The sequence below is a fragment of the Protomyctophum parallelum genome, assembly GCF_964188405.1.
Source record: "Protomyctophum parallelum genome assembly, chromosome: 2".
Taxonomy (NCBI): domain Eukaryota; kingdom Metazoa; phylum Chordata; class Actinopteri; order Myctophiformes; family Myctophidae; genus Protomyctophum; species Protomyctophum parallelum.
Window position 1 is genome coordinate 62,414,223 of NC_139699.1, and position 72,089 is coordinate 62,486,311.

The 72,089-nt window shown below is 43.5% G+C and overlaps 3 protein-coding genes across 3 annotated transcripts; 1 reads left to right on the forward strand and 2 right to left on the reverse strand.

Annotated features, from left to right (window-relative positions):
* Positions 1–24,450: 24,450 nt before the first annotated feature.
* Positions 24,451–24,669, reverse strand: LOC310855118 (protein kish-A-like; the record flags this gene model as incomplete). The annotated part of the gene is made up of 1 exon (XM_083760009.1): positions 24,451–24,669. The coding sequence occupies one exon, from the start codon at positions 24,667–24,669 to the stop codon at positions 24,451–24,453; it is 219 nt and encodes a 72-aa protein (XP_083616135.1).
* Positions 24,670–26,044: 1,375 nt separating this feature from the next.
* Positions 26,045–26,941, reverse strand: LOC310854733 (cobalamin trafficking protein CblD-like; the record flags this gene model as incomplete). Its single annotated transcript, XM_083759406.1, has 1 exon — positions 26,045–26,941. One exon carries the CDS (start codon positions 26,939–26,941, stop codon positions 26,045–26,047), a length of 897 nt encoding a protein of 298 aa, XP_083615532.1.
* An 8,993-nt stretch (positions 26,942–35,934) lies between these two features.
* Positions 35,935–49,638, forward strand: LOC310854734 (E3 SUMO-protein ligase ZBED1-like; the record flags this gene model as incomplete). The annotated part of the gene is made up of 7 exons (XM_083759407.1): positions 35,935–36,327; positions 44,848–44,857; positions 45,388–45,978; positions 46,276–46,783; positions 47,287–47,473; positions 47,639–48,079; positions 49,627–49,638. 7 exons carry the CDS (start codon positions 35,935–35,937, stop codon positions 49,636–49,638), a joined length of 2,142 nt encoding a protein of 713 aa, XP_083615533.1.
* Positions 49,639–72,089: the final 22,451 nt, after the last annotated feature.

Below are 72,089 nucleotides of genomic sequence, written 5' to 3' on the forward strand. Positions count from 1 at the left end.
ATGCACTCGCTCTCCCTCCAGAAGCAGCGAGTGCATTCTCCGGCAACAGCAATGAGACGCGTCACTGCCGGGGGGGAGGGCCGGCATACTGTACCTGACCTGACACCAGGACATACTGTACCAAGGATCAGATGGAGGTATTATATCTCTAAACTGCCCATGGAACGGCTTGGGATCCCCCAGGAGGAAGTTTCTAATGTTGCTCTGGACAGGGAAGTCTGGAGCTCTCTGGTGGAGCTGTTGCCCCTGCGACCCGACTATGGATAAGCGGTTGAAGATGGATGGATATATGAAATATAACAATCTAAAAACAAAAACAAAACAGTGGAGGAGTCTACAAAGTGAATCTCAAATAAAAGCACAACGTTTTACGATCGCTCACGTGGGGGTGGCGGCACATATGATCATGAATAATACTGTATGAAGCTGATATGAGCACACACACACCTCCACTACAAACACACTCACATGTCCACTCATCTCTTCCTCTGATGGAGTTTGTACACGATAAGACAATGAAATATGGACCTTCTCTATTCTCACCCCACCGAAACTAATTTAACAGCAATTTAACAGTGAGACACAGACATACAGGAACAGACTCAGATGATTGGGCGTATCTTACAAAAAATGGAAAAAAAACATTGCATGGATGCACCTGGGACGTGTATACTCAGGGATGTATCAGGGTTTCGGGTCTCGCAACATCATACCCCTCACTCAGGTGACCCAGCCGGGGTGATCAAGTCCATACTTAGGTCCCCGTAGCTACCCTCGATCAGTCACATTATATAGGGAAAGACCAGGGCCACACGATCCGTTGCTCCGGAACTCTGCTGGGAGTGATGCGTGGGAAGGGAAATAAGGCTGCAGAACTGGAAAAGAGACGATGAGGAGTAGAGGCGAGGAGAGAAGGGGAGGATATTTTTACAGCAAATGTATTTGAATTATAATTATAATGGATGTTGATTTGTATGGACTGTTCTGAGAAATTGAACTTCTATATCTTTGATTGGGTTTACAGTACACCATCTGGAGGGTTTGCAGTGCGGCTTGCTTTTCTTTTTTTCTTTTCTTGATGCTGTTGAACCACACGCACGCATGCACGCACACACGTGTGCGCACGCACACACAGTAGGCCTACAGAAACACTCACACATACACACACTAATCACAAAACAATTATCAATACCTTTGTGATGATATCAGGTCCTCGACGACAGCAGCTAGCTCAGACTGTTCAGACAACCACCATCATTATTCAGCATTCAAGGCGTTTTGCTGCATTTTAGCTTTTCCTTTTGCATCATTCCTCAACTCTGCTCAACCATTCAGTCCAGTCCACCCACTATGCTGTTATTCTTCTCCTTTACTGTTCATTCTACTCGGTCATTACACTTTTGTTGGATCTTTCACACTCTTTCACAAGTCTTCGTAATTGTTTTATAAACAGTATATGTTAACATTGCTCAAGGTACGGCAAGGCACTATATTTGCCATTCTTTACTACTTTGAAAAACCTTTTAAAATAGTTCAATTAGCCGACACGTTGTGAGCTTGTAAATCGGCACAAAATATAGCCTTAAGGGCCTTTCAAACGTGAAGCGTTCCTCGCTTCCCGTTTGAAGGGCCCGTTATATGTCCACTAAATTGCATCTACTATACACCCTGCAATCAGAGTTCATCTATTACACTGTCAGAGTTGAATTCACATTGAGGATTATATTGTATTATTATCTTAACAAAACAAGACCTTTAACATTTATTAAGGAAACACTCATATCATCCTCATTTGCATTTAACTTTGACATTGTGTTTGATTGCAGGTCTCTGGATGCACATATTGTATTTATAATCTATATTACTGTAATAATCGATGTGCTTGCTTGTAACCTGCGGTCAATAATACTGGATATAAGCTTAATATTTTTTCCCTTTTTAGATGTTAAAAAGGTTAACTATAATTCACTTCTGGGCATGCACAAGCTGGACAGAAAGGCACATTATCTTAGTAATTTGTACAGAGGATGCAGAATGGATTTATTCTACTTAATTAAATGTATATCTTGGCTAAAATTACATGTACTGTATCAGCTCAAGATGTAGCATTATACTACTACATCACTACAGCTAGCAGGTAGCATTCAGCATTCTACCCATTATTCTAATAAACACATTATAGAAACTGTAAGTGAAAACATTATTATGATAACCAACCCTTCAAACTCATACAGTATGTATCATTTTTTTCGTGCATTATGATAACCATTAACCCATCAAACACTTATTTTTGGCAAAATGTGTCAGTCAAGTGATTGTCACATAGTTACTAGCATTACATTGATAATGTAATGTGCCGGAATCCTATATCTCAGTTATTACGACAGCCACATAGGTGGATATTTGTTATCTAACACTACCATAATTATTAAGGTAGTGTTAGATAAATATACACCATTCCGACATTATGTACAGTATAATACCCGAGTGGATCCGAGAAGACCCGTACTGAGAACTGATTGGTACAGGAAAGCATGCAAAGTGCTACGATTATCAGGCTGACCTGGGATCAGATTACTGGGGGAAAAGTTGAGCCAGGCTGTTGTCAGTTCATGGGCTTTTAATTGATATAGCACAGAGCTCACAGAACGCATTTAAACAAACCTCCATGGAATCAATAGATTCCTTCATCAAGGTGAAAACATGCAATTTTAAGAAACATAACTAACTACTTGGTAGAATGATTACGTTTGTCTCGTCCATTATAATTGTCGGTTTGGTTGTGTAATATCTCAGAACAAATCAGATCACAGAATTAATCTCACAGGTACACCGGTTCGTTATTAGAAACTATTTCAGGTCCACTCGAATGTCGGAAACAAATATCATGGGTTCATCCGTGTTGGGGTAGGCTACGTCATTTTAGTTTAATTTTTTGTTCAGAACCAACCGGGTCCCAGAAGAAAATAAAAAGGTCCATTAGTGATCGGGGCCAGCATGTTTGATCCATGAAGAGCTCTCTTCTTGTTTTGTGTTGTTTTGCTTGATTGATTAACATTTCAATAACATTTAATCATTATCATACTGTACTGTAGCAAAAAATGCAGCACAACTGTCATGCTATGACAATACGGTGACAGAACGTGAGCAATATGATTTTATAGAAACCAAGATCAAATAATGACATATTTCAGTTGAAGGGAAGATCAACATCAAATCAGGTTTTTGTTTAAGCATTTTGACTTTCCCTTTAGTACAGCAAATACAGCTATCAATACAGTTATCCATTTAACTACTAACATATTTTTACTTTGTATGCATATTTATTTATTTTCGTATACATTTATTTATTTTACATGGATCACATTGGTCAGACCAGATGCATTGATTAATTGTATTGTATTGACTGTACTTACTGTAAGTAGCCTACAGTCAATACTGTCGAGGAAATGTGGAATACACTAAGTTATACATTTAAGGAGATAAAATCACTCATGGGAAACTAAACTATACATACCACAGTGATCAATACAGTTATTGACATCAACATTTTAGATTTCTCTTAAGTACTGTTATGACGTAAGACAGTTATCAATAGCCTACAGTTAACGCCTCGACATTGCTGAGCTGGGCTGGGCTTACCTTTCCTGAAACAGCACAATGCTGGCAACCTGAACCATTCATAAACCACAGCAAACTGGAAATAAAATTAACTTCATCTACATCACACTAGTGATGTCTTAATGATGTAATGATGTATCTACACAAATACTACTGATGTCTTAACAATACTGTACATTCTACCAATGTCACACATTAATGTATTATCATCTATACTACTGTCTACAACAATGTCTTAAGTAATTATATAATATTTGAACAGCTTCCACTAAAATCATGGTTCTTTATTGTCAATGATTCAACTTTGTGTGATAGTAATGTAATTGCTTTTAGGAATCCCTTTTGCCATAATTTCATTCACAGACTGGACTGAGCTCTCCCCTACAACACTGTGATTTTAGACCTTAAATTGATGTTTATGGTTTGTTAACAGTTTTTGTTTTGTTTTACAATTCAGTTTTTAGGATTATAATTACCGGTACATTCAGTAAAAAACAAAATGTTAGAAGTGAGATTCCTGGTCACGATGGTTGCTGCACCATCGCTTCTGGCAACGTGGTCATGATCTCGTTGAATGGCATAGCAGTTCCATGTCCTGCTTTTATTTGAATGTAGGCCTACTGTAACAGAGCAACAGCATGCACATGTTAATCAAACGCAGATCACGGAGCGGCGGAGTCAGTTCAGTCAGTCAACCTCAAGGGAGGTTCTTGCCATGCTCAAAGGCCCATACTATGCTCAAGGGGTTAACATGCTGCATTACTATGTGGGAGTATACGTGTGTGCAAGTCTCACACGTCATTCGCCGATGCGGCAGTCAGCTGACTAATTGGGCAGCCTACTTAAGCTCACTAGACTCCATGCTCTTCCTGCCTTCCTCTGCTCATTGTTCCCGGTTGTATGTGATGTTTTCTCCCACCACCACCCCAGCACCACCGGTGGGCTCTGCTATCTATGCTCCCCATGGGGGGGTTATTGTATATCTATCTCCCTGCTCTTATGTTTTATGATGTTGCTTAATCATGCCGAGCAGGGAGAAATCCAGCAGAGCCGAACGCCAAGTCAAATATCATATGTACACTCATTACTCATTCTGCAATAAATATTGTTTAATCTATTCGTGAGTTGTCTGACTGAAATACACTTCAGTGGGAGGAGAATAATGATCATAAGACATTTTGGTGAATCCATATGCGTTGGTCACAGTGTAATGTGTGGCTGACTGGCAGCACAGCCATGTGCAGGGTTTGTACCGATTCCTGTCAAAAGACAATTAACTTCTATAGCGCCATTGCCGAAGATCATTGTCAATTGAAGCCTAATTTTGATACTGACGCTTAACGCCATTGCCGAAGATGAATGGCAATTGCACTTTTATAGTGCATTCGATGGATCGAGCGGCATAATGCTACTTACGTTAGCCGGTTAGCTGGCTGTGTTGTTAGCACAGCACTGGATCGCCCATATTAGATCGTCGTTGCCATAATAATCCATTCTATCCGTTTCTTTCAATCGCCTGTATCTCCTATATTCCTTGTCCCAGATGGCATTTTGGTCAAAACAGCGTTTCTTTGACGGCACAGAGCCGACGATGTGGAGCCCCCGCAAGTGCATTGGCATGGGCCCATATTGTAAACAAAAGTTGAACGGGACCTGTTAAACTTCCTAGGATAAGCTCCCTACCGGAAGTCTGGAACTGTGGCTTTTCAAAATAAGAGCTCAAATTAAACAAATGCTGTCGTGAATTAGATCCTTAATTGTTCAATAAATGCTAGCGGAGTAAGCGTTAAGATGTGTAATGCACCTTTAAACAGAAGAATGGTAAGCGAGCAGGGCTGTTGTATATTCATGTACATGTCATGTACTGAGTTGTTGTAAAGGAAAACATTTGAAATTATGATTCTGAAATGTATAAATAAACAAAATGCTATCCCTGTCACTGAGAACTGCAGTAAAGTTAATAATTCCTTTATTAGCCTATAGTCTGCATGTTATCTGTCAACATGAACACCTGCCGTAGAGGGTTTAACTACTTAATGAGTTGTTCATGGTTATTCCGTTAATTCCTAGTAATTTTTCTCTCACTCAAAACCTTGTTCGCTGGAACAGCTCTGTTTTCGTTCAGGTGACTGTGACCAAATAATATTTGAGATTTTGAATATATTACTACTGTGGGTTCATTGTTTATATTTGAATAGAATGTTATTGTGTGTTTATTATTGCTATTTGAATGTAATATTGCAGTAGTGGATGTATTTCTGATACAGGTTGGTTTAGGTTGGTTTATTAGTTATATTTGAATGAGAATATCACTGTTGGTTTATAACCGACTGTTATCACCATTCACGTTCATCATGAGTGTATTCTTTAGTATTGTGTGGTCTGTTTTGCCTTTACCTGTGTGCTTTTCCCACATTGATATGTGTGATTGAGTGGTGATGAGTGATGATCTGTGTGATTGTTGAAAGGATACCCCCTTCCAGAAATGTTTGACGTTTGGTCACATTTGTCCCAAGGTCACAATAGGCTGTTTAGGGAGTAGGGCTGTCCCCGACTAAGGATTTGTATAGTCGACTGATAGATGAATACATTTGTTGTTAGTCGACTAATAGTCGACTGAGCAAAAAAAAAAAAAAAAAAGTTTTTTTTTTTTTTTTTTTTTTTTTGTCCCAAAATATTTGTATATAAAAATACAATATTTACAAAAATATACAAAAATATTGTATTATTCCACTAGGTCTGTGGGGGACATAAACACATTTGAACATTCTGACTGTTCAAATCTCCAATGTGCATGTGGAGTGTGTCTGCCTGAGTGGCAGGCACTGCCTGTGACTTGAATCGCACAGTGCGCTGGCCTGATAGACTCCAGAACCCCCCCCCTCTGGAGTCTATCAGGCCAGCGCACTGTGCGATTTCTTTTTGATGAACATCGACTAAGAGGTGGTCAGTCGACTGAGACCCGTTCCGATCGATTAGTCGACTATTCGACTAATCGAGGTCAGCCCTATTAGGGAGTGAGAGCGCGTTGGTTTGGACAGTCTTTGGAAAGGGGCGACCATGTCTGAATAAGCGAGTCTGTCTAGGAAGCAGATGGTCCCATGTGTGAATGTGCACAACATGACACAAAGTATGTTTGCTCTCCCATGGTGCTGTCTGCTAGAATTGAGCATATCATTTGGGGACCCCCCAAAATAATTTGGCGACCCCACCCCGAGGGGTCGCGAACCACGGGTTGAGAGCCCTGTGTTAGATTAGAACAGTTAATATCCATGGAGAATAGCTAATATATTTTAGACCTCCTGTCATTGTAACATTAAAAAGGTGGATGTAATCTCTCTCTCTACGAAATGTACTACTGTATGCCAGTCTTCACCTATACATGCACTCGCTCCTCCTGTCTCCAGAAGGAGCATGCTGGCCACCTCCTGCTTCCCTATATGACCCACCCCAGTCTCCCCACTAGAGACCACCTCCCCTAAACCTCAATTCTACAACAAATTACACATACTGTATAGGCTACCATATACCAGCAGTAACTTCAGAGATTGGGTTTTCTAACAAGGCCCCCGAGTAGGGGCTCAGATGGTTGAGAAGTGCAGGAGAAACTACAGACTTGTTACACACTCAAAGGCGAGGAGGCTGGAGCTTCCATGTATCAACACATGATAAGCCATGCATTCACACAATATTATACCATAGGCTACATCATGTCTAAAAATACAAAAAAAACATAGTATGTTGTTAGTTGTTATGTTGTCTGTGGATGCTGCATGAACGCACGCACGCACACACACACACACACACACACACACACACACACACACACGCACGTGCCGTTTTCAGACTCAGCTCAAGAGCTGGAGACTCTGATGATGATGATGATGATGATGATGATGATGATGATGATACATAAATACCCAGCCGATTGCAGTACTTGCGCGCTCTGCTTGCGCAAAGTAAGAAGGACTCATGAAGAAGGGAATAGAAAAGTACACCAATCGTATCCCAGGATGCATCAACATGTAGGTATTCCATATATACGTACTACAGAGAATACTGTCAATCAAGTGACATCTGCCACATAGCGCCTTAGGTCCACATACACACACACGCACGCACACACACACACACACACACACACACACACACACAAACGTATAACATAGACAGTGTTTACACTAGATTGGTGGATCAATGCTTTTAATTCACAATGTGTGTCATCAACCATGCCCGCCATGGCTTACACCGTTGCCTGTTCTGGTGCAGTATATGCATTGGGATTTACTGTCACTAAATCATTCTGTGGACTTATTGCTTTTGTCAGTCTTTTCAGAGAAAAGGTTCAGACAACAGATCAATAGGTTTGTCTGGTATCAAAGACTCGGTGGATAAAGAGAATGTCTCTCACACTGTCTGCATTATAAACCTCAGTCAACTGTCTGAGAAACGCTGTGTCAACGACGTTTTATTTCATTGTCCCCACAGTCTAGAATCCATACAGTACAGTAGAGAGGTCTAGAGGCCCTACAGTATATGCACTTCACTGACACTGTGATCTAAATGCTGATTACTTTCACTCAGCAATAGTCTCAGTGAGTGAGTGATCTTACAGGGATTTATTCTCTATTTCCCTTTTCAATACAGTTATTTGGGGATTTGTAGGCAGGACATGAACGGCATTTCCATGCTATTCAATGTCCAAATAATCCCATACCATTTGTGACCAGATTTGACTGAGAGAATGCCATTGCGCAAACTCCAGCTTTTTACCAGAGGAGAAAACCTTTTTTTTTTTTTTTTTATCAGTTAATAGCACAGGCAGACTCTTCACATACTAGAGCATGTCTGAAATAAGTGTCAGAGCTGAAATCGACATGTAAATATGAAATAAATGCTTAAACATGTAGCTAGGTGTAATGTTAGAGTCCACAGAAGTGAACCTTTCAAGCCTGGTTTCTCAAACTGAACAACCAATATGTCAATTTGAAGCTACAGTATGATTCCCTGCTTTCATATGACATGAAAAAACGAAAATAAAAAATCCAATGGCAGCCCCTCAGTCAAATTTAGTCACATTTGTCAAGTGTTGAACTCCAAATGCCAAACCTTTCTTTAGTCGTAGGCCATAGATGATGTCCTTGAAGTCCAGTCCTTTTCAGAGAGCAGTTCCAAGTTGTTTAGCCTTTCCTGGCACATGGTATAGATTTTGTACGAGCCGTACATTTCTTAAAGGGCAGGCCCACTTGGCCGCTGCCACACACATTACAAGCAGTTAAGTTAGCCACATAACCTTGCTATGTCAAACCTTGCCAGTCAAACCAAACCTGTTTTCAAAGAATACCAAACGACTCGCCCCTTTAGCAACTCGCCCCCGCAATTAAAAAAAATGTAAGTAACAGTTTTTTATTTATTTAGTATGTCCCTCCCTCTCTGAAATCTGAAATGATCTTGTATACAGATGTATTTGATTGTATAGTCGTCGATCTCTCAGTCGGTGACTGCTTAATTAAGTTAATTTAGGAACTTCTAGCAGTTAATTTCGTTTTATTAAACACATAAATTTGTTATTTACAGTAGGTAGAGTAGTGGGGCGAGATGGAAAAGGGGTGACCGTTACCTTTTCAAATGGGCTATGTGAAATAATGTTATTGTACATCGGTCAAGAGGTGCACGCACATCCAAACAGCTAACACAATAGATAAACTGTAAACTAAAGGAGCAGTTCCGCACACCGTCTTAGGGCCGAATCATACTCCTATTGTACCGCTGTTTTCGGCGCTGTAGTGCCGAAATGATTTCGGCTCGTCAGAAATGTTCAGTAGCACCGAAGAGCCGACTTTAGGACGGTACCCACCCCCGCCCCGAACCTCAAATGACGTCAAATTGTAGTCTCTACAGCGCCGAACCGACTTTTATTCGGCCCTTACTGCCCCCGCAGTAACTTAGTAACTGAGCGGTATAAAAATAAAAAAAACGTTTCGGCCTCTGTGGCCTTCGTCAGGTATGAAGATAGAGAAAGAAATAATTGAACATCACCCCATCATCATGTTTGGAAATCCATTGTTCATTGTTTATTGCCATATTGCCAGTACATAATACAGCTATAGTAACAGTGTGATTCATTAACAACAGCTGTGTTTTATGAGAGCAACTGGGATGAAGCTGACTCAATTTCCATGTTTATCCTTCGAGTCTGAAACAATTAAATGCAAGACCAAACCATTTAGAATTCTTACATGAGGGTATTGAATGGAGATTGTTTTAATCTTGAGCCAATGCTTATACTCATGCAGTAGCAGATTGTTTCTCCTCATCAATGCTCACATTAAGGAGCTGCTCTTCTTTTCAGCATTATGTACATTATGCCTGATGATGATGAGTTCTGGGCTTTATTATCTGCTCTTATTTCACTCCCAAGTGTGTGCAACATGAATTTAATATAAAATGTAATAATGTAATATGAGTGAAAAAGCTGGAACAAACTGTATCCCACAGAGTTGGAAAAAAAAACACTGTTGTTCTACTCTGCACCCAGTTGTTCTACTAAATCAAACATGAATATATCATAATGAATAATATGTTCCGCTTATTTTGTGACAGCTAATGCAGCAGTGCAACATTAATAACAACATACACAATGCAATATCCACACACAAGATACTATAGTTTACAAGTTATTAGATGCATGCATTAAAATATGAAACAATAGCTGTCAAAAGTCTCCTTTAGTCCTATAATTGACAGAAGCGCTGCAAACATTGCCCACACAAGTTTCGCACGCTTTAAAACAATATTGCTGCAAGGTTAATATTAATGGGTCTATATACAAAGCATCGTATTTCGAGGCAAAGTTATCTAAGTAAGGAATATAATTTGCCTCACTCAGTTAAGTATTCTAAGTTAAAGGGATATTTCACTTAAAAAAAAAACTACCCAGGTCTACCCAGGCTTATGTGAACAACCCGGGCAGTTCTTAAGTTGCTTGATTCAGTAATTATAGATATTTGATATTCATATTAGCTGCCCCACCCCCTTAATTCCTATACAAACCCATTATAACTTAAAACTCCATTTAACCATGATAGATTCATAAAAAACACCCAACCTATTTTCTGTTGACTGATATTGTCCTTCTAATACGTGAGGGGCAGTGTTTTGTCATTTACTGTTTTAATTTATTTGTAATAATTATTTTGGAAAATAACCTCCTGCAGCTCCAGCTCCTCCTGACAAAATCAAAAATAATTATTAAAAATAAATGAAAACTGTAAATGACAAACCATGACAGTGACAACCAATGACAGTCAACAGAAAATAGGTTGGGTGTTTTCGATGAATCTATCATGGTTAAAATGGAGTTTTAAGTTATAATGGGTTTGTATAGGAAGGGGGCAGGGCAGCTAAAATTAATATCAAATATCTAAATACTGACTGAAGCAACTTAAAAACTGTCTGGGGTGTTCACATAAGCCTGGGTAGATGATGAAATGACCAAAAGTGAAATATCCCAACACTGCTCTCTTCTCCTGCATGATGTGAATTTCGTCAGCAGCTCATCGCCTCCCAGATTTTGACCATGCATCACAAATTCACAAGCAACTTACACTGACTGCACATGTGCTTGTGCTAGGAAAGCAAAACAGGCATTCTGTTTGAGGAGAGGTTGTAAGAGCAGAGAAATCCTCTGACAGTTGGAAGAGATGAAAGTGTGTGCATGCAGGCAAATGTGAAGTATCAATGAGAAATATTTTTATTTTATTTGTAGTGCTTGTGTAACAGTATTATATAATTACACAAAATATGATACAAATAAGTGCCTCTACCTGACTTAATTCTCCATGGTTCATGTGTATAGGAATACATAGTGCATTAAAGGTCACAGCTCCTTTAAGTCTCCTCCTTTTGCCCCCTGTATAAATGTCCTGCGACACCTCCACCTCTTCCTTCTGTACTTCCGTCATGGAACGAGGTGGGTGTCTTTGTTGAATTCTCTGTATAATATGATAAGCATTGTACTTGCAAATTGATTCATACAGTGTTTGTTCAACCCTGTTTAGAGAGGAGTTGTTGCACTACTAAGAACTAACGTGGAGACGTGTCCTTGTTATTCTTTGTCAGGTATGTTTACGTTCTATTATTTGTTGTGTTACTGTCGCGGTAGCTTCTGTACTTCCGTCTTGGAACGAGAGAGGCGTTGTTGCACTACTAAGAACTAACGTGGAGACGTGTCCTTGTAATTCTTTGTCAGAATAAAGCGTGGTTTCCAAAGACAGTTCTGGGTCCGTCTCATGTCCATTCAACACAACGCAGAGAGACAGATTACACCGGTTACACTTGTATGAAAAGCACATGCGTCTGCTGAAACCACATTTGGAGTATACTCTTGAAACTACACAGACACACAAAATATAATCAGGCCTTTAGGGAACTGAATAGAATAGCACTTGCTGAATGTACAGTGATTTGTCTTCCTGGGGCTCTAATTAAATTTACTCTAGTAATACAAAAGAGAAAGCCCGTCAACAAATAACAACAAACTAAATTAGAGAGGGTTCAATGCGCACAAAACACAACAAACAAATTGGCTTTGGGGCAGATTGTGTTCAGATATAGTGGATAAGAAGTAGAATAACTTAATTGCATCTTGAAAATGTGCGAATGAAGAGATTTTGTTACGTTTTTCCACACGGAGCATCAGTGTCCTTGTCCCAAACAACACAGTATTATTACAAGCTTTTTCAAGAGCTTTTTCACATGTCAGAGCTGCATGTGTGAGAGGGAAAACCTAAAAAATAGACAGATAAATAATTGTAGAATTGTGAACATAATTATCAGCTTTGTTTCTTTGTTTCATTCAGCAAAATATAATGGCTGAGATTCCCAAGGAGCGTGTCGTTCTTCTCAACAACACCCCCTTTCACTGTGAACAGGCCTGATGCCTGGTATGGTACCGACCTGACCGGTGAATAAAGAAATGCTGAATTAACTAGCTTGTATTGTTAACTTTGACTGCACAACAGCCTCCCATTTAACCTCCTTGTATAGGTCTATATTTATTAACCCACAATCAAATGTTATTCAATTTTATTCACTTGCACAATGGGACAGTAGTGTTTTCATTTAGGTCTACATTTACCTTGCCGACATCACTTCGCCTCTGAAATTTAATTTAATAATATTTGGACTGCTGGACAGCTGACAGTAGGCTACAGTACTAGTAAGTCAACCAAAGAACAAGATTCCTATACAGTATACACTATACAGGATCTCCTCACTGGTCAACAAAAACACCTTGAAGACCCTAACAGGAGCCCTATAGGTTTCTTTGACTATGCATGCACCTCCTTGTACAGGAGTAAAACAGGTTAGGCCTACTACTTGGCCTCACTCCCTGAACCCACCTCACCCCTGCCCATTTTGACAGGCTGGAATGGCTTAGGGTTGACGACAGAGTACAGCATCTTGCAATGGGTCTGGTCCACAAGATTCGCTACTTCACCAAGATACCCATGTACCTGTCTAAATACTTCCTTAATGTCAACGAAGTCCACACCCACAACACCAACAAACCATTCAACAAACCCAGATTCAGCACAAACAAGGGACTAAATTAATTTCGCTCCTATGCCACACAAATGTGGAACACTCTACCAACAGTCATTAAGACATGCAAATCCCTTGACTCCTTCAAAACCTCTCTCAAAGGGCACCTACGGACAGCTGCACTTTGAAACTGGCCCCCGTAAATTCTGAATCTCCCACCCACCCCTTTTTCCCCTCACTGTATATATGTTTTCCCTTGTTACCTCCTCTATGATGATTTCCTGTTTGTTTTGGCTATATAGAAGGGTATATTTGTACGTCTCTAAATGTTATGATGAATTGAAAATGGTGGACCCTCTTGTAAACAAGTGTAATACTTTATGGTCTTGACAGCTTTTGTATTGAGTTGTACTTGAAATGTACTGTAATTGTGGTAACACTTTACAATAACGACCTGTTATAAAGCATTTATAAACATTAATAAGCAGTTTGTAGATGAGTAATAATCATGAACAGACTGTTTGTTGACATCCGTAAATGTTTACCTAAACATTTATAACTATGTGAATAGTTTACTACTTACTAATACCTTACTAATAACGTATAAATGATGTTTAAACATAGTTATAAATGTTTAGGTATACATTTACGGATGTCAACAATGATTGTTCATGATTATTACTCATCTACAAACATCTATACATGTTTATAAATGCTTTATAACGGGTTGTTATTGTAAAGTGTTACCGTAATTGTTAATAAATACTTCAATCAATCAAATATATATATATATATATATATATATATATATATATGGCAATTTAATTTCTTTGATGCTGAAGTAGGCCTAATTTCGAAGTTTATATATTTAAAGGTATATTCAGTGATTTCACTCAAAAAACCTTAGGTTTCGTTTTTGGCTGTGGGACCCAGCCTTTCGTCCAATCAGGATAGAGAGTCAAAAACGAAACCTAAGGTTTTTTGACCCCCAGGGGTTAACTGGGGACAGGGAGGAACTCCTTATATGGTCAGCACACTCTATAGTAGGGAGGATTATCACAACAAAACAAAAAAATAAGTGATATTTGAATTAAGTGAAATCACTGAATATACCTTTAAATGAGATGAAGAAAGTCACCACTCACATCACACATTTCTCTGCGAATGATTTTACTACTGGCAATCAAACTCTAGGAAATTTAAGCATTATTGAAGACTTTTTCATTAACAAATAGCAGGCAATGAAATCTGTTGTCATATTTCCTCATGAGGTTTCTATAGACCTGCACCAGTCCTTTTAAAACACTGCACATCTCTGTTTCGTCTCTGCTCAGCCACTAGTGACAGAAAGCTCATCACAGCGCATGCTGACAATTCACAATTCAAGAGAATTCGAGAGAGAGCCACCGCTGAGCAGAGCATGATGGGATTCATTTGTTCCCACTCTCAGTCTGTCTGGTGGACGTGAGAATTGGACAGTAGCCTCTATTAGACTGAAACAACCAATGTCAGAAAACGGTATCGCCGCTCATGCTCTGTCCGCAGTAAACCAGCTCAGCAGCTATTCATGGGTTGCAAAATGTACAGTAGTCCTATACGGGAGGCACTTTGGTTAGACATAGCATTGGTCCGACTGGATTTAGGTTGGTGAGGGGTGCGTTAAGACTACTGGATTTAGGTTGGTGAGGGGTGCGTTAAGACTACTGGATTTAGGTTGGTGAGGGGTGCGTTAAGACTACTGGATTTAGGTTGGTGAGGGGTGCGTTAAGACTACTGGATTTAGGTTGGTGAGGGGTGCGTTAAGACTACTGGATTTAGGTTGGTGAGGGGTGCGTTAAGACTACTGGATTAAGGTTGGTGATGGGTGCGTTAAAACTACTGGATTATGGTTGGTGAGGGGTGCATTAAGACTACTGGATTTAGGTTGGTGAGGGGTGCGTTAAGACTACCGGATTAAGGTTGGTGAGGGGTGCGTTAAGACTACTGGATTTAGGTTGGTGAGGGGTGCGTTAAGACTACCGGATTAAGGTTGGTGAGGGGTGCGTTAAGACTACTGGATTAAGGTTGGTGAGGGTTGCGTTGAAACTACTGGATTATGGTTCGTGAGGGGTGTGCGTTGGGAGCGGGTTAAGGTTATAGGTTTAGGTGTGCTGCCCCGTGGGAGATTAGGTTTGAGATAGGTATAGGACTGTACGTAGGCCTACTGTACTTAAGTACAGATTATGAGGATTTGTACCTTACTTAGGTTGTTTGTTTTCTGAGGTTACCCTCAAATCAATGTCTGGCTTTCAGACATGATATCATCATTATATGTGGAGGCTGAAGGCTCATACATAGTCTGGATTTTCGGTGGTGAGGTGACCACGGAACTACAACATGACGTCAGAGCCGCGGTGAAGACCACCGCCACCGCTCCAGCCCTTCTCTCTGTTTTTACTCACCACCGCTCAACGTTATTTCGCGCTGGTCAGGGTGGTCAGCTCACCACCGAAAATCCAGACTATGAATAGGCCTTAAGTCTATGGACTTTTAATGTTTGTCTTATTAAAGGGAAACCCCACCAAAAAACAGGCCCCCCGAACATCAGCATGCCCCCTGTGACGTCATGTGAAAGCCTAACCCTTCACACAAATGTGATTTTTGTTTCTAACCCCACTTCTGCTCTCACACTAGCCGTGTCTGTGGCTTCCCGATCAGCTCGCCAGGCAGCAGGGCTTAATTATCTCGCTCAGTGTTCAAACTGTGGTTAAGAGGGGACGGTCGGGCCCAGGCCGTAGCGTAACGGTCTGGGCACCGGACTGGTGATCCAGTCGCGGTGTGCCGCGGGTTCGACTCCCAGACCCGACACGGCCTTTACCGCATGTCATCCCCCCATCTCTCTCCCGTTTCCTGTCAGCCTACTTTCTATCCCTTAAAAAATCAATAAAGAAAAAAATAGAGGGGACGGTCGGCACAACCAATTCTTACCTTCTGCATTGTATCAAAAAAGGTACAGTGTAAATCTGAACAGGTCGTGTTTGTACTCTTACTCAAGCACTGGGGTCGAGTACTCTGTCCACCTCTGCGTGGGTGCATAGCAAACTGCTTCACTCAGATCTGTCCAAAATAAATCAGATGGGTAACTAAAAATAAATCTAGAATCCATGTAACAATAACTAATAGACTGAGAAAATCCATCGTTTCATGTGGCATCAAACCTTTTAATAATCCATATTTGTTTAAGAATTTATATTTTATTGATGATCGGATTCTTTTTAGTCCAATAATGAAATGGCAGAGGTTGGAATAAATTGCTTTATTTTGTTTCTCAACTGACATTAGGTCTACTAGCCAGGATAAAAAATCTACCCTAATCTGCTCACTGAAAATACCCTAAATTTGCCTTAATCCAAGATGTCACCATTGACAACCTATTATAAGGCAATATTTTCTAAATTTCATTATGCTTTCAGTAGCATGTGACATGTCAAACTAGGGGACAGTCAAGACGGGCAGTGTCGGTATAGGCCAATCAGAGGCAGGCTGGGCGTTACCATGCCTAATTTGCCTATACTCTGACTCTATACTTTTATGCAAAACTAATGCTTGGAATTAATTCAGAATCATGAAAACCCCCTAGTTTGACACGTCACATGCTACTTAAAGCATAATGAAATTTAGAAAATATTGCCTTAATAGGTTATCAATGGGGCCATCTTGGATTAAGGCCAATTTAGGGTATTTGCAGTGAGAAGATTTGGGTAGATTTATTATCCTGGCTAGTAGACCTAGGGCTCCATCGTACGCCACACCTATGCATAATGTAATGGGTATAGCGGAGGTGTTTTAAGGATTTAGGGGAATGCCTCTTACACAATACTAAATCCCAAAATGAAGGAGATAGGGCTCCTGGAGCGAGATGGATGTTTCACTGCTCAGTTTGTTCGTATGCTAATCAGTTCTCAGTCTGCTTCTAGCACCTATAGCTGCAGGGTGAATCAGGATGAACAGTCTCAATCAGGGCTTCCTGTAGTGTGGACTGTGTACTTGTGGTTTACTTCCAATCAGCTTGACAAATGAAATGAAAATAACCTTCTTATCAAAAAAACTATCAAAAAGGACATGAATGGAATACACAGCAACAAAGTCAGTTGCTGCGAGAGTGAGGTCTATAGCCAACACCAACTCGGGATTCCTCCTCCACAAATTCCTATCCAACATCAGGTTCTTGAGCTCTGAAGTGTTGTCAGCCAAGCTGTCGCGCCGCAGCACGTCTACATAGGTGGTACGCTTCTTTCCCCTCCCATGGCTTTGCCCTGGGTTGGCTCCCATAGGGTCAATTTAGTTGCCTCAAGTAATGGTTCAGTCAGACAACTCAAGGAGGATGTATTATATATATATTTATTGAATATAAGATAATCAATGCAATATATTTATTATGGTTTGGCGATATATTGGATCTGCTTTTTAGGAACTCAGGTCAAGCGCATCAGTCCCGACCATATAGGGACTCTGAATCCCCCGTACCTAAACAGTAGATCCAAAACGACAGGTGGTAGCTGGGGTGGAGGTGGGTGAGCACTTTGTATACAGCAGCACGCAGTATACAAAAAGGCAGCAGCAGCAGAATTGAGCGCAGGATGTATGACAGCAGCACGCTGATACAACAGCAGTAAGCAAGCAGAATTGAGCGCAGGTTGTATGACAGCAGCACGCTGATACAACAGCAGTATAAGCAAGCAGAATTGAGCGCAGGTTGTATGACAGCAGCACGCTGATACAACAGCAGTAAGCAAGCAAGAAGGCAGAGGAATGCAAACCTCTGGTTCAAGTAGCCGGTATGAGATGGGGTGAGCGTGTGATTGGCTGAGTGAATCATGTGGATGAGAGCCTGATGCTGCGGTGGCCCAATTAACGGCCGGCGCGCTGACTGAGGTTCCCTGACTGAACTTGCTCTGCGCATGTCTACGACAGGCGCAAATGCTCATGTGCCTGACGCAGTCCAAAGTCAGAGTGAAACCTTTTAAATGTTTTTTTTTTTTTGTGCAGCTGGAGCGCTATAGTATAAAGTCCCACATTTTGGGCCTAGCCCGAAGGGCCTATGGTCCCTTAGTGTATCAAATTTGTCTTAAACAGACATTGCCAAATATCTCAGACAAAAGTAAGGTCAAACGTAATCTACTTCAATATTTCTATAGTTGAGTCATCGAGTTAGCTGGTGTGTATTTTTATTTTAGCACAACTAATTTCAGATTTGGGCAGTAAAGGCCTATTCATAGTCTGGTTTTTCGGTGGTGAGGTGACCACCGCTCCGGTGGTGAGCTGACCACCGGAGCTGAAATAACGTTGAGCGGTGGTGAGTAAAAACAGAGAGAAGGGCTGGAGCGGTGGCGGTGGTTTGGTCTTCACCGCAGCTCGTGACGTCATGTTGTAGTCACCTAACCACCGAAAATCCAGACTATGTATGTATATATTAAGTCTTACACTGGCTTACATGATGATGATACATTGATGGCGCCAAAGTACTTCCAGTCCTACCTTGGCATGTGCCAAAACTGACCCACTAGGCATTGACAGCCTCCTTTTTCTACATCGCCTATATTTGGCCATTAACTGGTATGTGCCAAATTTGAACCAGTCGTCCAAAAGTGGATAAGGCTGCGTCTCTTCGCTGTCTAGCTAACATTCAACAAAACGTTTGTCGTGGTTACTACTTAACATACCGAATTGAACTTTTAAAACGGCAACAACAATGTGTGCGGCCTTTGCGAAGCCGGCTTCGGCCTATGCCGACCCTAAGTCCTCCGCACCCTCCACCCTGTCTGGGGATCCCAGACATGCTGGTCGACCCGCGGACCAAGAAGTATAACAGGTGGTCTGATTGGTCGGTTCAATAATCGGTCGGTTCAATAATCATGTGTAAACCTTTGAAGACAGAAAACAAAGGTTACAACAATGCCAAACAAATGATACTATTCTTTTAAAACAATTTAACACTCAATGTTTTCCTTTCCTGAGTGTTTGTGTCGGGATGGGTTGAATCAAGTTCAACTATGTGAGAGAGAGAGAGAGAGAGAGAATCTTCCCTCCCTTATGCCCCCCCCCCCCCCCCCCCCCTTTCATTGTCCCCTCAAGACACTTAAAACAGGCATTAACTGTTTTTATTCGCAATCTAAACCGGTACTGTCAATTTAGTGTTTTTCTTATCGTGTTCTTACGTTGTTAAGTTGCTCTGCTTGTTGTTTTGCTTGTTCCTTCACCTTTAATCCTTACTCCCTCCTCTTGCTCCACAAGGGTTTGAGTTCTCTCCTCACCGTGCTTCAAGAATTACAAATGGCCTCTGACAAGATACTGGCAGGTGTGTCAATGGCTGTTGAAGAGGACCAAACTGAGCTTGATCAGTGGCTGTTTCATGCCTTTGCTGGCAGATCGTTTGTGATGTTATCAGAGAGTGCGGCTCTCTCAACAATCCAACAATGTGCTGAGTGACAGGAGACGTTCAAGCATTATAAAAAGCTCCTCCTCATACACTGGATACTGTCGGGCCTCACCACATCCAACCACACACATCACACATACAGCAGCAAGAAAGAAAGAAAGAAAGAAAGAAAGAAAGAAAGAAAGAAAGAAAGAAAGAAAGAAAGAAAGAAAGAAAGAAAAGATTTAGATGAGGTAATTGGGGGGGATTGTGTGTCTCATAATGTAACCTATTTAGATTGACTCACTGTGTTGGTGAGAGAGAATAGAAACAGAGAGAGGAAACGAGAAGAGAGCTAATTGCACTTAGTTGAGAGAAAAGAGGAGAGAGGATAAGAAAGGGAAAGGAAGAGATGCCAGAGAACACAGTCAACTATCCTTTATTCCTTACCCCCCCCCCCCCCCTCCCTCTCTCTCTCTCTCTCTCTCTCTCTCTCTCTCTCTCTCTCTCTCTCTCTCTCTCTCTCTCTCTCTCTCGCTCTCTCTCTCTCTCTCCCTCTCTCTCTCTCCCCATTCACAGGAAATTGCTCTGAGACTCCTAAAGCTCCTCCAGCAGTGTGTTCTCACCTGGGAGCTGGCCCCAGTCTGCCATATACGCCTCACACGCTTACAGCTTTACGCCTGTTGCCATCAGCTCGGCCAATTAAGACCATGCACGGCCACCACACCCCTAACCTCCCCTGTACCCAATCCCCCCTTCCTCAGAGTCTGATGCTTGGTAAGTGGATCATGAAAATAAAGTAGTAGAGGAAAGAATTTCCATTCTGCGTCCGCAGTTTCTGACATGTGATTATTCCACAGGTTAAACATGTATGCCTCCAAAAGCCCCCTTATTCACACACCAATGCACACACGCACACACATGAACACACGCACACAAAAGGGGCAGTCAGGCTTTCATTGCATTGGAGTTAAAAAGCTGCTATATTCAATTACAAGCAGCCTCTTGGACGAGCCTCGCTTGCCTGTGTGCGACGTGCGCATGCACTTAAAAAGCACCCTGTCAGCCAGTCTGTTCCACAACGGACCTGAAAACAATGCAGTATAACTCCTATAAGAACGTATAAACTACCATACTCCTCTAATTATGTACAAACCTGTGTGATATGACAACACAATGTGTGAATTACTAAAATAACGCATATACTGTAAATTGAGGTCAAGCACCAGCCTGTTGACAAGAGGCAGGGAGCCTATAGTATGTGTTTTTTTAATGGTACCTCCAGAGACCTGAGAGAGTGGGACTAAAGCGACCATATATACTGTAGCTCACCATAATGTAGTTTATGTACACATAAATATATAGAGTTGTGTAGGTTGCACTTATTGACTCCCTAATGATGCACAGCCTGTCCTCTCAGGAACAGCTGATACGGCGGAAAAAGGCACGTTAGAAATGAATAAGTATATGCCGTATAGGAGCAACCTAGTTGCCAGAGAAACCGTTTCTGCAGACCACAAGATAGTTTGAACATTGACTTTATTCCCACCCCTATATGTAAACCCAAGGATATGGAGTCATCAGCGAGGCCTTCACGCTGCTCTGTGCCAGAAGAGAGAGACAACGAACAATAGAGAGAGAGAGAGAGGGGGGAGAGAGTTCATCCACATACTGTACGTAGCCCTAAATGACAGAGGTAGCCTATCCCCATGATGCTTTGATGAAGCTATTATCTACGTCAAATGGGTGTACGTGGTCTAATGCGTATCAAACTAGAGGTCCTTTAAGACCAGGTGCTGTGGTTTCCCGTGGGAACTGGAGCTGTCTACCCACATCGACTCCCATCTCCCACTCCGCCCTTGGTGTATAACAGCTTGGAGGATAGTGAGCTGAGATGTGTGGGAGAGCGGCATTGATGGTCCCGCAGAAGTCACAGGATTTCTCTGTCCACTGATGGAGATTTCGAGGGCTCGGGAGCATGTTGTATAGGTCGCTCTAATGAGGAAACTGCCTAGTTGATTGCTCGGCTTGCAACACCCTCCCAGGTTGTCCACCGCCCCTGTGCTACGGAGTACAGACTTCACTCTGAGCTCCTCCTGATTGACTCTGGTGACCTCGGCAACAAGAAGGTCATTCATCTCCTTCCGAGAATGAATATTTGCCAGATGGATATTTATGACTGATTCACTCATTGTAAGAGGTCCCTGTGTCCAATCCAATTCTAAATGTTGATTTTATCTCTGTAAAATGTGTAAATGTTCTGTGAAATCAGAAGTCATGCGAGCTTTTCTCCTGCAACTCTCCTCTGATTGTCTCCAAACCTGCCGTGACATTTGTGGGTGAATGTGTTAATCCGACACCCTACCCAAAACCTAACCTCACAGGAAGCCACGGGTTAGTTTGAACTTGCCACGGGGTAAGTTGTAACCTGCCACACATGTTGGGAGTCACAGGTTAGTTTTCTTTTAACCCGCACAAGACGGGAGCCACGGCTGAGTTTTAACCCACAGCACGGGTTAGTATTATAAACGGACATAACATAAGCAAAGGGACCTCTGGATGTAGACACTGTGCATTTTGTGCTGTACAGTACAGATCAATTATCCCAACACTGAAAATGTGTCACTGAATTTGTCAGGACAAGGAACTTCAGAAAAGAACAGAGTTCCTGTGATGTTTCTGCGGCGATGGCAAAACGGTGAGAAGTTAGAATCCGAGGGAGTGTTTTGCTGGTGTGTTTGTTAAGTGTTTCCCACAGCTATAGGGAGCTGTGTGCTGGGGAAAGAGGCAAAACGATGGGAGAAGGGAGGGGAACAGAATTAGAGTATGAGGGAGGGAGAGAGGGAGACAGGCAGAGAGGGGCCTTTGATGAGGACCCGGGAGTGTCTCTAATGAGAATCTATGCAAAGGGGAACAGATTCTGTCTCCTGGTCATGAAGCAGAGCAATGCTGCACTGTTATTAATGAGCCACAACCCACAGCCATAATTAGAACTCACCATGCTGTTTCACCTCCTGAAACACCAGCAGTCCAGCAGGGAAATAGTAACAAAAAGGAGAGCATAATGGTAAGGGAGAGTGCCCTACCAAATGTTTCTGTTCATCTGTTGCCACTAGCATGGCACAGATTTAATGATTTCATTTACATTGTAGGCCTACATGTTGTTGAAAATGCTATTATGCAGTTGTGGTGTTTTTGAGGCTCAGCTTTACTTTCACTAGAGTTTGTGATGACTCAGTTCAGCAGGTGTTTGGGTAAAGCTAAAGCAATGGCTGTTCTGTTTTTCTCTCTATCCTAATGATGTTTAATAACAGCTAGGGTCTTACCTATCCTGGGCACAAGTGAACACTTCCTCACTTATTCCCTTCTTGACGATGGGTTAGAACGCACAATGCTTCTTCTCGCTGCAGTGGAAAGACTTTGCCTCAACAGAACACCTGACGATCCGCCCTCAGAACTATCAGGCAGGATGTGCAGACACTGAATGGGTCATCAGTGTCGTTTTTTGTGTCCCCAGCATGTCAGCCAAACAATGTTACCAAATCGAAAAAGCCTTCACAAGTCACCTGGGGCTGGGTGAGCAATCATATCCTCTATCTAGCATCAAAACAAAATACAGAAACTTGGCCAGACTGCCGCTACAACAGTTTGAAAGGGTCAAACCCCTCATCCTGATTGGGGCAGACCACCCCACCTAATCACATCAACCGAGCAAGTGAGCTTGGGGCCTCCAGGTGGGCCAGCAGCCATCTGCACATGACTGGGCAGGACCCTGCAGAGCCCAGCCAGAGCCCTGGAATGCAACCTCCAGCCAAGACAATTTATGTTGACTAACAGAGCCCAGAACACAGAGCTGGAGTGTGGAGAAACACTGGAAGGAGGCCACCAATATACAATGCCCCAGAGACCCAGAGTGTGCCACTGCCGCAGCAACGATGTCATGAGAGGCAAGTCTCAAACACTGTGCCTGAAAATGACAAGTAAAAGTTCAGAAAGCCCACCTCGGTTAGCAACCCAAACGTAAATAAACCCTCATGAATAAAACTCATCATCCTTGAGAGCTCATCCTTGAAAATGTAGGATTAGTTACCAGAATCAAGATCCTATGTGGTCTAGAACTATTTCGTCAAATAACAGAAGGTGGTGGCTATTGAAAATGGTCTTCCATGGTCACATGGACAGATGTTAATAGTACCACTGTATTCCTCATCCTTGACAATCACCAGAATCAAGATCCTAGGTGGTCTAGAACCTGAATTGGTAAAATAACAGCAGGTGGTGGCCATTTTGGAAGTCTGCAATGGCCCTATAGCCAAAATGTTTCCTTATAGCATGCTCTAACTGTGTGCGAAATGCTTGTATCGTAAAGTGCACAATTCCATCAAAAATACTGAACGTACATGGTGGACTATTATACTCGAGGCAGAAATGATATACATTTTGTATTTCTTTAATTATTCTAATAATAATTCAATAGGTCTACAAATGTAATCATGATGCGGAAAGAAAAACAACAAGACTTCCATTGGCAGCAACTCCTGACGATGATGACCTGAAGATGCCAGCTGGGATGTCATGATCCACATGGAAAACATGCTGTTATTGAACCGTGTCTTGTTACACCATCTATTTCTATAGAAACAGCTGCAGTGACGTTTCTGTTGTGCCTCCAAGAAGGCTCCAAGAAGGAACCTTTATTAGTCTTGTGGGAAACTCTGTTTCGTCTTCACCCAGCTGTAAATGTTCCATTTGGACTGCTGGTGGTCCCAACGTTGAGAAAAAGTGGGTGTCTTGCTCAGGGAAGACTTTGACATGTATTGCTGGGGGAGGTCCGTATTCTTGTCTTGCTCTTTGTAGTCTGGTTCTCTCTCATCCTTTGTGGATGGCTACTGTATAAACAGTATGCTGAACGCCATAATGAGACAACAGCAGGCCACCCACGGACTCTTCCGCTCGCCTATTCTGGCACATTTCCAGAAAACCCCTAGAAAGCCAGACTTATTGTTGTCCAGCAGGCTTGGGGCCATTGCTCTGAAGTAGGCACAGGTGCATATGAGCAGAAGAACCACCGTTAGCAGGGACTGGAAGTTGAAAATGGCCGACATCCTGATTGGTGTTCAAAGCTGCGTCAAGGTGTAAGGGTTGGAACACGGTTTTCTACTTGAGTTTGTGAGGCAGTGATGCCGTCTAGACCCTTCCTGTTAACTGTGAAGCGGGGAAATGCAGTCCAGACTGTTACTATAGCGGTGGGTAGCCAAGGGTGTGTGGTGCAAGACAGCTATGAATGATCAGCATGGTCTTAGGCTGATGGCTGATCTGGCATGACATCGCCTGTGATGTAGATTATAGATATCCATATGTAGTCATTGTGGTGTAAGTGTGACATCACTGATATTACGTTCATATTTGGGCAGATTGAAATTAAATGAAAAAATGAAATGAAGTAAAACAGAATTTGCTACATAATGATGATTGTTGAATGTGAGGATTCACTTTACATTCAGAAGGCCTTGTAGCCGGGCAGCATACGTGCCCAACTGCACATGTGCGATGGTAGCCCCATATGTGCCCCCTCCCTATAATTCAACCATAACAACGCCCAAGAAAATCCAACTCGCCATTTGAACCGAGCCTTTCCATCCAGTATATTGTCAGTCGCTTCCATGTTTATCAAGGAAGTTGTGCGTGTGCGCGTGCATGTCGAGTGAACTGAGTCAGTTGGAAATTTTCGACCAGGGGAGGCGCCGGGGAGGCGCTAAAGCTTTTCAACTTCCTTGAAAAACATGGAAGCGACTGACAATATACGGGACGTAAAGCCTTGGTTCAAATGGCAAGTTCTTGGGTGTTGTTAAGGTTGAATTAGTGTAAACCCTTTCTGCCCCTTCACGTTTTGGATTCATTGTGGGGTAAGGATAAGAAACGTGTATTGCGGAAACTTGCGCCGCTTCTGAAACGCGGTGGGAGGGGCCCAGTGTGTGACCTCATCTCGGAGCTACAGAATGAGCGTAGGGAGAGGGCACATATGGGGGGCTAGTGCGATGGGGTCTTTTCAATTCCCCTCAATGTCACTCAGTCTCTCTGTCTCCTTTACTTGTACACATGTGCTAAATCAACAAACAATTTTCTAGCTGACTGCGTTCTAGCTGACTGCATAGTGTTTGATTGTGTGCTTATGTCTGTTTGTGTATTGTGTTTATGAGATGTAGGTGCGTATGTGTGTATGAGCGACAAAGCCTTCTGCTCTGCATCTAAGCTCCATTGTGATTGGCAGATTAGCACGTTATATTTGACACCGGTAAACAATCCATTAAATACAGGAGACTGTTCAATCAATCAGTACCCAAAGATAAAGCTCTGTTGTGGAACACATGGAGGTCAGGTGTGTGTGTGTGTGTGTGTGTGCGTGTGTGTGTGCGCGTGCGTGGTAGTTCCTATAGGATGATCGGGTTCAATTAAATGGAAGCGATAACTCACAGTACATCACTGAGTAACAAACCCCTTTATCCATAACCAAACACTGTTGGCAGGTGCGTCTGTGAACATTGTCCCCACAAACACACGTGTTCCCCACAGCGTGTGCCGGATCACTTTGCAGAAGCCCAGGTCCTCGATCCGAAAGCCCAGGTGACGATAACGGTCGCCTGGCTCCAACGGTGTGTTGTTGTTGGTGTGAGAGCCGAAGAACGCTAGGCCTGACGACGGATCAATGAAGTCGGCCCAGAAGCCTTCTGCATGCAGTGCATAGCAGATCTCCTTTGCTCCGGCAATAAACCTGTCCAGCATCTCTTCGCGCTCTTTGTCTACATCTTCAGTCCAAACGGACGTATCGTTTTGAGCTCTTTGGGTTACCGTGACAACCAACATTTCACCGAATGAGGAGGCCTCAGGAAACTTCAATTCGAATTCTTCCTTTAGCAGCTCAGGACAGGACTGTATAGCACACTCCACGTTGGAGTTACCAAAGTACTGCTCTGCTCTGTTTATGGTCTGCTGCGAGGCAGGAATCTCTTCACCCTGGATCTCCACAGTTAATTGGGATAGCACAAGCTCGTACCTCTCGCTGTTGGAGGGGGCAGACAGCAAGTCGGGGGCCGTCCTGTGGGCAGAGTTCTTCTTCTGCTCTGCTATTCCTTCCAGGTGGCAGTCAAAACCCACGTCACCGGGCAGCTGGAACCTCAGGTCCAGAGGCCCAAATGGTCCCATGGCCTTGTCCGGCCACACCGTCTTGGGTGGGACGAGGGAGACATGGGGCTCGTCAGAACCAGAGGAGGAACCCGCTGCAGAGAATGCTCTGGCTGCGGCCCCACGGCGGACCAGTGTGTGGAGCCCCGGCAGGTAGGTCACCATCCGAGCTTTGCTGCAGAGCACACTGGACATCCTGTTGTCCAACCTCTATAGTAAATGGTATCCAATTCTAAATGTATGTTATATAATGTCTATGGTTGTCTATGTATATAGGCTACCTCAAATAAATATGTTTAGTTTTAAATGGTCCAAAATGGGGAGACTATGGCGGCACCGCTGTCCAGATACACACCAATAAAATAACCCTCCAATGCTTTCGACATAGTGAGCGAAGCCTGAGATATATGGATGCTTGGCACCTGTATCTGAATATAGAAACAGGATGACGTCACTGTTATTATGTCATAAATAGAGAAGAACAAGGGGTATATCCATGACGAATAACCATGATGACATCAATGATAATACATAAGAGAGGGTGCGGCGCTGTGACTTATATCATTTCACTTCTCCCCTCGCCAGCGTGAGATAAATAATTGTTTCGCATTGTCTGCCTCCCTCTGAGGAAAAATATGTTATTTTGCCCTTGACTACTATGCGCCCAGAGCAGACAGCAGTCTCCAACTAACTTGTTAGCTGGTTGTCATTGACTTGATTTGTGAACTACATTGACATTAAATAACGGAGGGTTACACTGTAACCCAGGTTCTCTGAGTGGAGAGACTGGCTCTCCACTACATATTATTAAATATGTACGGGAACTGACCCCACAGGGCAGTGTTCATGGATATCTCTTTAAGACACATTACTACTATGGTGGCCCTGCCCAGATTGCCAATCAGCGGGCTATTTAAGCCCCATCTGTGCAGAGCCACTTCGATTAACTTGATTGACACGAATTTCGGAAGCGGCTCTTTCGTGGAGAGCCAGTCTCTCCACTCAGAGAACCTGGGTTACAGTGTAACCCTCCGTTCTCTATCGTGTTCGAGACTGGCTCTCCACTACATATTATTAAATATGTACGGGAACTCTCTAAGACACACCGCGAGGAAATAAGCAGACCAGCTGCCCCCGCGGCAGCCCGAGGCAGTTTAACCTGAATTCCATCCGAGCCTATAAGTGGTGAGCGCCATGAGTCACAGGTGCTCGCCAAAATGCTCCAAAACTTCAGTATTCATACCAAGTAAGTAATACTCGTGGCCTAGGCGCAAGACGCCACCTAGGCTCAGCTGGCCCAGCACGATGCTAGGCCAGTGACCACCGGGGTGAAGGGCTGCTCAAGCCAGCCCGTCAGATGCCCGGCCGACCTGACCGGTCAAGGTGCCGGTGACCCTACCGCTGAGTAGCACGCAGGAGCGACTCCCACAGGGGGAGCGGATGCCACCACGTTCCATCGGTAGGACAGGGTGAATGTAGGCAGAGTCGCCCATGTCACTGCTGTGTAGATCTCTGTCAGAGATACACCACTGCACACTTCATCCGTCTGCATGTAAAGAGAGGACAGAGCTCAATCACCTGATTGAGATGTGCCCCTGAGAGAACCTTGGGGAGAAGGTTGGGTCGAGGTGTAAAACTACTCCATCACCCGGCCGAGCGTGTCAGGGGTTGACAGCGCTCACAACTCCCACATTTCTCCTTGCAGACGTGACTATATAATACGGCTGTCTTGAGTGACAGCATGTCAGGCTCACTGACTAAACGGTTTTAAGGGGGCTCATCATAGAGCCTCCCGGGCTAACGGCCTGGCCCCCAAACAGGACTGGTGGGGCCCTAACCTGAGCTCCTCTGAGCACCAGGGTGCCATTCGGGAAATGTAACCAGGTTACTGCAGTCTGCAGTCATGCACTCCCGCTCAAGTCAGCCCTTCGGACAGTAGGCCAACAGACTGTTGAAGCCGTGTCCTGATGCGGAGCCCAGCCCACTCAGTGAGGAGGGTGCTGGCTGTCACATGGATACCACACTGGTATAACCTGCTAAATGCGGACGGCATCGACACAGAGTCCGTCACACAGATCTCAGATAGAGGGACATCTCGTCATCAGTGCATGGGCCACAAGGCCCTGCACGGATTGTGCCAACATCCCTGCCCACCTATATGCCTGCTAGATTGTTTCACAACCCAATGAGGGAGCCCAGTCTTGGAGACCATCTGCTTAAAACAGTTTGGCCCATTAGAGGCCCTGACAGGGCCCAACCGTGACTGCAATCCTGCTTCACCACCCTGCTTAGGAGGGTGGGGAGGGTGCAACTCAACAGGCTGACTGGCTCGTACTCTGATCAGGCCGTTATGGTAAAGAATGCAGGGATTGGTGCCAGCACCACCTAACCAATGCCATGCAGGAAGTGGCAGCATCCTTCATGCACTCATAGGGACATTCTTGTGGCTGACACTGCTAACAGCAAGAATGCTGTCCTGCGAGAAGCCACCCAAGTGTCCCCGCTTAATTGGCTCATGCCGCAAGGCAGACAGTACCACCTCCCGTGGGGGGACTGCCGACCTAATGTGCGAGCACCCTTCAGTAACTGGGTGATCCTTGTGTTGACCTTGTGTGGGACAGTGGTCCGCCGTGTCACAAGGTCACCGGCATAGCCCATTACCCCCGGACGAGGAGGGAGCTCACTCCGTGGCTCCGATAACCGGTTTCCCCCACACAATTACACCCAGGCGCTTAACGGCCATGCCGTAATACGCCCTTCTGGTGGTTCTGCTCCCCCATGACAGTCTTTTCACACTCACTCTGCTGTGTGAACCGGCGTAACTATACACGTTTCATACATGTAAACTGACACTGTCAGCAATACGCCTGCATAGTGCCTGACCGTAAAGGACAGATAATGCACTGGCCGCATGTTCAGGGGAGCCGGGGGGACGCAGTGCACCGTGGCCGCCCTCAGCCCTAAGGGGCGGAGGCACCAGCTGGCTCAACTGCCAAGAGATGCCAGCCAGCAAACTAGTGCTGTGGGATCCAACAAACAGGCACCGGTCACGAGGACGTCCCACGCTAACATACGTGGATGTACTCAAGAATGACGCCGGAGCGCAAAGTACCAACAAACTGACCAGATGGAGAACCAGGATGGCTGGAAACGACGATGGAGGGCTCGTCTGAGGACGACCTCGAGAGTGATACAACCCTTGACATGGTGGAACCTACTCAGGGGTCCACCTGAATTGACCGCCACTGTCTCGAGAGACAGCATGTGGGGGCTGGGTTCCCTGAACTGTCAGGACTGAGGAGTGGGCTCGGTGTGCTGAGCACATCTAGCCATACCCCGCCGGCTGGCCTCCAACCGGACCCGTAGGCCCCTGGAGCTGCCAAACCTAGCTGGGGTTGCGCAGCCTGAGGAGCCGTTGAGGCAAGTTGCTCATGATGGAGCATTCCTGCCATCACCTCCTGCATCTGTTCATCTGCACAAGCCTTCTTAGCTTGTTGGAGCAGTGCACTGACCTCCTGGCCTAACAAGGCCAATGGCTAAACAGGCAGCTTCATTGGACGAGCTCGGCCTTCCTGCTGCAGCTCGGACTGTGGAAACCGAAGGCGCCACACCCGCTGCTACTGCCTGGGAAGCATGAAGCCAGTCGCTGTAGCTCCTCAATAAGGTCAGGGCCCTTATGGTCACCGAAGCGCCGTGTAAGCAGGTGACGGTGTCATTGACAAAATAGCCCTGTGTTGGCTAGCTGCGCCTAGATAGCCATGACTTCGTGACTTCTCTGGATGAGAAGAGCTTTCTCTGTGGTTTCAGACCGGTAACCGGATTCTACCCCGCAGAGTCACACCCAGGTGCGTAAACGGCTCGCCGTGACACACTGTATACTGTATCGTGTGCTCTGCGCGACAGCCACAGCACGCTCTGCTGTGTTACTGAGCCCGGCTTCACCGTGAAACTACACCACGGACGCATGAGCTGACCCCGTCAGCAATACGCCGTATAGTGTGCCAATGGCCGAGATTCAGGCATACTTCCTGGCAGACCCAGCATGTCATGTCTGTGTCACTGGGGAACCAGATCCACAGACAGAACTACACCACGGTCGCGTAAGCAGGCGCCCCGCCAGCAATACGACAGTATAGTGCGCTATAATGCCTGCATAATTTGCCTTCAACCAAACGTCGGACAGACACAGCACGTCCTGTCTGTGACAGAACTCCACCACGGACGCATGAGCTGACCCCGTCAGCAATACGCCCTATAGTGTGACAATGGCTGAGATTCAGGCATACTTCCTGGCAGACCCAGCATGTCATGTCTGTGTCACCAAACATCGGACAGACACAGCATGTCCTGTCTGTGACAGAACTACACCACTGTCGCGTGAGCTGACGCCTCGCCAGAAATATGACAGCATAGTGCGCTATGATGACTGCCCAACATAAAGGGAAACATTCGACTGACCCAGCACGTTCTGTTTGTGTCACTGAACCCAGATCCACAATACCGAACTACATCACAGGCGTGTAAGCTGGCGTAACACCAACAATACATGTATTCATGTACTTTTTGTATGTCCGTTTCATATGGACCCCAGGAAGATTAGCTGTCGCCTCGGCATCAGCTAACGGGGATCCATTCAATAAACAATAAACCATACCCTGTAGTGTATAGTGTGCTCTAATGGCCGTCTGACCCCAAGGAATTTTGTTAGTCTCACCTTCAAACGAGACAACAGCTAACCCGAGAGGGCGAGTCAACGCTCGCTCCCTAAACTGCACACTGTAGTGCATTAATAGGCTGCTGACACTCGTAAGTAGTCTCACAGAAAACTTTCACTAAATCCTTCTTTACAGACCTGTCCATACCAGGCAGGGCAGGAAAGAGGTGGAGCTATAGCCTGAGCTTAGCTCACCCAGCTCTGCCAACCTGGGACAAGGTTCAAGGTAGTCTTTATTTATCTCCCTTGAGAAAAAATTGTCTTGGAGACAGAGTCACAGCTGTAAACAATTAGCATACATGTTCACATAAAAATGACATTTCTATGGGACATTTTAGTCTGTCAGTGGAAACGACTGGTCTTTTGCCTCTAAAAACAGGCCCCCATGGCCCCTCCAGCTTCAGCTGGAAGGATGAGACCATTCGTACCGGGGGCGGGGTCCTCATACCAGGGCCCCCGCAGGACACACACTGGTCATGGCCATCCTCTGTGGGCATGTGAGCTCCACATGCAGCCTGAGAAACCCCTGCTGTTTCCATCTCCTCTTGTCTCTATATAGATATATTCATATACCTATATTATTTATTATATGTGTACCTATATATACATATATGTATACATCTTGTATTGTACACCATATTTTAACTCGGACTGTGCTCAACAGGGAGTGGGCACATAGTAATTGCTTGAACGTGAGGGGTCATAATCTACCCTTTGCAGAATCTCACAATGCTGCATAAACGAATCAAGGCATACCAAATCAATGTCCACAGTTTGTTTTGTGTCACCAGCAGAGTTATGGACCTCTGGAAGAGGTTGTACATAAACTGCTCAGCCGCTCTGAGGCGCTCTAGCACAAAACCATCTGACATTAAGCACACTGGAGCTTTTGTATATCATTCCAGTAGGCCTACAAGTACACATGCATAGTGTGGTGTTGTAGCCATTATCATACTTATAAGCATATAAGTATATATTAACCAGAACCAATTGTGACAGAGTAAGCGATTTAATTGCAGCGCCTGACACGGTGGGTCATCGGGAGTTTTTGTCTCCTGATCTTTGAGCCACACCGCCCTCTTGTGAACCATGAGGCACAGTGCAGTCTGGGCAGCCGTCCCTGACGGGAATCCCTCCTACACTATGACGCTCATGTCAACCTGTCAATGAGGAAGTGGAACACGCTGGAATTGTTTGTTTACACTCTCTGCCGTGTGGTCTGGCCGGACCGCGGCGGCAACGATCAGCGACTGTAGATGGCCTCAGAGTACGCCGACTAGGTCAGCTCCTCTGGGTTCTACCCCGCTACCCGCCGCAACGGTGTACAGCCGCGATGATCAACCAGGAGGTCCACCGACGAGGTCGGTTTCGCTCGGGGTCTCACAGCGCTTCTGCAGCCAGGGAACCAAGGCATCGCCAACGTGGTCGGCTTCGCACTTGGCTTTGGCCACACCGAACGCCGTCCCAGGGAGCGGACGCACGGACAAGACTGAGGCTTCCTCCACTGTCTAGCGGATTCGGCACTGAGCTTGTTGTTGCTGCTGTTTTATCAGTAGAGCTACGCGGCGCCCTGAGAGGAGTCGTCGAGACGACCGGCTCTCTCACCGCTTCTGCAGCCAGGGAACCAAGGCGTCGCCAACGTGGTCGGCTTCGCGCTTGGCTTTGGCCACACCGAACGCCGTCTCCTAGTTTCCCCCAACGTGGTCGGGTTTCACTAGGGACGGACGCACGGACAGGCTGAGGCTTCCTCCACTGTCTAGCGGATTAGGCACTGCAGCTTGTTGCTGTTGCTGTTTTGTTTGATTTCTCGATGGAGCTACGCGGCGCCCTGAGAGGAGTCGTAACGACGACCGGCTCTCTTCTTACCTCCGGTAAGCGGACTGTGTGCCACGCAGCTGTATGTTCTAAATATATATATATATATATTGTTTAATAAGTGTCAAAACTGCTGAGATACACGAAACGTCTGCTCGTGGAAATGAAAAAATCGAAGTGGCTCTGCACAGATGGGGCTTAAATAGCCCGCTGATTGGCAATCTGGGCAGGGCCACCATAGTAGTAATGTGTCTTAAAGAGATATCCATGAACACTGCCCTGTGGGGTCAGTTCCCGTACATATTTAATAATATGTAGTGGAGAGCCAGTCTCGAACACGATAGAGAACTACATTTCCTGGAATTCCGGGAAGTGTGAGATGCCACGTCTCCCAAGTAGGCCTCCCGGCAATAGGTGTCGCCTTATTCACTTTTGTATTAACCTCTGAACCCAAAATACATTACTTCCTATGTCAGAGTTTGTTTTGTTTTCATAACAGTATATAATGTAAGTCTCGGACATTTGTTTGGGATTCTGTGCTCTCTGAACCAAAATGAATTGGCTAAAACATCATAAGCTCCTGACTGGATCTCCTTTCTATTTTTCTAAAAGTATTTCATGCTTAAGGTATTATTTTTGTATTGATCATTCTCCTAAAAAGTATTCTGGTTAAAGCTAATTATTTACTTTATAATCTAAAAGGTTTAGAACCATTTTTGGTCACAGGACGCCCCTATCTCTCTCTCTGCGTGCACGCCACACGTACACACACACACACACACACACACCCAGGCTACACAGGGTGAAATGTTTGTGATAGCGTGCAGCCTACGTGGGCTGCAGCGAGGCAGGACGTTTAACTCTCCGTGCCTCTCCGTGAGAGCGCGTGCGCGCGCACACACACACACACACACACACACACACACACACACACACACACACACACACACACACACACACACACACACACACACACACACTTGATGGTAACTGTTCTGGAACGAATAGACTGTTTTGCTTTGGAGCCCCCTGCTGGCAGTTGATGGTCAAAATCAGACTCACCTCATTTCCTACCTCATTTCCTGTTTAGGCAGGATGCTGTTGTCAGACCAGGAAGTGAAGCCATTACTGCAATGTGCTTCTAACCAATGTGTCAGTGTGAATTGTTAATCCTACTCCATCCTCTTCACATGCTTATTAAGACGCAATGTCTGTGAGTATACTTGTTTAGGAGGCTTATATTGTCGATAAGAGCACCTTATTTGTGAACTTTATTATTATTATTATCTATCATTTGGATGTCATGATGATACTACTGTGGATATGCTAACATGCATAGCTATGTCAATTCATTATTTGTAGCTTACCTACCCTATACAATACCTTGATTGTGAGTCTAAAAGAGAACTACAGTGTGCTATTGCAGTATGCTGCCTGTGTTGGGAATACCTTTTACAGTATGTTATTGTTAGGCCGACCTGTTTAAGGTTACTTCTGTTACTAACAGTATATACTTACTCTATCGGTGCAAAGCACACATTACAGTAATTTCTGCACTCTTGTCAATTCTGTATGTAATATCTCCTTTACATACCTTGTCGTGTACACGTTACTTAGCTTCTAAGCTGAATGCAATATTTACCTACATGCTTTGTTATATTCTTTATTCATTTTGTACTTACATTAATGCTGAAACATACTGTATTGTTTGTGCTTCGTTTCAGTTTCACACTTTTGTTCAGTAAATCTTCAAATACAAGTCCTGGCTTCCACTGGAGTTATTGAACTGAGTGTTTAACTTACTGGGTAACCTATCGCTGGTGAGACCAGTACAGTAACGATGGAGAACACCTCAAGTGTTGTCCAACGCTGCCTACCAGGAGCCTTCCTGCCAGGAGCCTTCCTACCTGCAAGCAAGTCACATCTGCTACCTGCAGCACAGCAGTTATGCTACGTTGAAGAGCTCCAACGTGTCCTTCGCGAGGAACTGTTGCTGCATCCACAACTCGACAGAGAACAACTTGCCTGCCAGCCTCTTCTAACCGACGACAAGAAAATCAAGCTACGCAACTCCAACAACAACACGGAGGTCGACGAGGAGAAGAGGAAGTCAGCTCGCAGGATGAAGTTCATCATGGACGAGCTCTTACAGACAGAGAAAAGATCTGCATGAATGTCTGGAGACGTACCAGTGGGAGATGGCCAGTGGCGTTGAGGAGGTACCCGTAGGCCTCCTCAACAAGGATCGCGTCGTGTTTGGTAACCTCCAGGAGATATGTGACTTCCATAGCGACATTTTACTGAATGAGCTGACCAACTGTGCTCTACCAGAGGACGTGGGGCATTGCTTTGCCACATGGGCAGATAAGTTCCACCTCATGTATGTGACCTACTGTAGGAACAAAGTTGACTCCAGTAAACTCATGTTGGAACACGGTGTCACCTTCTTTCATGACATCCGGCAGAAACATGGTCTGGGCATTGCTAATTCCGTCGACTCCTACCTCATCAAGCCTGTGCAGAGAATCACCAAATAGCAGCTACTGCTCAAGGACTTGTTTTCTTGCTATGAGGATGGAGAGGGAGGATCACTCCTAAGCTTGGTCTGCAGTTGATGCTCAGTGTGCCTAAGAAAGCCAATGATGCTATGAACGTTGCAATGTTGGAGGGTTTCAATGAGAGTCTGGATGTCCAGGGGGACTTGCTCCTGCATGAGAGTTTCCAAGTGTGGAACCCAAAGACCTTCATCCAGAAGCGTCGCACGTGCATGTCTCTCACCCGGAAGGATCGCAGCCACCACCTGTTCCTGTTTGAGAACTCGCTGGTCTTCAGCAAGGAGATCAAGGACTCAGCTGGCAGAACCACGTACAGGTATGTGAAGAAAGTGCTGACATCAGAGTTGGGGGTGACAGAGCTTATTGAAGGGGACCCCTGTAAGTTTGCTCTGTGGGCAGGAAAGACCCCCACCTCTCGGACTGTACTTAAGGCATCCTGTATGAAGGCCAAGCAGGAGTGGGTTGAGAACATCAGCCGGGTTGTGATCCAGGAGAGAGTAACACAGCATTAACAGCTCCTGTTAATGCTTTTCATTGGTTAAATATTTATGCTCTCACTGTACTGTTTTCAGGATGTATAGCCACGGCTTTAATTTCAGAGAGCACACAAAGATGAAATATGGAGATACAAGGTTTTATACCTGAGTTTCTACTATTGAGTTGACATGTAGGGCTGTCAGGATTATGACATTTTACTTGACAATTCTTTGTCACTCAAATAATTGCGAATCACAATTTAACAGAGAGAGAGAGAGAGAGAGAGAGAGCGTCCAAAAGTTTGCTCCGATGCTGTTTTATCAACATTATTCAAGTGAAATGAGTTGGTTTTATAGACTATTCAACAGCAACATTGGTCTAATATAGCTACAGACAGACAGACAGACAGACAGACAGTGTCAGTGAGTGCTCTCATGCAATACAGGACTTCTTGGGACTTGGTTGCAATCCCATGTCATACTGTACGATGTCCAGTCGGCGATGTAGTGGAGCATTATTTAACCCATTCTGACCTGAGATCAGATTCATACGAGGTTTCCACTGGTCTGATGAACCCATTCTGACCTGAGATCAGATTCTAGAAATGTCAGTCGCTCTTCTATTTTTCAAAAATAGCAGACCTACAAGCTCGTATCGCGCCACTCGGTGGCGCAATATGAGCTTGTAGATCTGCTATTTTTCAATAGCTAAAGCATAACATGATGCCGACACCAAAATGGGTGCCCGGTCAGAATGGGATAAAGTAGAATTAAATGGAAAGTCCAAGGATCTCTAAATTGAACGTAATCACGTGCAGTCGTTGAGAACTTAATTTTCACCAATGAAATGTCATTATAATTACAATATTTTATGACATTTATTCACTTTACTAGAATGTTTACAAAACAAACAGAAAATGGCCAAACAAGAACCGATATATATATATATAAATATAAATAAATATATTTAATCAGGCCCACGATTCAGTCACATCTGGGGATTACTAATTCAAATCATTAGTGCTTTTACACGTCTTTATCGGCAACACTCCATTTCACAGCCCATGTGGCAGGTAGTTTATTTCCTCCTTTTAATTATATTCTGCATGCTAATGTAGAAATAAACCAAACATTTACCAGCAGGGACATCTTTTTCATTTCACGCCATGATGCACTGCTGTGTTTATGAAGCAAGAGTGTCCGTGTCTGACAGTGCATTAAACAAGGATGATGTGTGTCACTTTCAGGGCTTAATTAACTATCTAGTCTATTCAGAAAACACAACAGGGTCTAATAACATAGTGCAGTCAGTACTTGAATGCCAAATCTGCTTCCATATGTCCCGTGCCAGCATATGACGTCATATCATATGCTAAGGGACATTGGTACATATCTTCATCACGTCATGGGACACACGCTTCTTGGCATGACGGGAAACACACCTGCACGGTCTGCTTCCGTATGTACCGTGCCAGCATATGACGTCATCATCATCATCATCATCATATGCTGCTAAGGGACATAGGCATCAGCACCTGACTGATTACTTGCACTCTCTGCTTGCGCAAGTAATAATAATAATAATAGAGCTGTGTCAGGCTGTCTTAACATTTTCCTGGTATTATGCTTTGGTCTAAAAACACACTCTAAAAGCAGCTTCAATAAAATCGTTAAAATAATGAGATTTCTCAGTCAATATGATTCTGGCAAACATAGCAAAGGCACCTTCATTAGGGCTCTTATAAAACACATATTCCCCAGGGGATTTCAATGGCCTCCATTAAAGGTGATGAATTAATTGTCCCTACTTTGGTAATAAATGACCTGCCGGAGACGAATGTATTAATGATAACCCATTCATTTGAATTAAGAAACAAAGTGAACCTTGCTGGAAACAAAAGACCAGCCTGTCTGGACTGCAGCGGTTGCATTTTGGGCACATTTAATTAATAACTATCACTCACATATTGATTCCATTTCTGCTACCATTCTCTTTAGTATAAATGTATTATCAAGTTATGGACTTGGACAGATTTCTGTTCATTCCTGATATACAGCAACCTGCTGTATACTGTATGTAACCATAGCAAATGCATTTCCTTCTTCTTTTAACTCTCTTTCAAAGTCCTTGGGCCAGTTCATGTAAACAATTTATTATGGAGCTTGGACAGCTACAGAAAATGAAGATGTATGAGACATTTTCAATATAATAATGGTCCAACTTTTGTTCCAACATTTACTCTCTTGTCTGTCTCTGTCTTGTCAGTGTCTGTGTTATGTGTGGGCGTGTGTGTGGGCGTAGGCTTGGCTCCATTTACCACTTGGCTCACCTGTTTCCAGTCCCTTCATTCTCTCCAATCTACGCTCCTGCCTGCCATCAGCTCATCACCTCCAGCCTATAAAGCCCCGGCCTTCCACATCACTGATCGCCAGATTGTTGAATCAACCACAGTGGTAGTAGACACTTCTAGCCAGTATACCAGCGTTTGTTCCCAGTGAACTTCAGTTTCCTCGTGTTTTCTAGTGATTTAGTTTGCATTCTGCCTGAACTCACTGTTATAATCTGATCGCCCATGGCTGTGTACTTGTACGTGAGATCAGTGTACTTGATATGTATTGTGTACTGCCTGAACTGTAGCATAGTTTATAGTTAGGCTACTGAGACATCTCAGACAGCAAGGTCAGCTTTGCTGCAGTTAGCGCTTATTATGTCTGATATCTTGTGGTCACGTCAGTTGGGATCCAGCTTTATGTTCCTGTTGTGTGTAATAAACTTTGTGAACCTTTACTGTCTCGTGTCACGTTATTGTTCTCCCGGGCTCGCCGCCGCTGTCACCGTACCAAAGGTATACTTCAACCGGATTGTCACACACCACCCAGCCGGCACACACTACCTGTCTGTCAAACCAGACGAGGGTCCAGTACTTAGAGTTTACAACACTCACCGCTCTCCTCTCCTCCTCCTCAGAACACACCTGCCTGCCTGCCTGCCTGCCTGCCAGCCCATGCACCGACCTGCCTGTTTGCATCTTGCTCTGCTCTGCTTGCCTGCCAGTTTGTTTAAATAAACACCCTTGAACTTTCGAACTTTTGTCTGTGTCTGCATTTGGGTCCGCCAGTTCTTGGTACCGTGACAATAATGTGGACAATAATGCTCCAGCCTTGAATCTGAATAGTAGCTATATACTGTAAATCATTGTTTTATTCATCTTCTTCGTGGACTCGTAGTGGAGCTCCAGCTGATACTCACTGCCAACCAAATGAGACAGAATGTTTCTGCTGACGGGAAGAAACCACCTAACTCCAACATTTTTCAGGAAAAAAATATATAAGAAAACCGGTAGCACTTTACAATAGATAGATAGATAGATAGATTCTTTATTTCTGTGTCATGCACCAAAGGCGCCCAGCCCATTATATTGCTTCAATATTGCATTGTGTAAAAGAAACATTTTTACACAAACAAAACATTCTGCCTCATTTCCCACGATTTGCATAAAAAGTCTGGCAAAGCAAAAATACCCCTCGCAAAACAAAACTCCAGCTTCTCATAGTCCTCCAACCAGAAAAAGCCAGCACAGATGGTTGTCATCTTACAAAACAATACATGTCTTAACTCTTCATATAAAGGGCAGTAAAACAAAAAATGAATTTCATTTTCAATTTCTTTCAAATCACACACTAGACACACTCAGGAGTACCAATTAATCTACCCGTTTCTAAAGCTAATGGTAAGGTCCCAGAATGCAGCTGTGCACAAAAAGATCTCTGACCTTTGGATATATTTTGTGTAACATAAGGATCAGGGCCATAATTATTTTTAATAAGACGATATGTTCTTAGTTTAGGTTTGTACCATAAATCAACAGCCCAACTCTCCTTATACCCAAGGAACATATAGTTCTGTATTTCATGAATATTACAGCGTAGTCTATTTAAATAAATAAATGATGAATTATTCTTAAAGAATAAAGACTTTACTTCATTAGCCCAGGGGTAACCATTAGAAATGTCCCAGTTAAAAATCTTTTTGGTCAGTCTGTCATCGGACATATTAACAAGTCTATTCCAAAGTCTCAACATCTCACCTTTGTGTCTGATATTTACGGGCATCCATCCCATATCGCCGCTAATAGCCAAGATAGGCGTGAGCTTATGAACTCCAAGAAATGACCGTATGGCTCTATTTTGAATTGTGTTACAACTTTCATTGTTCGGAAAACCCCATACACCGGAGGCATAATCCGAAACAGGGCATACACAAGACTGATATAATTGTGTATATGTATAATATCCTAAATCCTTACAGGCTTTCACCTTATTCAGTACTAACCCCAGGGCTCTACCAGCTGAATCAGAAAGAACCTGAGTGCCTTCCTTGAAGTTCATATGTTCATCTAAAGTGAGGCCAAGATATTTATGTCTTTGTGTATGTTAATACAGTTCTCCCACACATAAATGTAAATGGACTCCTTTCTACAGATGGTTTCCTAAAGTGAACAATTTGTGTTTTGTCAATGTTTACCACCAGCCTCCACCTCAAACACCATTCCGCAACAATATTGAGCATATTTTGCAGCTCCTTTTCACAATTGGCAAGTAAAACTATATCATCTGCATACAAAAGTATGCCTACAATCATATCCGCTACTTCCACCCCCAATTTAGAGTTTCTAATCTCAATTGCTAGATCATTAACGTACATGGAGAACAACGTTGGTGACAAGACATCTCCTTGTTTCACACCAAAGTGTGTAGGAAACCATCCTGTTCTGAAGTCATTTACCTGAACACAAGCGATGGGGGCCCGATACAGGGCCTTAATGGCGGCATAGAACTTCCCATTTACCCCTGATGTTAATAATCTGTATTCAAGGAGCTCCCTATTTACCCAGTCAAAGGCTTTTTGAAAATCAATGAAACATGCATATGTAGATTTATTTTCTTGAAGTCTCGCTCTAACAATGGTAGTGACTGAGTAAATATGGTCAATACAAGATCTTACTTTATGGAAACCGTTCTGTTCGTCAACAAGAAATCCTGACCGTTCAAAATGATCTGTAAGTCTATTATTTAGGAGTGACGAGTATAATTTGTATACATTACTAATTAGACTTATGCCTCGATAGCTATAATGACCCGTTATAAAGCATTTATAAACGTTTATAAGCAGTTTGTACACTATTAACAAATCATTAACACCCTTGTTTGTTGACATTCGTAAATGATTACTAAAACCGTTATAACTATGGTTACAAATAATTTATAAGGTATTAGTAAGTAGTAAACTATTCATTAAGAAGCTTGATGAATTGAACAATGTGGACCCTGTTGTAAACAAGTGTAATGCTTAATTGGGTCGTCCACTCACAGTTGACAGTCTTTGTATTGAGTTTGTGCTTAAAATGTACTGTAAATTCTACAAACTGTTAATAAATATTTCAATCAATCAATCAAAAAAAGCCATTTATATACATCTGTAAATGATTATTAAATAATTTGTAATGACCCCATTATAAAGCATTTATAAACATGTATACAGTTTGTAGACTAGTAACAAATCATTAACAACCTGTTTGTTTACATTTGTAAATGATTACTAAAACCGTTATAACAAATTTACAAATCATTTATAAGGTATTAGTAAGTAGTAAAACTATTCATGAATAAGCCATGTATAATACATCTGTAAATGATTATTAAATAATTTGTAACTGATGTTATATAATATATACAAGCTATTTGTATATTTGGGAAATGTTTGTTCATGTTTAACATATACTTTGTAAAACATTCCTAAAATATCTATAAATCCTTAGTACATGTTATTAAGTGCCCTATAGTAAAGTGACGACAGTTCATCATTTACAACTGTCTGTTAATGTGTTTGTTCATGTTTAACATATGCTTTGTAAATCATTCCTAAAATATCTATAAATCCTTAGTACATGTTATTAAGTGCCCTATAGTAAAGTGACGACAGTTCATCATTTACAACTGTCTGTTAATGTGTTTGTTCACGTTTAACATTTTAGGTTGAAGATGTTGTGTTGCATTGTGGGTAATCCTCAGTACAGAGGAACTCCATACTGAGGGTAAGATGGTCTCCTGTTTGCTCAGGCACAAACAAATGAATTACAAACATCTAAGCTTCATATAAGTGGCCAGATATGCACTCATGTTTACATAGTGTTATTCAGTAACATTCGTTGCCTTTAAATGTCTTGATGAATTGACCACAATGGAATAATTGTATAATTGTACCACTGTACTATTTACTAACTGTTAATAAAGTATTCAATAAATTAAAATAAAGAAATATGTGATTTTCTCATTAAGACTACAGAACTCTAAGTTGTAAGTTCTCGCGGGGGACATGTTCTCTCCTCCTTGTCATCAGCATCACCCACACCCTAGGTGGGGATAGTGAAAGGGCATTTCTCTCATGATATCTCCTTAGATTCTAAGGAGATCAAGACAGGACAAGAGAGTTTGAGCACGTTTGTCACAAAAGTACAGGTAAAGGGTTTTCTTCTGTGTGGGTCTTAGGTATTTACAAGCTTTTGCCACAAACAATACAACCAAAAAGTATCTTAGCTTATTTTCAAGCTTTGTAATTGTACAACAAAGGGTCTCTTAGCTTTGTCACAAGTGTCACAATTCAAGCTGTTCACGTACAGTACAGTACAGTACAGTACAGTACAGTACAGTACAGTACAGTACAGTACAGTACAGTACAGTACAGTACAGTACAGTACAGTACGCCTCTGAGCCCCTGGCATGCAAAGAAACAAGAAAAAATATCATCTGCTAAATATTGTTGGTGGTGAATTGCACAACTTTTCAAATTGTGTGGTCTACATCATGTACATGCCTATAATGTAGAGAAACAAGCACGCACGCACGCACAAACAAGCGCATGCACGCTGCACGCACGCGCACATGGAAGTTGGGAACCATGCAGTGTATTTTTGCAGCAGGGCTCAGATGGCTGTATGCTGATGGAGACTATGGATAATGAGGATAGGACACACACACACGCACGCGTGCACGCGCACGCACGCACACACACACACACACACACACACACACACACACAGAGATGGTGATCCACTATGAGTGGACTGGAGACGGACGTGCCAATCATTGATTTACTCAGATCAATGATTCACAAACTGGGCATCAACGACTGGGAAGGTGGCACCCACTGAACTGGCACATTGGCCTGGCACACTGGGAAGCAGTGGGCACAGTTCAGTGAGTCTAACAGGTTGGAGCCAGTGCAATGTCAAGGCAGTCAAATACAGTAGGTGAAGGATTTCCATGAAATGTGGATTTTTCTTTTCACATTAGAAGGGATACATTTTCCTCAGTGGCCCGGGGCAAAGTGCTGTCTTTTTAGTCTATCGGTCCGAGTATTGGTATTTTTTCAAATGTTAGTGAATGTGGATAATCCACATTCATTACAATATTATCATACAAAAATATGAAATTACCTACCTTGGTTCCATCCTGGAGGCACATCTTTCCGGTGATAAAATGGCCACCAACGTAATCAAAAAAGCCAACCAAAGAACAAGATTCCTTTACAGGATCTCCTCACTGGTCAACAAAAACACCTTGAAGACCCTAACAGCAGCCCTCGTGCAAGGTTTCTTTGACTATGCATGCACCTCTTGGTACCACAGCAAGGCCCTTAAAACAATTGGCTTCCCAAAACAAGACCTGGTCAGGCTACTACTAGGCCTCACCCCCCGAACCCACCTTGACAGGCTGGAATGGCTTAGGGTTGACAACAGAGTACAGCATTTTGCAATGGGTCTGGTCCACAAGATTCGATAACCCAACACCAGAGGGAGTTCAACAAACCCAGATTTGGCACAAACAAGGGACTAAATTCATTTCACTCCTATGCCACCAAAATGTGGAACCCCTACCAACAGTCATTAAGACAAATCCCTTGACAAATCCTTTGACTCCTTCAAAATCCATTGCTTCTCTGCATATCTCCTTTTCCCCTCTGTCCAGGTTTGATTAGATTCTAATGCACAGACTTCCAAGGCACTAATTCCGTGTGTCATACTGTAAAATGTTGTACAATTAATAATGTTGTTTCTTTTGCATTATCTATGTTGGTTTAGTCTATCTGCTATTGTGTTCCTAGTTTCACCCACATATTGTAGGTTGCACTTGTTACATGTAATTAGATAGACACAGTTACTAGTATTAGCCTGTATGATTTGTTTTATTCCCACCATTCTCATTGTGGTTCTATTTTTCACCTGTTGTTCAGGTCTGAAGTAATCCGGTTTCTTGTGTCTGTCTGTCTCCTTTAGTTTGCTATGGTAATCTTTCAAGTTTTTGTTGGCTGGTATAATTTTGTATTCGTTTAGTAGGCCATCTGTTCTATTCGCAAAGTTCCTCTTTATTTTTCTTTGTTATTCTGCTTAATGTCGAATAGGTAGTAATTAAGGCTATAGTTTGGGACCCTGGTCCCTTTCTTTCACCTCTATAAATGTGTCATGTGTTTTTCTTGTGTAGCCGCGTTTTCGTAAGGCATTAAATAGAGTTTGACATGCTATTTTAAAATCACCTCGTTGTGTGCAGATTCTGTGGAATCTCAAGAGCTGTGATTTGACTATGCCTCTGTAAGTGTGTGGTGGATGAAAGGAGGTTTTATGTAGGAGAGTGTGTGTGTCTGTTTCTTTAAAATATACTTTGAAATAAACAAAATAATGCTGGGCCGTTATCGGCGTTAACGTGCTGCGTTAACGCGAGAATATTATCGCGCGTCAAAAAAATTATCGCCATTAATCTATTCTCAAAGTTGGGTCTAAGAGCTGGGTCTGCATTGACTGCATAAAGCAAGCAAACTAGGAATTTCACTTTGATAGTTTTATCTGGCGGACGCCGGAATTACTCTGTGGGAGGGAGAAGTCCTAACCTAACAGGGACAAGGTGAAATAAATTACTCTGAGAGGGGGGCGGTAACAAATCCTAACCTAACCGGACACGGGTGAAATTAATGAACAGTGCGGCGTGCCACATCAAACGTCAGCATGCAGGACTCTGTGAACCCAGGTTTGCTTCAGGGGAAATTTCTTTACAAGAAGCTTCCCAATGGAAACCTCGACAAGAACAAGGTGGTTTGCACCCTGTGCAAAGCAGAAATGGCTTACTGTAGGAGTTCTTCAAGTCTGAAGTATCACCTAACGCACAAGCATCCCTTTGCGTTGGTTGATGATAGCGAAGCTGCCGGCGGGCCAAGCACTAATATGGCTCCGGGGAAAAGTGTTCGTCAAACTACAATGTTTGAGTGCAACCGTGGCAAGCCCGTCAGCCCAACTCTATCAGCCAAGCTAACTAACCTCCTAGCTCAGTGGATTGCCATCAACTGCCGGCCTATCAGTGTGGTTGAAGATGATGGGCTCGAGCTTCTTCTCCAGGCGGCCACAGGCGACCCATCTTACAAACTACCTGCGAGACGAACTATCACAAGGAGAATCCATGACCAGTACGCCGCAGAGAAAGCTGCGAAAGATGAAAAGTTGGCCGGGGCGGCGTGTGTAGCACTGACTGGGGACCATTGGACATCTGTCAAAAACGACAACTACCTTGGCGTTACTGTACACCTCATCGATGTCAGCTGGGAACTTCACTCGTTCGCCTTAGGTACGTTATGTAATTTAAATTAATTTACCACGGTGAAGTTGGTCTCGGGCTGGATACCCAGCCATCCTGGCTGAATATCCAACCTGAAACCAACCCCACCGCGGCATGTAATATCGCTAATTCAGCCTAACATTTACACAGCTTTAGCTAACGTTATCAGGGATCGATTGATTTATTTTACCACCAGCCAACATTATACGTTTGCTAGCTAGCCCCAACAACGCCAGCCTGCTAATTGTAAGTCTCCTATTAATAGCAAACTTATTCTGATCTACTTCGTCTCTCCTATAACGTCAGGTGTGATTAAAACGGAGGAGCGCCACTTTGCAGAAGCTTGTGCCAGACAGTTTCTCGACGTCGCTAATCAGTGGGGCATAGCTGAAAAAATCACCACCATTGGAACCGACAGCGCTCCCAACATGATAGCAGCAGGGAGAATATTACCATTTGAGCACTTGCCCTGCGTTGCTCATCTTGTACAGAGGGCCGTTGTAATGTCACTTCGGGATGGTGGTTTTGATGGTGTACTGGCCAAGTGTCGAAAAGTGGTCGGACATTTCAAACACAGTCCGGCTAACTCAGACGAGCTGAATGCCCAGCAAGCATCCCTTGAACAAGACCAGGAGTCACTCGTGCAAGACGTTCCAACACGCTGGAATTCAACCCTAGCGATGATCACACGTTTGAGGCGCAACAGAGACGCAGTGCACGCAACGCTGGCTCAGCAGACCCACAAGCTGGCCCTCCCAACACATGCTGAATATGAGAAGTTGGCAAAGCTGGAGAAACTGCTGGAGCCATGCAAGTAAGTGTGTGTTGTGCTGTGCTCTATGTGTGTGTGTGTGTGTGTGTGTGTGTGTGTGTGTGTGTGTGTGTGTGTGTGTGTGTGTGTGTACACTGCTGTGTGTGTGTGTGTGTGTGTGTGTGTGTGCACACTGCTCTGTGTGTGTGTGTGGCTGTGTGTGTGCACAGTGCACACTGCTCTGTGTGTGTGTGTGTGTGTGTGTGTGTGTGTGTGTGTGTGTGTGTGTGTGTGTGTGTGTGTGGCTGTGCTGTGTTTGGGGCTGTGCTGTCTGTGTATGGCTGTGCTGTTTGTTTGGGGCTGTGCTGTCTGTGTGTGGCCGTGCTGTGTTTGGGGCTGTGATGTCTGTGTGCAACTGTGTGTGTGTGTGTACTGTCCTCTGTGTGCTATGCTCTGTGTGTGTGTGTGTGTGTGTGTGTGCGCGCGTGTGTCCTGCTGTGACATTGTGGCGTCGTTTTTGGTGTCAATTCACCCCTCTTAATGTGTGTGTGTGTGTGTGTGTGTAGGTACGTCACTGAGCTCCTTGGTGGGGAAAAGTATGTCTCCTGCTCTGTCGTTTTACCTGCCCTGTGTCATCTCCTGCGAGCAATGAAGATCTCTGATGATGATCCTGCCTACATTGTGCGCTTCAAGACTGCCTTCATCAAAGACCTCAACCAGCGGAGGGAGAAAACAAACCTGGAATGGCTGAAGGTATGTGACACGTACTGACCAGAAGATAACTGTATTGGCTGACCATTATAGACTGTTAAGCCAGAAGATTGATAAATGGATAGATGAATGAGTCATGAAGAAATATGGAGGATTTTGAAAGTTACATTTTCTTCCATCAATCTTTATTTTATTTTTCATCAAAAGGTGGCCACTGCTCTGGACCCACGCTTCAAAGATCTCAAATGCCTGCCCAGAGCAGAGAGGGAGCCAGTGTGGGGAAAGCTGAGTGACTTGGTGAGGGCAGAAGAACCTGCTCTGCAGCCGCCCAGGGAGGAGAACCCTGAGCCACCTCAAAAGAAGACAGCCCTACTGCTGATGGGATCAGAGTCAGAGTCAGAAGACGAGATACCAGTAGTAGACAATGTTGTAGAGAGGTACAAGGTAGAGCCCAGTGCCAGTTTAGATCAGTGTCCACTGAAGTGGTGGTCAGAGCACACTGCTGTTTATGGTAAGATGGCCCACATTGCCCAGAAGTACTTGGGGACTCCTGCCACAACTGTCCCATGCGAGAGACTGTTCTCTTTAGCAGGCCACATTGTACAGAAAAAAAGATCTAGTTTGTCACCAGACAATGTGAACAAGCTGGTGAGTCTGAGTGACTGGTGGAAGAAGGAGAGGTAGAGGTTGGACTCAAATCATGTACAGTAGGAGAGGGAATAGGAAGCCCCAGTACTGATGAGGTACAGTAGGAGAGGGAATATGAAACCCCAGTACCGATGGAGGTACAGTAGGAGAGGGAATAGGAAACCCCAGTACTGATGAGGTACAGTAGGAGAGGGAATAGGAAGCCCCAGGGTTGGGATTGGGACGCCCCACACTGGAGGTGAGTGACTGGTGGAAGAGGTAGAGGTAGAGGTTGGACTCAAGTCATGTCACAAAGCTACTGACTGTAAACAGTTCTTCATCACCTCTAGGTTTACAGTTTAATTAATGTCATATCCCAGAAAAGGGGGTTGTTCTTGCACCCACTGTTCCAAATTGCCTGTATGGTAACGTGTTTATGGTTATTCGTGTTTAACTGAATAAACAATGTATAACACACGTACATCGTATTGAACATTATTATATTTTCATTACCAATTATGATAGGGCTCCTGGTCTAATGGGCCACGTGGCCCGTTCAAGGATTTACTTCTGGTCATTATTTAGGTAGCGCACACATATTTTCAATGCCTTCGGCAGAGTTCAAATGAGCCATTTTAATCTAGATTAATCTAGATTAACTCCAGAATTGCAGTGAGATTAATCTAGATTAAAAAAATTAATCTATGCCCACCACTAAAATAAAATAAATCACAAATTTGGGCCTTTGAAGGCAGTAACATCTAGGAAATCTATGTTTTCTGTGCTAGTCACATATTTGTTTGTAATTGATCTATGGTGTATGATGTTTAGTAGTATTAATACAATCTTGGAAGTCCTCTTTGGTGTGTTCCCAAATACCAAAGATGTCATCCAAAAATCTATAATAATGTGTTGGTTTGAGTTTGCATTTCGTCTTCCCACAGAGCCATGTAGATATTTGCATAGGAGGGGACAAACTTTTTCCCCATGGCTGTGCCTTTGGTTTGGAGATTGAATTTCTTATTAAATTCAAAATAATTTTTGTATGACACTCCACTGCCGCTGGCTTCGCGGCAGTGCGTTGGTCCAACATACATTGCGTCGTCCTTGCGGCTAGGGTTAGGGTTTGGGTTAGGGTGTCAGCGTCGCTGCATGGTTAAAACTCACCCGTAGCTCCTGACATGCACTAGTCTGACATGCGTTGCGTCGTGCTTGCGGTTAGGGTTAGGGTTTGCGGTAGGGTGTCAGACTGATGCCGCCGAGAAACACTGCCCCCTTCCGCGGGTGTTGTCGCCAATTGGCGGAGACTCCGCGGCTGATGCCGCTGCCGGAAAATGCACTCGCTCTCCCTCCGGGTCAAATAGAGGCATCACGTGCGTTATTCGCTCATAGAACATGAGAATATGTAAGCAGAATCGGAAGCATACGGTTATGCGTATTGTATCGCTGTTAAATTCATTGTAACTTTTGAGACGAAACATGATTTAACTGTGAATGCGTGCATGCATCACACGTGTGTGGGATATGTTGTGTGCAGTCACATTTATGTTGTGTGTTACTATAATCAGATGTCGGCTTGAACTGAATGGCTCTCTCTCTCTCTCTCTCTCTCTCTCTCTCTCTCTTGTCCCTGCTGGCAAAGTAGGCCAAGGAACTCAATTCCAAATATTTTTCACATCATGCAAACATAAATATGATGCTGATCGGCATGTGAGAAGTGTTAAGCAATGTGGTGGATGTAAATTTGCTGCTCCAATTAATGCTGATTTCCCCGGCAGCAAGTTCCTTCTCATTACTGATGCACTTTGTACATACAAACATATCCTCACAAAAAATTACTAATTAGGGCCCCTGAAAAACAAGTTATTCCTGTTCTAAAGACTACTAAATAGGACAAGTGGGGCAGATAAAGTATGTGAAAGTGAGCCAATATAGTTATAAACCCAATCAGCCTTCATTGCTCCATCACATCCTCTTTCCTCTGACTGCATAACCTTCTGTAAAAGCACACACACAGCGGATTTAAGTTCATTAATAATATGTCTTCTTCAAGCCTATGTTAGGCTGGTCTGGTGCATCACAGGAGCAGGACTGGTATGAGGTAGAAGAATACTGGAGCAGACTCGGACAGTTAAAGACTTCTTCTTCAAGCTGTCTGTGTTCAACAGCACAGACTTCCTCTGCCCGCACTTCTCTTGGCTGCCTTCTAGGTAGACGGGATGTTACGGTTATACCGTTAGAATGACGCAGGCATTATTCATAATGAACATCCTGTGATGAAGAGCCAGACAAAACAGAAGGAGAAGGAGCAAAACTATACTGTGGGAACCTGGCTTCCCATGTGGATCCTGAGGTCCAAATTATTCCAGGTTTGAAATACGGGGCAGGATGGCTCCCTGCAGCTTAAGACCCTACAGCTGGTAGATTAGGCACTGTCGGAGGTGCGTCAGGCAGAAATGCCCTGTGACAACGTCTGCCTGTTATGAAATTTTAACAACTAGGCATAGACATGAGGGAAATAATAAATTCAAACTAATTAAATTTCCTTTTTAGTTGATGTATTCATGGCGGAACATAGTTATCCTCAGCATGTTTGTTGTTTCTGCCAGTGTGACCACAAGTCAAATCCAGTACCCCCAGGGGCTGCAGATTTAATAATAACTTAAATTGTCTTTTCTCTTGTTCAGGTTCTTCTTCTTCCAAGAGGTAGGTTCATCTGGCTAAGTAAGTATAGGAAACTTAGAATAGGATTAATACGGTATAAGGCATATAACTCAAAGTCTCTATTTTCACAAGAGCGCAGCTGTGGGTTTCTTGGCTTAAACCTTCCTTTCTCCCCGTGTCCCCTAGGGTAGATACCCTCACAATCCTGGTCTCTAAAATTACCTCCCCCTGGCCAGCCGGGCCGCCTGATGGAGGGGAAAGGAACTGGTCGGAAAAACGTGTCCCTTCCACGCGCTACGTCCGGCCGGGGAAATTCCCCTCTGTCAGGTGAAAAGAAGCAGCTTGGACTCCTCATGCATAGAAGGAGGCATGAGGTCAGTCCGCTGCCCCCCCAGGTTGGCAGAGGAAGTGTAGCGCCCAGGATTACATTAGATAATTGGCACTGGATGAAAAAGAAAAACTGGGTTACAAAATCGTGGGCTAAAAATTTAAGAAAAAAAAACAACCTTCCTTTAAATCATTGTCATCGGGAGTCAGACACTCGCCTAGGGGCGAGAAACAGTCACCAACTGACAACACAATACAACTTAATGTGAGGAGGGAGTCTTACCGCCAGCAAGCCCGACCAGTACCTAGAGTTTGCGTTGATTAAGGACGTGCTGTGGGATTTACTGTGAGTCTATGACGCTTCCTAGGCTCCGCCAAGGACTGTCTAAAGAGGACGAGACGCGAAGACCGTACGGGCGACGCCATGTTGCTCCATGGAAGGAAAGAAACATGTGCAGTTGAGACCAGGAAGTTGTACATGCCCAAATTTGGGCGGTGGTCACCTCACCACTGATAATCCAGACTATGAATAGGCCTTAACCCTTAACTCTTAACGTTCAGCAGGAATCACTTGCCAATAATGCCATATCTACAAGCTACCGTCTTGCAATGCACAGTGGTGCCAGCTCAGGTTATAGATCTGATCTTTCTTTTTTTTTAAGAAAGATAAGACGTTTGAGGGGCGGGGAAATGTACCTGCTATAGTCTGTCCTAACAATGATTTATTCTCTGGACCGGGGGCCTCCTCACCAATGACAATGACAAATACCTGCAGCAAGCTTCTCTGCCCCCCAACCCCCCTTCCTTCTGTAATTCTAATCTGGGGCCTATTGTTCCAAAATGTATGTGTAGAAAGTAGCCATTCTTTAGGAACTGGGTTAGTATTCCATTTGGATTTGATCCAGGTCCACTTCAAGGGCCCAAATGAATTGACAGCAATTCAACGCTGTAATTTAACATATCTCCCATTGTAAATGGTACAGACTTTGAAACAAAGGTCTCCCACATGGGGCACCAAACTTGTAAAAAGTGGCTAAATAAATATCTCCCACGACCAACATCAGCTGTTAAAAAAAAGCCAAGTCTGACTATTCCATATATGCTATACTGGGCTGTAATTCCAACACAGCTCATTTTTGGAAAATTGTAAACTCTGTAAAAAACAAAAAAGCTATACCTCACTACATGTGAACGTCGGACAGTGTGTAGTTTCTGACCTAAATGGTATTTGCACAGCTTTTAACGAGCATTTTGCTGCAGCAGGTCACCTCTTTGAAAATGAGTACTGTATATTGCGAAACGCACGTATGGAATCTGGATGCTGAAAGTCTCTCATACGGAGAGGCACGGCTCTCACTTCTCCCTGGAACCTTTTTCTTGTAACGATGTCGTCCTAACTCTAACCTCCCACGGGGCAGCACACCTACACCTATAATATAACAAAATACATACATAGGCTACATGTCATTGGGGTTTCGGGTCTCCCAACATCATACCCCTCACTCAGGTGCCCCAGCCGGGGTGATCAAGTCCCGACTTACGTCCCAGTAGATACCCTCGATCAGTCCCATTAGGGAAAAACCAGGGCCACACAATCCGTTCCTCCTGAACTACTCTGCCGGGATTGGGAGGTACCATTCTGGCGCGTGGAAGGACTAACTAGGCTCTGTCTTTATTCAGGAATGGTGGATTCTCAAGCCACAACGATTCCGCTGGCTCCACCTTGCCCTTGGTTGTGCCGCAGGCTCTGCTTGAGGCTTGAATGGCCCTCCTAAAGGCCTCACCGTGGGTTTGTTGGGCTTCCTCACGAAAGACACAGGCTGGGGCGCCAACCCATACTGCTCCCGGGTGCCGTCTACTTTCCGGCTGCCACCCGTCTCTCCGGTGGTCACCAGACTATTCCTGGTTGTCACGTAGTCTATTCCTATGAGTCACTATAAATAGAATAACTATAACAAAATACATATAACCTTAACCCTCTCCCAACCCTTAACCCTCTAACACCCAGCGTTGCTTTTAGCAACAATTTTATTTTATTTTATTACTAAATTATTATAATTATTTTCTGTTCTTTTTTCACCTAAACGTCATCAGTGATGTTCATTGCAATGCCATTTCAATGCCATTGGTCATGATATTTGCATATAAATACCCCCCACAGAGGCTGAAATCCACACAAATTAAAAATGTCTGGATTTTGATTTTTTTTTAACCTAATACTTTTGACCTTTACCCTAATAAAAGTAGGTAAAATAATTGTAATATATGTTTTTTTGTGATCATTAGAATGTCTAGAACATGTTTTATTCATTATTGTGAAAGATATCCTCCAAATGTAAATTATTAATTTATTATATTATTATATAATTATTATATAATTATTATAAATTTTCCATCAAACTTTATTTTTTTATTTTTTTTAACATATGTTTTAGTGTCAGTCCTAGTAGTACAAAGTAGTAGTAAGGTTGAAATCTATTTTTTGCAAGTAGAAATTAATGCGGGTGTTAGAGGGTTAATTAACTCAAATATAATTAACTAAGCCATGGACCATCACTAATTAGATATGATTTTGAACTCAGAATAGCCAAATTTATTGTACCAACTAATAGGAATATATATATATATATACTGTATATATACACACACACACACACACACACACACACACACACACACACACACACACACACACACACACACACACACACACACACACACACGTATTTGCATGCATAGAATATAAATATTAGTGAAATCGAACTGGAATACCAACGTCAAAGATTCCTTGTGGTTTCCAGACAGCACTTGACAATACACTAGTGCAGTGGTTCTCAAACTTTTCATGTCAAGGACCCCCAAATTGACACTTGACACAGATTTAAAACTTTAACGTATCTGTTAATGAAGCTTTCTAGCAAGATAGTAAACAATCTCAGAGCAATCTGTTTATGCATCGCTCCGTGGTGGCTCATTCACTGAATACAAAACTATGCAGGCTTTTTCAAAGACATGTAGTGACAAACAAAATAAGTACCATATGTTCAGTGATGGTTCGATATTATATATAAATATTATGAATGGGCTGTTTCAGCACTGTCAAAACTTTCTGTAGTGCTATCTACCGCAGACAAGCACGCCCGCAGCCGATAATATTATGAACTGTCTATAGTCTATACCAATATATACGCAGCCGCTCAATGACAAATTGACGGCAAATAAACGCCTACAATTCGTTTTTAGTTGAATCATTTCCACCCAACAGTTGTTCTCAAAATGTTCACTTACCAGAATAAAAAGTTATAAGGTCTTCCTTGTCTTCTGTCCACAGCGCTGAAACAACTGCCATGTTTTCAGAAAATGTTCTCAGGGGAGAAAGCACCACGTGACGCCAAGGAGGGCTGTGATTGGAGGATTTCAGTCATGTTGACCAGTAGAGGTCGCTGATGATATGACTTTTCTAAACAACAAAGAGTTGATCCTATTCAATGGAACAGTGGAAAGTCAACATTGAGAATTGACGAAAAAATTGCTATGTGTATCAGGGGCTTTACCCCCAAGTGTCTGCAACTGTTTTTAAACATGGGTAAGCATAAGCATCACGCAATGAGGAAATGTTGCTGTTCTGAGCTGAATCTTCAGTGACACGTTGTGAGCTTGTAGATCGGCTATTTTCACTATTTAAAATGTTATATAAAAATGCTTGGTTCACTTTGGCTTTTCAGTCCACTAAAGAAGACATTAACTCTCTCCCCACCTGCTGGCACGGTGGAGCGTTCCACTCCTCTGCCTTGATTCTCCATTCGTCCAGAAGGTTGAGGGGTCATGTTTACTTACGTGTGGATCCATAATGAACACATTGCATGTTTACACAAGGGACTCTCCAAGTCACTCAGTCCTCTCTGCACTGAGTGTCTGGTACACACACACCTATATACGCACGCACGCACGTACACGCGCACACACAAACACACCACGTGCGTGCAGTATGTGCGTGCGTGTCACACACAGTAACGTGCAAAAGGCAAGATATGCCAGTCTAAAGGAAAGCAGACAGTTGTCAGTCTTGTTTGCTTAAAATAACCATTACTCTATTCCAATTTTCCATTCGGATAGTGAATGTCTTATAGCCACAGGCGGCTTCAACAGCCTTTATATTATGAGGCATGAGTGCCTCAATTAGTGTAATATGCTTTTCATGAAGGGCTTTATTGGCTATGAACGGAAATGCTCACTGTACAATTGCACGTTTTGTTATTTTGTTGTATTAGATCAGGGGTGCCCACACTTTTTTTTACTTGAGAGCTACTTGCTAAATGACCAGCAGAACAAGATCTACCCACCAAAAACTATATTATCCCATTGCTGAAAATAGTTTATAAAATCTACCTGTGGGGGCTTTGGCTGTGTGTGCGTGCGTGCGTGTGTGAGTGCACCTTAGACAGGCCCGAGTGCATGTCAAATATGAACAAAAAAATTGGTGTCCCCAAGTTTTTATGCTTAGGGTTAGGTTTAACATTAGACATCTCCATTAGGTTAGATCAGTTATAGTGTGTGTGAGTGAGTGTGTGCAACTGTGCATGCATGCATGAATTGCATTATGCACCCTCTTTGAATATGCCACTCACTTTGAATTAATAACGTACGTTTGCAAGACTGGAACGCTGTGTTATTCTGAATGATGAGACAACACAACACCCATGTAATTGAATATTAATATTTGCATAGTTTCACTTCGTGTGTCCTTCATTTCCTTCAATGCCGGTTTCTTGTTCTTCCATTTTGGATGACTGATGAATGTTGGTTTTTGCCGAATGTTCCCCTATTTTTTTAAAATGCCAACAATAAAGATGCAAGGCTGCTGCGGTTAAACTAACAATCCAGATGTTATGGTGGTATACACTTTCAGCACGTGGCGTTCGTAATTTGTCGAAAACAAAGTATTGCATTGTGGGTTTGAGGCAGGCCCCTTTTGATGTAAATCAATCAAGTCACCTTAATTCAAGTGGCATATGCCACTTGAACTATTTTTTATTTCATTTAAATTATTTATATTTTATATACAGCCTTTGTGATCTACTGGTAGATCACGATCTACCTTTTGGGCACCCCTGTATTAGATGTTTAAAAATGGCATTTAAATGATCCATTGAACGGAGTGCTTAACTTAAAATGTATGTCACAATCTAGTCATGTCTGGGTCATGTTGTTCCCGATGTACGTATACTGGACTGATTCTCCCCCCTCACACTTTTTCCTTCTTCCACAGAAACTGTCATGTTTATTAAGGGTTTGTTATCGATATTTAATGTTTTACATTGTTGAGTCACTGCCAGCTGACGTCAACTCGGAATCTCAAATGACAGTGGGGTGTGACATATTTTAGCAGTGACATTGATTTCATTTCAAACCCAGAAGACTTTCGTTAATAATTTTTTCTCCAGAAATAGGCTGTATCAAATCAATATGAAAGCTAGAACATCGATCATAAACGATGCACAGCCACCTGGAGTGATTACATTATATAATGTGTGATATACAGGAAGATTATATTATGTATTCTAGTGTTCCTTGTTCCTATAGTTTAAGGTAGTGTTTTACTTTTCTGTTGTGTTCCTGTGAATTGGAAGTATTGTGAATTCCCTGGTTTCCTAGTTTGAGTTTTACTTGTATTTTGTTGTTTGTTAGTGTTTCCTGTGTTGCTCTTGTTACCTGCCTTGTCTCACCAGTACTGTGATTTGTTAGTGTTTCCTCTTAGTTCCACAGGTTGTCAGTTGTGTTCACCTGTGTCCTGTTATCCCTGCCTTTATACTCCCCTGTTCTTTCAGTTCCTTTGTTACCTTACTTACTTTGTTCCTTGAGTTTATGTTAAAGGTATATTCAGTGATTTCACAAAAAAAAACCTTACGTTTCGTTTTTGGCTGTGGGACCCAGCCTTTCGTCCAATCAGGATAGAGAGTCAAAAACGAAACCTAAGGTTTTTTGACCCCCAGGGGTTAACTGGGGACAGGGAGGAACTCCTTATATGGCCAGCACACTCTATAGTAGGGAGGATTATCACAACAAAACAAAAAAATAAGTGATATTTGAATTAAGTGAAATCACTGAATATACCTTTAAATAAAACTGTTGCATTTGAGCTCTTCTGCCTCGCCTTTCTTTCTGCGAGTGCAGAAAGAAACCTCCTGCCTCGACACACGTGACACTGCCATGTTCATTATTATAACGTCCCCATGGCTTAAACTTTGGACAGTTATTCTTTTTCTCATTTACAATACTCCTTTAACTCTTTAACGTTCAGGGCCTTTGGGAATCACTTGCTAAAAACGTCATGTCTGCAAGCTAACGTGTTGCAATGCACAGTGGTTTCAGCGAGCTCAGGTCATAGACCTGAACATTTTCTTTCTTTAAGAAGACACAAATGCATTAATCAAGTGTGTGTGTGTGCACACGTATGCATTCATGCATGTGTATGTGTTTTGCACAGTCCCCCTGCAGTCACAAGCTGCCCCTCCTGCCCATGACCCTCTCTCAACCGTCTGTGAGATCGGTGGTGGTCACGATCAACGACTGATTAGAAATTATGTTTGTGTCTCTCTTTCGGTCTTATGGTCACATTATCTGCTTGTCAGTGATAAATCACCTGCATTTTCTGAAGGGATGGATGGTCTGAACCATCACCTCTACAAACCCAGAATCAAATCTCTGAGAATGTATGGACCTGTGAGGGTTATGTAGAACAGTGTAGCGCCTACCTTAATAATTACATTGTGCAGCATGATGTGAAAAGGTGTCAGATGAGCAGGGAAGTGGATCCTGCCCTAATGAATGGAAACAGATGGGTGAGATGGAGAGCAACGGTTGAACTGCCAAGAACTGTAGAGGCTGCATGTTAAAGAGGGATGAATACAGAGACAGGTAGATAGAGGAGGAGGAGGAGGGGGAAGGCTGTGGGGCGGGCGGCAGAAAGAGAGAGAGAGAGAAAGAGAGAGAGAGAGAGAGAGAGAGTGTGGGACGTGATAGATAGTTTCATAATGAAGCTTTTGCTGGCTGCACATGCAGCAGACAGAGAGGAACAAGTCAGCTGCCTGCTTCATCACTGAATTTTGTCGCACACACCTTGCAATGAGTGCACCACCATGACGTGCTCTCACTCTCTCTATCACGCACGCACGCATTGTTCGACCGACTGAGCTACCTGGACAACTCATCCCACTTGTGATGTCTTCACTAGCACGTTCAATACACCTGTTTTTTATTTTTTTGGTTTTTGACACCGTAATGAGGTGTAGCAACTCATAATGCTCATAATGTAATAATTTAAATAAACTCGTAATGTAAAAATCTGCTCATAATGCAATATAAAATGAGCGTATAACGTAATAACAGATGTAATAACGTGTTACATGATGAACGAACACATAGCGGCTTTTGTGATCTACTAAAAGTTCGGGCCGCTTTAGCACCACGTGTCGCAAATGGGAAGAAGGAAAAAGCAGGAGGGTGATACTGTTTTTTATGTTATGTTTTTTCTTTGAAAAGCAAATCTGGCAACCCGCAATGTTTTTATATACCCAGTTGCTTGGAATGCACGAACATGGCAAGTTGGCAACCTGTCCGAGTGGCCAGGTGTTTTGTGTGTTTTTTTTTAAAATTTACTTAGAAAAGCAAACGTGGCAAACCGCAATATATCCAGTATCCATCATATATCCAGTTCAGTCAGGACAACTCAAGAATGGATGGAATATTATTGAATATAAAATAAGCAATATATTTATTATGGTTTGGCGATGAATTGGATCTGCTTTTTAGGTACTCAAATCAAGTGCATCAGTCCCGGCCATAGGGACTCCAAATCCCCCGTACCTAAACAGCAGATCCAAAACGACAGGTGGTAGCTGGGGTGGAGGAGGGTGAGCAGCAAAAGTTTAAGCAGACAGCAGCGCAGCAGTATCAGTGTGTGCAGCAGCAAACAAGCAAGCAGATTGAGCAGTGCAAACTTCCAAGTTTAAATAGCCGGTATGAAGATGGAATGAGTGTGTGTTTGCCTGATCTGATGAAGTGAAAGATAACGTGATGCTGAGTTGGCCGGCAGCAACGGCAATGAGTTTCCTGAATGAACTTGCTCTGCGCATGTCTGTGATAGGTGCAATGCTCATTTGCTTTGCAAACCTGGCAACGTGGCAACCTGGTCGAGTGGCCAGGTTTGTTTTTTGTTTTACTTAGAAAAGCAAACTAAGGCATTAAAGTTGTGCGTGTGCGTATGTGACTGACTGTCAGTGGGTTTTGCTGGAAGTGTTGGCTCAGCTGTAATCAATTCAAGGTGCCCAGCCTGCATGTGTGCACTGGGCAGAAAAGGCTCGATAGCCCAGGCCGTAGCGTAACGGTCTGGGCACCGGACTGGTAATCCAGTCGCAGTGTGCCGCGGGTTCGACTCCCGGACCCGACACGGCCTTTACTGCATGTCATCCCCCCATCTCTCTCCCGTTTCCTGTCAGCCTACTGTCTGTCCCTTCAAAAATCAATAAAAGGCGTAAGCCGCAAAAAAAAATCTTAAAAAAAATAAAAAAAGAAAAGAAAAGGCTCGATAGATCGCTACATAAGGCTAATTAGCGTAGCTCATTAAATATTGAGGTGAAATTGAGGTGAATGCCGATCTGATGGCCAATAAATATACTGTCTCCAGCAGTCTCTGTTATGCTTCAGAGCTGATGGAAGAAGATGAAGAGTGCTCTCACTGAAAATACACTGATATACTGTACACCATACAAAGCATGCACGCACGCACGCACACACACACACACACACACACACACACACACACACACACACACACACACACACACACACACACACACACACACACACACACACACACACACACACACACACACGCACACACACACACGCAATTATATATATATTTTTTCCATGCAAGATGGGGCAATGGCTGTCACGGCAGACTCCTGAACAGTGTTTGTGTCAAGTTTAGTGTAGCCTGCAGAGACCTAGGGCTCCATCTTATGCCATGCTTTATCTGCAAGTAATTAACGTGAATTACGCATTTAGGAACTTCCACTATGCGTAAACGTTATCTTGCGGCCACACAACCAACTATTCATTTTGCCGATGATGTATATTTTATACCATACAGAGGAGAAAATGTGCACGGCAAACAGACGAGATGAAGTTCCATGATGTTTATTCAGAGTACAGCACAGCAGTAAAGCATAGCATAAGCTCACGCCAGCCAGCAAAGTGGCTCACGTCTCCACAAGGCTTGCGCCCAACTGACTAAATGATTGTATTCAGGGTGACTACTTAAGCATTTTTACATTGGTGTAGGGTGTCGACATGTGTCGCATATTATTAGTGGCAAAGTCTTTGATCAACCAGTCTGTCCCTTCAGGTCAACAAACTCTTTTGTCGTGCCAATAACCACCGGAATTCGGCTCCTTCTCCTCCTGAGAAGGCCGACACCCACGTAGGTGCTGATTACCAGAAATAGGTCTACTGTAGTATGTAAATTGCACAAGGCACAACTCTAGAACACAAGAGCATGTAATATTGCAGAATTATGGAATCTCATATGATGTATATGGAAATCACAATTCACAATAATATAGCTTAAATAACTGTTCTAAGTTGTCTCTGTTCAAATGAGAGAACAAACATGTTTGGACAGGATCCATGGGCAGGAGGGATTTTAACAGGGGGCCGGGGCCCTAAAGATCTGGCTTGCTGATAGCAGCTGCAAGCAGCTACACCTACTGTGCTCATGTTGTCCTCCTGGTGACCACTACCATATAAGGGAACAATTTGGGACAGTGGGGGTTTGGGAACCACCTTTTGCCATTTCCCTTTGATCTCTTTTGTCATGGTCTGGCGCCCTACAGACCATGTCTCCATGTCAACCACTCCCACATTACATTCCAACTCTCAGGCCTTGCCACACACCTGCTCACACTCCCTCATTATCCCCACAGTACCATGCCCCTTTCACACCTGAGGACACTTCTCCAATCATCCTGCTCCCCATAGAGCACCGAAGTCTGACGTCACTTTCAGTAGAGGGCGTCAGTCCCCAGGTTCATGTATTTGTTTAGTTGCATTGAAATCACCATAGGAGGAGTTTTAGATTGATTCATATAAGAACTGTGTTTGAAAAATAAACATGTCATCCCGGCCGCTTCACTCACATGGATATGAAGAATCAACTGACTGAGAGAAAACGCTAATGTTACTGCTGCTGAATTAGTTAGATTTTCGCTAGAAGCAGACTGTATCATATATGAGTGACTGACTGTTGCAAACGATACAGAGACACCTCCCTGACAATAACGCCGAGACAGCTTGTTTATTTTTGGACCACAACGCTTATAGTAGACGATATTAAGATCACCCCATGTTATTCTCCATAGAGAAACTACTTCCGTGAACCAGGGGAATCGTCGGGATGAGCGAGTTACGTCAGGACTTCGGTGCTCTATAAGACTGGACTCATTCCACACAAACATTGCCAGTACATCCTTTGTGTTCCCTGTGATGCTCCTGAGGTTTTTGTTTCCAGTGTTTCATTCCTCTGAAACATTTTGCATTTTGGACCTTGCTACATTGGACTCTTTGAGAGGTTTGCTTTTTGGACCTTGTTATTTTTGTTAGTATTTTTGAACTGTTTAGCTTTTGGACATCCTGAGTTTTTGCTGTTATGCAGTATACTACTTTTGCTTGTAAGCTTTACTGCTCCAATAAATACCATTATTGAACTTCTCTGCTTGTGGCTCTGCGCTTGGGTTCTATCTCCTGCCTATCCTGACATCTTTGTTCTGACCTGTATAAGACTCTACTGAAATGTCTGTAACTGTGTGTTAGGCCCAGGAGCCGTGAGGCTGCCTGTTGGAGCTCCATGGCTGTGATCTGCTGTCTTTGTACTCTCTGCAATAAAATGGACTTGGAAACTTTCATTGGCCTGTCCGTCGTCAGTCTTTCTTCTCTTAAGTTGCTAGGAAATATACATCACCGACTCCTATATTTGCGGGTGGGGGTGTGTCTGTAGGCGTGTTGATGCGCATTCCCTATATTTGCTATCTTTTGCACACAGGTTTAGCACAACGGAAAGTGCCTCCTCAAAACACCCGTTATCAATTTGGGCTTTCACAAGAGCGTGCTCAAGTGGGTTCAATGCACGTCCACTTGGACACATGTGGACGTGCAAGTGCTGCTCCACCTCCCAACCTCCTCGTCCATAAAAGCCACGCTTTAGCCTCATTTGAAGTTTGAACCACCATGGCAGGGCTCGAGATTAACGGCGTCCCGGGGACTATAAAATATCAATTTGGGACGTAAATGTATCTCATTCGGGCCGGTTTCGGGACGAGAGGAGTTTTTGCATTGAAAATGCGTATATCGCGTGCAGCGCTGAGCAGCATGAGACTATCAGCGCTGCTGACACATTTTGCACTATCTGCAGTGCCGTCAGTCAGACAAGTTGACAACATGAACACACCACCATTCATCCAAAGGAATCAATAAGCCGCTTATATTACTTCTGCCCCGTGGATGGGACATTTACATTGAAAAACTATCGGTTGGAAGCGTGGATAAAACCATGGTTGTGTCTTGTGTGCTATAGCGGAGGGAAAAGTTCCATATGGACACGGGGCTACCGCTACACTACACCAACGTTAGCTTCCATGCTAGGCTTGCTAGCTGCTTTAACATGTGTTGCATGGAACCTCTCCCTCTGATAGAGCTACATTATAACTGGTTCCATATGGGGCTAATGTTAGTCCAAGTCAAATCCAAGTAGGAGTTGGACCCACGTCGGTCCAACCCACAGCTGACCAGATTAAATGGTTACGGCACATTGAATAATATGTTGGTATCCTCTGAAGCAACAGATTGTTCTGGAATTGCTGCCCCAACACTGTAGAATGCACTCCTCAAAACGCTCTCATTCCACAGTTTTTATTGATTTTATTTCTTCATCTTAGTGTTCCCCCTAAAAAAGTTTTTTTTATTTGTTTTCTCATGCCACCCATGTAAATCATTTGAGTATTCATAGACTACCTGCATTACTGCACGTTTATCCTTTGTTCTTGATCAAGCAGCCTACCACCAAAGTTGTATAGCTACTGTAGTCACTATTCATTGATTCACCAAAATAACAAAATCCATTTGAAAATAAATATCACTGTTCTCAGGTTGAATATTGATATGCGGTTAAAATGTGATAAATTTAGATTAATGAATTACAAAGCCTCTAATTCGATTAACATTTTTAACCCAGCCCTATTTTTCATCTGGGAGCATTTTGACTAAATCAGTGTATTTTCTCTATCTACTGAAGAAACATGAAGCCAAACAAATAATGTACTGCATGTATTGTATTTATATTATGCAATAGGAATACAGTTATTCATTTCGCAACCTTTTTTAACTTTTTTTCCCGGGACGGTATACATTCACTTCATTTTGGGACGGTTCCGGGACGTTGGTGAAAAAGGTTAGTCTGGAGCCCTGCACCATGGCAAAGATAGTAATGAATCGGCTTGATTGCCAATTAATTAGACACTGAGGCCCAGAACGCGTCTACAGGCAGCGCACCAACTACCTGTGCCTTTCTGGCAAGCCTATATTGTTTGTAGCCTATTGGATCAATCTTTTCTTTTTCTTTTTTCTATAATAATACATCATTATTATATCTATATATATTTTTTTTATCATTTTCATCCCACCATTTTGTAACCCATTTTTCACCCCTGTGTCAATTATCTAATGTGATCCTGGGCTCTACACACCCTTCACCAACCTGGGGAGAGCAACGGACTTGAACTCCTGCTTCCTTCATGCACTCGTGTCCTGACGGGGAGTTTCCCTGGTTGGATGTAGCGCGTGGAAGGAACACGTTATTCCAACCAGTTCCTTTCCCCTCCATCAGGCGCCCCGGCTGGCCAGGGGGATTCAGTTTAGAGACCAGGATTACTACATGTTTTTGTGAGGGTACTTACCCTAGGGGACACGGGGAGAACATGCAAACTCCACAAAGAAAGGCCTTTCGTCAACCCCGCCTCGGGTATGGGCACTGATGACGCAGAGGAGAGGACAAGCCGCCAGTGCCCATGACAGCGTCCCGAGCGGGAATCAAACCCAGGACCTTCTTGACCCGCCTTGGCCCAGGAGTCGCTCATGGCGGGTCATATCAGCTAGGCCTCTCCTCATGGCGATGTTGACGCTGCAGAGACCACCCAATTCCCGTTCCAGCATGCGGAATCCCGCCTGCTGGATCTCGAGAATTGGGTGGTCCTCAGGTCGGATCGGTGGGGTCTCTGCCCAGAATGTATCCCTGTATCGGCGGGGTCTCTGCCCAGAATGCCCCGCCGACGACTGCCGTTTGCTCTGAAGTTCAGCTGCTAGACCCGCCGAGCCCCATTCTCGGACTCATCTCTCTCTCCCCGTAACCGTTCCTACCTGGTCCATCTCCTTCGTATAGCTACGGTGGTGAATATGATCGACAATATCATCATTAGTTATGTTTATTAAGTCTTTTCATCTGTTCATTGTTGAATAAAATTAAATTTGGTAGCCATACATGTTTCTTCATTTTCCCTTGCGGCATACTTTGCCACTCGCTTTCACGTTTGTTTGCAATATAATTTGGAAAGAAGCCATAATGCCTCCTTGTTTAATCTAGTCATGTTGATCTGATGGTGAATCACACATTATTTTGGGAGTTAATTAAGTGCAGGTGTAGCTTGACTTGGTTGGATGCCCATTTTGACATGGTTTTATGTGGGCGTTTTGCAATTGCGTCTACGACCTTCACATGCACAGTGTGAAATGTTTGCAATGTTTGTCCAACACATGGCGGTACGGTACTAATGATCTCTGATTAATGTATGCTTATGAGAAATTACAGTGCATAATGATTGAACACAAGTCTATTCTGACCATCCATGTCTGCATACTATGAATGTCCTTACTCCCAAGAAATAGACTGAAATGAACTGTGCAATTGGCAAAAGTATTACCTCCTTCGCCCCCGCCAACCTCCACTGGTCCCCCAATGCCATATACAGTATGCTCTCTGGGAAGAGAGCGGAGGCGGCGAGGTCCTCTGCTGGAGTGAGGTCCTGTATTGTAGCTTGTCCTCCCCCCGTGGCCATCCGTGCCCTGTTGTTAGCGGGGACCCCCACACGGTAACTAAGTTCTTGACCGTTTCAGACGCGGGGCGGCTCGACGGAACAGGGCCAGCACCCTGGACGCATTCCTGCAGGTCTGGAAGTTCCGGGGACCCCCACAAGGATTTGCACCACTTACTTCACACGGGTGTTATTTTTTTAAAGCTAAGAGACCCTTTGGTTGTATTGTACAGTTGTAGCAAAGCTTGTAGCCTGAGCTAACGTGTTTCTTGTTTAGAGGGGCGGGTCGCGGCTGAGATTTGCACAAAATATATTTCTTTCCCTGCCTTGATCTCCTTACCCCATGCACCCCTCGTCTTCTTCCCTTTCTTTTCTTTTTTCTTGATGGGAACTATATGCAGAAAATTTAATTTCATCCACTTTTTTACCTGTAAAACTGTGATGTGACAATAAAGGTCCCTGCACACGCGTCCATTCTGCAAGGACCTTTAAGCTGATTCTAAATGCTGAAAAGTACAAAACGTGTGCATAAACGAGCTTAGTGAATGAGACCCATTGTCTTTATTGTTTAGACAGGAAGTAGATTGTGTCGGTAGGATTAGGAAGAAGAGAGAGGAAGTCAATTTGAACTGGGGTGCAAAAGAGAAACCAAATGCTTGAACAACCTTTAATGGGAGAAATGCTGAGCCAGCAAGCCTATAGATTTAAGAGTTCAGCTGTGTTTCCCTAATCCCTGACACACTTCACAGCTTCCACACATATTGCAATATGAGCACATAAGTTGGGTACAGCTACATGTGTCCCTCAAGTAGGGTGTTTGGAGTACATACTTTCCAAGTAAAGTGGCAGCAGGTCTGTATTGTATATTTCCCTGCAGGTCTCTCAATTCATCAACACCAACCCCCAGCTCTACCTTCACAAATGGCCACTTTACCTCCATTGGCATTCGCTGCAATCTTGTCAGATGTAGTTTAGAGGCTATTTCTTAATGGAGAAGCCCTGCTTACTCTCTGACCTGTTTCCTCTCTGTGAGGTGCTCTCCCTCTGATTGGATAGTGTTGCAACCTCCCTCCGGGAAGATAAATGTTTTCTTCAGGTATTTGAGGGTGGCTACGGTGGAATGGAGTATCATTAAGAGCTGTTCAGTCAGATACCGTACAGGTGCAAAATGGCAGATCTTGTACGGTACTGTAGCTCATTAACTAGATTTTAAAAGACGATCTCACTGTCCTGCTAATTACTGACACTTTCGGGAGAAGAGACCTCCTTCCGCTTGACCTTAACCACTCCTCCCTCATTATCAATAACTCCTCCCTCCTTATCAAACTCACCTGCCTTTCATTATCACCCGGCCAATCCCCGGTGCAATCACCACAGTATAAATACACCTGCGATCTCTCAACCACGTTGTTTGTTCTGCTCCACGACAGACCAAACATGGGTTGTGACGTGAGTACTGCACTTGTAGATCGGCTATTTTCACTACTCTTCAAAATCGCCATCCTCCTCCACCCCAACCTCCTCCTTCCGCATCGATTCTCTAGGAATCCAGGGGGGGGGGCAGTGACGGAGCAGAGACGACCAACCGCTCATTCCGAGTACAGCAAAGATGACCGTCAGCTCCAGAGACTACGCCCCCACCCTGAGTCTCGCCCTACCTTGGGTTCCTCACTCCACTCTGCATTCATCTCATTCTGTTTCAATAAACTGTTAATCTTGAGCGAAGGTGTGGTCTCTTACTAAGTGAATGTGAGATTATTAGAAATTGTTAAAATAATTACAATCTCAGTTACATAACTATGATTATTAAACCAGAAAGACATTGAATTATAATGTGGATGTGGTTGACGCGATCAAGCTGTATTTCCTTGTAGAGATGGCCTTTACCTACAGAATAGCGACCTCACAAAATATTGTACTATGAGCTATGTTTTGTCCCTCAACAGCTCTGCTACCGCAGCTCATGATACAAATCTTGTCGCTGGAGGGGACAATATGTGGGAAATGTTAAATATGTTCTATCTTTCTAAATACCAACCGACCACAGTGATGCAGAATCTGATAATAACCATTGTGGCCTTTTTCTTCAAACCCCTGAGGATGTAGTAGAAGATACAGACTAGTACCACAACTGCTTTATTACTGACAGCTGTCACTCACTGGAGCTGTGGGAAGTGAAGTGGTTTCAAATGAATTCTTATCTATTTAACCGCTATACCTTTATACGTACGTTGTGGTCCCCCAGGGGTCTAACTTGGGCCAGTCCTTTTTCACTCTACACCCAAATCTTTTCACCGGAAATATCTAAGTGCATGTTGCAATGTGATGTTGTGAAAGGTTGGCTATTTTCTGATAATGTTTTCCTATGTCCACCTTTTATGTCATGCCCATATTGGGGTTCATGTGGTAAACAGAAGAAGGCAGGTGTTTATTAATCGGCTTCTGATGGCTGCTCAGTGGTGCTCAGTGCTGTTAGAGGTTACGCATCTTGCTCAGGGTTTTATCTTTTCTGGATCAGGGTCCACTTGAAAATCTCCAAAGTTTAAGGTATTTCCTGAGAAACAGTTTGATAAGGTTTGGCTGCCCCTTGTCCATTACCTGAGTAGAAACAATTAATAGACAGGATTCCATTGATATGGTTGACTGTACGCCATTTTCTTTTCAGATGTTTTCCATGAGCTTTCTATCATCTTATTATATAGTATGCAGTGTCACTGAGCAGTATGGGTGGGAGGGTTAAGGGATTTCTTTCTTTTTTTTGGTCTTGTTTATTTTTTCTTTCATTTTGTTTCATAAAAAAAAAGTATTTCATATGTTTGTAATAATTTATAATCTGTTCAATAAAAACATATTTGACAAAAAAAGAAAATCTCCAAAGTGTTCTCGGCCACCCATCCGACCTCACAAGTGGTCAGATGGGTGGTCCATTCTAAGTTAAGTTCCTAATTATAGGTATCACAATGAAAACCTAATTGTCAGGGTTTTAAAGTAAATACCATGACGTCAGAGAATAATGTCAAATCTGGGAATAAATGTCTTACCAAGAATTTCTTCACCAATGTATTTGTAAAGGTGTCTACTAACACATCCCACATTAGTTTATATTCAGCCAACAACCAAATTATTTTTCATGATTCTGAATCCATTCCAAGCATTAGTTTTGCATGAAAAACACTCATTTGGCTAAAACGGCCATAGCCGTGATGAGGTCAGCACATTTAGGCAAGTGGATATGGCCGAATCCCAAGGAGTGTTTTTTGTGCAAAACGAAGGCTTGGAATGGGTTCAGAATCATGAAAAACCCCTAGTTTGACACATCACATGCCACTTAATTCATGCTATACCATTCAACAAATTTGTTTAGACCCAGGAGTCAGCCCAGCTCCTTATCCAGACATCAGTCATGTCAAAACTTGACTATTGTAACTCTCCTTACTGGCCTATACTGGCATGCACACTTAGGCCTCTCCAATTGATCCAAAATGCCACAGCTTGCTTGGTCTTCAACCAGCCAAAATTATCACGTCTCCTCGCTTCTCCGCTCCCTCCATTCGCTCCCGGTCTCTGCCCGCACATAATGCAAAACTCTGATTCTGGCATTCAAAGCAATTAAAGGCATGGGCATGGCACCCCCATATCTTGCACGTCTGATTGAACCCTACAAACCCTCTCGCACACTCAGATCAGCCAACGCAAAGCTAGAAGTACCTTCACTAAAAGCGCCGGGACAGCGCTCCACGCGTCCCAAACTCTTCTCCCTTCTGAGTTCAAAACTATGGAATGCACTTCCTATTACAATCAGAACTGCAGACTCACTCTCAACTTCTGCCGTAGTCTGAAAACCCACCTCTTCAGACTTAATCTTGGCCCGTAGCACTGCTCAACGTATGTAACTTAGATAACATTTTATGTAGACATAGCACTGTATAGTCATTATATAGATCTTCAACCGCTCATCCACAGTCGGGTCACGGGGCAACAGCTCCACCAGAGCGCTCCAGACCTCCCTCTCCAGAGCAACATTAGTGACTTCCTCCTGGGGGATCCCGAGACGTTCCAAGGCCAATGAGTCCATGTGTTTCCTCCAACTGCGCCTTGGTCTGCCCCGGGGTCTCCTCCCAGTGGGACGTGCCTCAAGGACCTACCATAGGTGAAGATTGCTCGGTAGACAGAGAGCTTTGCCTTCTGGCTCAACTCTCTTTTCGTCAGTGCGGTACAGCGACTGCAATACCACCCCTGCCGCTCCGATTCTCCGGCTGATCTCCTTCACCGTCCTCCCCTCACTCGTGAACAAGACCCCGAGATCCTTCACCTGGGGTTTCCTGCTGAGAACCATGGCCCCTTAGCTCACCAAGCCGAATACCCTCTCCGCCAAGACTTCGGCCTCCTGTTTGTAATTTTAATTATATAGATATTCTGTTATGTTCTTAGCTTACATATGATTCATGATAACTAGTCTTTATGTCTCTCTATCCCTCTTTCCTGTCTGTCTTCAATGTAACTATCAATATCATCATTGCAATCTTAGTGTTTTGCCAATGAATAGGGTGGGGTCCCACTTGCAATATCTCCACCAGTGGGCCCCAGCCATCAGGTTTGGAATCACTGCTGTATAAAACAGGGGCACCTTTTTATCCACTCTAAATGTACTGTTGTCACAAAACGAACGGGTGCTTTTTGAAGGATATGGTTAATCTGTCGTTGACAAAGTGATATTCCTTATGAAAGTGATTCTTCTGGGGTGTATTCAATGATGCATCGCAGGTTGGCTGGGTGGATGTCATTTTGAAGTATAAGCCTTTGTTTCATATGTGAATGATGAAAACACTTCCATCCTCTTATTTCTTATACTTTCAGATGAGGCCATCACTTAGCAGCCCACATAGTTTCACTGAGCAGTGTGTTATCTTTCTCTCTGTCTCATTCCATTGTTCCCACCTCTGAGTCTGTAGGCCTATCTATATTTGTCTCCACCAGCCCGAAGGCATGGGGAGAGAGAATTAATGCACACACACTCCCTGAATGCCACAGCTGAACCTCTGCCCCAAGGTTTTCACATTGGCCTCTTATAGCGCCACCAGGAGGCCGGTTTGTGCAAAACACTTTTTTGGACAGTACACCTACAGATTTTATTCAAACATCACACAAATTCGTACACAGTCTGAGCCATTCAACGAAACGGGTCTTTCAGATTTTTCAGACTCCATCCTGATTGGCTAAGATTGGCTTCCAAAGTTCTCAGTGCTCAGTTTCAAACAAAATGCCATAAATCATGAACACATCGTGTGATTTCCGTGAAATTGTGCACGCACATTCCCACTAGGCCGAGGAAGAAATGCCACTTGAACATTTTCAACTCAGCCACATGGTGGCGCTATAACTGACCAATTAGTGTTTTTACGTCTAACTGCACGGATCTGTGTAAAACTTTGTATGCACATTCCCTAGCCTAGAGGCCAAGGAAAAACCTTCTGCTCTTTATAGCGCCACCAGGAGGCTGACATATGTAAAACACATTTTTTAATACTCCTTCAGATTTGATCAACATTTCACGCAAATCGGTACAAATTATCTCCATAGTCATGTGATCAAGACAGGTTTGTTTGATTTCTCATAATCCATCCTGATTGGCTACGATTGGCTTCTAAACTTTTCAGGAGTAGCCCGCTTTGTACCCATTTTGTACAAATCGCCACAACTTCTCAACACAGTGTCCGATTGCGGTGAAACTGTGCATGCATATTCCCACTAGGCTGAGGAAGAAATGCCACTTGACAGTTTTCGAATCAGCCTCATGGTAGCTCTACAACAGGCCAAGTCGCGTCACACACACACACACACACACACACACACACACAAAAACAAACATATTACTCCTAAACATTTTGCCAAACATCACACACACTCCTAACCTCCTGGTGGAGACCAGTGCCCAGAAGGGGACTTTTTCTAGTTTTACATTCTCTATTCCTCCCCTTCTCCTTTCCTGCTCTTTTATGCCCATATATGGAATTCAATGTCAGGCTTTCTCATATACGGGGCCAGATTCAGAAAGGACATTTACGTGTAAATTAAGTGCGTAAATGAGTGTATATAGTATATATGATCATCGGGTCATTCACCAAAGTTTGCTTAATAGCTTCATTTGTGAGTATCATGGGTGCATCTCATTGCGCATCTTTCCCAAGCAATTTGCCTGGTGCCGCCTGGTGTAATAGAACATCCACGCCCATTTCACGCCATAAGGCAACAGGAAATCTCTTACTTTGGGTGAAAAACATCATATCACAGCCTGCAAAATGCACCTAGATATTCACCACTGTGGTCTCTCTGACTGCAGGGGGAATGGATTTGTTCTGGACACGTAGCTATTTCAATTTTCAACCGGCATACGGTATATGTTGTACAGAGCTGACAGTTATTTTCACACTTTATTGATTGGTGATGGGTATAGGCACCTCATTGGCCCTGCAAGGGTCCATTCGGACCCCCTGGTGGTCCCTGGACCCCATGTTGAGAAGCATTGTACCACACTATAAGAATTACTGTAATGTCATGAAACACATTGAGCCGTAACTGTTGAGGTGAAGGGTGTCACTGAACACAACAGGGCTTTCATTTCATCAATTATTTAAACAAATCCAGAATCGATTTAGATTTGTTTAAAATATTTATTTTCTTTGTTAGATTAGATTAGATTTTTGGCCATTTGGATCAAGTATGAAATATGTTACATTGTTATGCATCAATTAGCCGATACATGTAAAAGTTTCGCTGCTTATTAGACAAAGAAATGTGCTTCTCGGTTATTCGATTGATAAAAAACAAAAATAAGCAAATTAATAATTGCTAATAAAATAATGGACAGTTGCAGCCGTTGCATCATCCACCCCAGACAG